We start from the raw sequence: 72,089 nt of genomic DNA, 5'->3' as shown, positions 1-72,089 counted from the left end.
CAGACATATTTACAGCACAACCTGATACCTTAAGGTAAAGCACTGTTGTGTAAATTAGCCTCTGTATGTCTGAATGGTATAACAGTTTTAATGTACTTTTATTGCACTCTTTGCAGTTCATGTACTGCTGCAGTGCTGTGGCTTACATATTCTTGCGGTACTTTAGATTGTCTCTGGATGATTAAACTGTTGGCTAATTAAACGTTCAGTATATGCCTTTAAAGTATACAGCAGAGCCTTTGATACATCACTTTGCTAAACTGCAAATAGGCTACTGACCACTGAGTAAGAATCCAGTGTGCTTTTGCAAGCATTGTGTATGATATGTAAGATGCATTGATTAGAAAAAAAATCAGAATTTAAGTAAAGTTCACAGTTTCACGTGCATAAATATATGTCTGATATCTTTAATCATTAAAACTTTATGCTTACTCACTTGTGTATTTTATTGAAAGATGTGTTTCAGGTTTATGTTGTCTTTTAATATATTACGGTAACTTGTTTGATTATAAATAAAATAAGAGAATGCAGCCCCCCTGGCCACCCTCAGGATCGCTCGGCTCGCTGTCGTCTAGGGAAACAGCCTCGGCCCCGCCAAACTGGGTAATTCGTTTGTGTGGATGCTGTGTGAGGTACCCCACCCCGCCCAAATAACAGACATTACACCAGATGCAATTAAATGATTTACAGTTTATAGATATTACTGGAACTATATAATTAAAAGAGAATAAAATATAAAAGGAAAATAAAAGGCGCCACACTTATCAAAGTTCAATCTCTTCGTGCACAAAACCGTTGGAGCTCAAGGACCTTCTTCTTCACCCTGTGACCCCTCGGACCACCTCGACCGGCCGCCTGGGACCAACAACGGTGGTCGACCAGACGCTCCACACGAGTCCGTCTCCGTCTCCGTCTCCGTCTCCTCGCCGAACGTCCCACTTGGGGTCCGACCCCGTTAGCGGACTCACAGCACCTGGTCCATCCTCTGTCTCGCTCTCCCGCCTTCTGCCCCAAAACCCCGCGCATACAGTATCTTCAAATACACCAAAACCATAACAACCATCCCAATTGGTTAATAGCACCCTCTTATCACCCTCTAAACCACAATAAGCTGCTAGCGCAAACTTTCTCAGCGTTAAAGCACAACAAAGCCGCATTCCCCAGATTAACATAACAAAAACACCATTTTAATTAGCCTCCGCAGTAACATAAAAGTCGAAACCCCCTTACAAGAATAAGGAAAATTAATTAATAATCAATCAAAAAATCAACCTGCAATTTGGCACGGACTAGAAGGGCTGAGATGGCCTGTTTCTGTGCTGTAATTGTTATATGGTTATAAAAAATGTCAAGAGAATGACTTTAGTAACTGACAATGACACTTATTTCCTACTGCAGAGGATTTGCTTTGAAAAGTAAACAAACGTGTATATCACTGACTGAAAAACAACTTCTGCTGTAGACTCCCATCATTATAAAGTTCCAAAGTTATTTAAATCTGAGAACTTTATAATGCACAGAAGAAAACATATAAAGTTATTTTCCACCTTAAATATAATTATTCTTCTAATGAAGTATATATTTAGGTTTGAGAAACATTCTCAGAACAGAGATTATTTTAACTTTTACACTGCTTTCCATTGCTTTTATCTTCACTTCTGCTATTTTCATTTAACTTAATTTTAGGTCAAAATATACAGCAAGTAAGGGGCCCATGTTTGTTCTGTCTTCCATTCAACATCATTTGACATGAAGGTCTGCAAATGGTAAGTGTAATTAGAGACAGTAGCAGAATTAGACCACTTGGCCCATTGGGGTCTGCTCCACCATTTCATTAGGACTGACCCATTATCCCTCTCAACTCTATTCTCCTGCCTCTTCCCCATAACCTTTCACACCCTGACTAATTAAGAAACTATCAACTTCCGCCGTAAATATACCCAATGACCTGGCCTCCACAGCCACCTATGGCAATTAATTCCACAGGTTCATCACCTTCTAGCTAAAGAATTGCTCTGCAACTCCTTTCTAAATGGAGATCCCTCTATTCTGAAGCTATTGCCTCTAGTCATATACGCCAGCCACCCCCATAGTAAACATCCTCTCCACATCCAGTCCATCTAGCCCCTTCAACATTCACTGAGATCCCCCCTCATTTTTCTAAATTTCAGTGTGTACAGGTCCGAAGCAATCCACTGCTCCTCATACGATAACTCTTTTTTTCCTATATTATTCTTGTGAGCCTCCTCTGAACCCTGTCCAATAATAGCACATCGTTTCTCAGATAAGGGCCCTAAAATGCTCACAGTACCCCAAATGAGACCTTATTTGTACCTTATACAGCCTCAGCATTACATCCTTGCATTTATATTCTAGTCCGTATGAAATCAATGCTAACATTGCATTTGCTTTCCTCACCACCGACTCAACCTGCAAGTTAGTCTGCATGAGGACTCTCAAGCCCCCTTGCACCTGGATTTTTAAATTTTCTGCCCATTTAGATAATAGTCTATGTCTTTGTTCCTTCTACTAAAGTGCATAACCATACAATTCCCAACACTGTATTCCATCTTCCATTTCTCCTAATCTGTCTAAATCCTTCTATAGCCTCCCTGCTTCCTCAACACTACCTACTCCTGTACCTATCTTCATATTGTTTGCAAACTTGGCACAAAGCCATCAATTCTGTCATCAAATCATTGGCATATAACATAAAAGGTAGTGATCCCAACACCAAACCTGCAGAACACCACTAGTCACAAGCAGCCAATCAGAAAAGATACACTTTATTCCCACAGTTTGCTTCCACCAATTAGCTAATCCTCTACCCACACTGGTACCTTTCTTATAATACCATGGGCTCTTACCTTGTTAAGCAGCTTCATGTATGGCACCTAGTCAAAGGCTTCCTGAACATCCAATTACACTGTATCCACAGATTTTGCTTTATCTATCCTGCTTATTATTTCCTCGAAGAATTCAAAAAGACACTAATTTTGCCCTATTTTATCATGTGCCTCCAAGTACCCTGAGACCTCATCCTGAACAATCGACTCCAACATCATCCCAACCACTGATATCAGGCTAACTGGCCTATAATTTCCTTTCTTCTGCCTCCCTCACATCTTGAAGACTGCAGTGACATTTGCAATTTTTCAGATCTCCAGAATTATACCAGGATCTAGTGATTCTTGAAAGATCATTACTAATGCCTTCACTATCATCCCAGCCACCTCTTTCAGAACCCTGGGGTGTGGTCCATCTGGTTCAGTAGACCTATCCACCTTCAGACCTTTCAGCTTCCAAACCAACTTCTGTATAGTAATAGCAATTGCACTCACTTCTGCCCCCTGACACATTCAAACCTCCGTCACACTGCTAGTGTCTTCCACAGTGAAGACAAATGCAAAATACATAATTAGTTTGTCCACCATTTTCTTTTCTTTGTGATGATGCAAGGGTAGATGGTGGACTATATCGAACATGATCTGGTGTACTTTTCTGGCTTGAACCTAACTGGACTTTCTCTCACCTAATATCATCTCCACAATAACCAAATCCTAAAATAACCCTCATATACCAAGGACTTACCGGGTAGTTTCTGGGCATCTCTTTGCTTGAATTTCTTTAATATTTTCTCCTAATTCCACCTGCTTTTGTATTGTTCCATTACTTGGATAAAAAGAATATTTGGAATAGCCTAAAGTTTTAATCTGAATTTTGAACAGTCATGTACAAGCAGCACAGATGTGTTAAAATAGTACCTGTTCTTCACGTCAGCCAATTCCAGTCATATTGGAGGACTCTGAATATTCTCAAGCCAGGAACATTGATTGTTTATTTCCCTCGGTTAATGAAGCATAACCTGCTAAATTCCTCCATCATCTTAGAAATATAGAAAACCTACAGCAAAATACAGGCCCTTTGGCCCACAATGCTGTGCTGAACATGTACTCACTTTAGAAATTACCTAGGGTTACCCATAGCCCTCTACTTTTCTAAGCTCCATGTACCTATCTTGGAGTCTCTGAAAAGACCCTATCGTATCCGCCTCCACCACCGTTGCCGGCAGCCCATTCCACACACTCACCACTCACTGTGTTTAAAAAAAAATTACCCTGACGTCTCCTCTGTGCATACTTCCAAGCACCTTAAAACTGTGCCCTCTCGTGTTAGTCATTTCAGTTGTGGGAAAAAGCTTCTGACTATCCACACGATCAATGCTTCTCATCATCGATCAGGTCACCCCTCATCCTCCCTCGCTCCAAGGAGAAAAGGCCAAGTTCAGTCAACCTATTCTCATAAGGCATGCTCATCAATCCTGGCAACATTCCTGTAAATCTCCTCTGCACCTTTTCTATGGTTTCAACATTCTTCCTGTAGTGAGGTGACCAGAACTGAGCACAGTACTCTAACTGGTGTCTGACCAGGGTCCTAAGTAGCTGCAACATTACCTCTCGGCTCCTAAACTCAGTCCCACGGTTGATGAAGTCCAATGGTTCTTAACCACAGAGTCAAGCTGCGCAGCAGCTTTGAGTGTCCTGTGGACTCCGACCCCAAGATCCCTCTGATCCTCCACACTGCCAGTAGTTTTACCATTAATACTATATTCTGCCATTATATTTGACCTACCAAAATGAACCACCTCACACTTGTCTGGGTTGAACTCCATCTGACACTTCTCAGCCCAGTTTTGCATCCTATTAATGTCCCACTGTAACCTCTGACAGCCCTCCACACTATCCACAACACCTCCAACCTTTGTGTCATCAGCATATTTACTAACCCATCCCTCCACTTCCTCATCCAGGTCATTTATAATAATCACGAAGAGAAGGGGTCCCAGACAGATCCCTGAGGCACATCACTGGTCACCGACCTCCTTGTTGAATATGACCCATCTACAACCACACTTTGCCTTCTGTGGCCAAACCAATTCTGGATCCACAAAGCAATGTCCACTTGGATCTCATTCCTCCTTTGTTTCTCAATAAGCCTTGCATGGGGTACCTTATCAAATGCCTTGCTGAAATCCATATGCACTACACCTACTGCTCTACCTTCATCAATGTGTTTAGTCACATCCTCAAAAAATTCAATCAGACTCATATGGCACGACCAACCTTTGACAAAGCCATACTGACTATTCCTAATCATATTATGCCTCTTCAAATGTTCATAAATCCTGCCACTCCAGATCGTCTCCATCAATTTACCAACTACTGAAGTAAGACTCACTGGCCTATAATTTCCTGGACTAACTCTACTTCCTTTCTTGAATAAGGGAATAACATCTGCAAACCTCCAATCCTCCAGAACCTCTCCCATCTCCATTGATGATGCAAAGATCATCACCAGAGAATCAGCAATCTCCTCCCTCGCCTCCCACAGTAGTCTGGGGTACATCTCGTCTTGTCCCAGTGATTCATCCAACTTGATGCTTTCCAAAAGATCCAGCACATCCGTTTTCTTAATATCTATATGCTCAAGCTTTTCAGTCTGCTGTAAGTCATCCCTACAATCGCATAGATCATTTTCTGTGGTGAAAACGGAAGCAAAGTATTCATTAAGTATTCATTCTGCTATCTCCTCCAATTCCATACACACTTTTCCACTGTCAAACTTGATTCATCCTATTCTCTCACATCTTATCCTCTTACTCATCACATACTTGTAGAATGCCTTGGGGTTTTCCTTAATACTGCCTGCAAGGCCTTCTCATAACCCCTTCTGGCACTCCTAATTTCATTCTGAAGCTCCTTCCTGCTAGCTTTATAATCTTTCTTTCTTTCTTTTTCAATCTTTTTATTAATATCAAATTCTTAAACATTACAAAGAATTGATACAAAGCTATTGGGATTACATTATTAATAGTTAAAATATATAGATATAAACACAATTAATACACAGATATTAACCTCCCAAAATCTTACTGAGTACAAATATAATAGTATATAGAAAAAAAATACAAAAATATAATGGAAAAAGAAAAAAAGAAAAAAAAACCAATAAAAAAAACCTTAATCTGAATCAAACTAATCAACTAAACTGAAAAAAAAGAAAAAGAAATGGTCTATTATGTTACATCAGATAAAACCAATAGTGTCATTAACTCCGCTCCTCTCTCCATATATTTAAAAGTAGCAGAATAGAATTGGAGAGGGTCAAACTACATTATATGGAAGTTTTGAAAAATGGCCTCCAAGCCTCTTCAAATTTAATAGAAGGATCAAAAATGACACTTCCAATTTTTTTCTAAATTTGAACATGACATAGTTTGAGAGAACCATTGAAATGTAGTAGGAGGATTAATCCCTTTCCAATTCAATAGTATGGATCTCCTAGCCGTTAATGTAACGAATGCAATCATCTGACAATATGAAGAGGTCAAATGACTTGGTTCTATCATTGGTAAACCAAAAGTTGCAGTAATGGGGTGAGGTTGTAAATCAATATTCAGAACAGTTGAAATAATATCAAAGATATCTTTCAAATATTTCTTCAACAAAGGGCAAGACCAAAACATATGAGTTAAGGAAGCTATCTCAGAATGACATCTGTCATGTATAGGATTTATATGAGAGTAATAACGACCTCATTTATCCTTAGACATATGAGCCCTATGTACTATTTTAAATTGTATTAATGCAAGTTTAGCGCATAGAGAGGAAGAATTAACTAATTGAAAATTTTTTTCCCATTTCTCTGTAGGTAAAGTGAGGTTAAGTTCACTTTCCCAATTGTTCTTAATTTTATTAGATACATCTGGAATTATTTTCATAATCATGTTATAAATAATTGCTATTAAACCTTTTTGAGAGGGATTTAAATCTAAAATGTTTTCAATAATATCCATTGGATATAGATTTGGAAAGGTAGTAAGAACAGTATTTAAGAAGTTTCTAATCTGTAAATATCTAAAGAAGTGGGATCTAGATAAATTATATTTATTAGATAATTGTTCAAAAGACATGAAACAATTATCCAAAAATAGATCACAAAATCGTATTATACCTTATAATGTTCCTTATAATATGCCTTATGATCTTCTAGATCTCTATCATTACCTAATTTTTGAACCTTTCGGAAGCTCTTCTTTTCTTCTTGACTAGATTTACAACAGCCTTTGTACACCACGGTTCTTGTACCCTGCCATCCTTTCCCTGTCTCATTGGAACGTACCTATGCAGAACTCCCCGCAAATATCCCCTGAACATTTGCCACATTTCTGCCGTACATTTCCCTGAGAACATCTGTTCCCAATTCCTGCTTCCAAGTTCCTGCCTGATAGCCTCATATTTCTCCTTATTCCAATTAAACGCTTTCCTAACTTGTCTGTTCCTGTCCCTCTCCAATGCTATGGTAAAGGAGATAGAATTGTGATCACTATCTCCAAAATGCTCTCCCACTGAGAGACCTGACACTTGACCAGGTTCATTTCCCAATACCAGATCAAGTACAGTCTCTATTCTTGTAGGCTTATCTACATATCGTGTCAAGAAAACTTCCTGAACAGACCTGACAAACTCCACCCCATCTAAACCCCTTGCTCTAGGAAGATGCCAATGAATATTTGGGAAATTGGAATCTCCCACCACGACAACTCTGTTATTATTACACCTTTGCAGAATCTGTCTCCCTGTCTGCTCCTCGAAGTCCCTGTTACTATTGGGTAGTCAATAAAAAAACACCTAGTGGAGTTTTTGACCCCTTCCTGTTCCTAACTTCCATGCACAGAGACTCAGCAGATATTTTGCATGTTGCTCATAACCTTTTCCTGATATGATATCCAAATTATCACACTTGTAGAAAGGGCTGCTGAATGTGCTTGGGCTAGCTAGGTGAACAACCTAGTGGGGATGGATTCACTTGCCAACCTACATGTATCTGTGCTGTATTGCTCTGACTCTCTGACTCTAATATTGCTGGAGAGCAGACACCCCTACGAACTCTCTCTGAGCACTTACACTACTCAATCCATCGATTGAACCCAGCCGCTTGGTTGCCTCCTAATCTGTGTGGCCCATTGGAGGAGCAAATCAACCAGTATGACATTCATGGTTTTTCTCTTTAGTTGACATTTTGAGTCACAGGAATGAGGTCACTGTGTGTCACAGAAGGGATAGGACAGCCGCAGGTCAGTGAGCTGTGTTACATGCTGCTGGAGACTGATGCCAATATCCCTGACACCTGGATTTATGTCAGTTCTTGTAAAATAACATAAAATGTTTTGGAATTACACCAGATTTGGTAATATCATTTTTTCTGAACCAAGACAGCTCACTAAGTAGTTATCAAAGTTATTTATTTTAAAGAAAGACATGATTAAAGATGATCACTTTAGTTTTTTTTCATGTAAACCTAATTAAGTGTAGTATTCTTTAAAGAAAGAGGAAAAAACTGAAGTTTGGAACTTGAATAATTTCATCTGAAACATAGACATGAAAACTGACATAGTTAAAATAACTCAGAGTCCTACATAATGTTACTGACTATCTGACAAGGTTCACAGCTGGTGAACCTGCAGGAGGAGTCTCACTAGCTGCCAAGGTCATTCAGTCACTTCTGCTCATAAGAGTTGTTGTATTTGTCCTAGTTAATCAGCTAGGAGACAGCTTGAGACCTGTGTACAGTGAGGAGAGATGATTGGAGAGCCCTGATGGTTCATCAGTCACTTCGAGGCGTGGCACACAAACTGCACTATCTAAGAGACTTCTATTTCCCATTTACCAGTTCTGCTATAGAAGGGTTCACACTCCAGAATCTAACAAACTCTCACTAAAATTGCACTGTACAGGTACATCATTCTATTTCATCTAGGGGCATGTAGGATTTTTTTTTAGAGGCACATGAAGCAGAAGAAATGTTGTCCAAGCACTGTGAGCTTCCAAGCTTCTCATTTAATTAAATTAGCTTCTACATTAAAATAAAAAAAAAGTTCAGCCTGTTTGACCATTCAAATTAACTGGATGAGACACAGGTACATTTTTAAAGTTCTGAGTGTTTCCATTTTTCTTCAAGAAGAATATTATTAACTTTGATTATTTATTTTTTCTGTCCTAATAGTTCTATTATTTTGCTATTAACTGACTCTTTTGTCTTAGAGGGTAAGCAGTACATCAACATTTCCAATAAATAAGTACTATAGACTTCTAGAAAATTTTCAGAGCTCTGTTTACTCACTGTGCACGGTGCAACTATACAATTGATTATACTTTTACATGGTTAAATACAAGACAGCTTCTAAAAGGAATTTTTGTGTCACATGTAGAACAAAGAGCATATGTGGATTCACTGTCCATTGTTAATCATTTTATAAAGATTTGAATGAAGTCATTATATTAACTTATGGTATAAATAAACTGTTTCACCAATGAACTTCAGAGAAACAGTATGGTCTTCCTTCTGCCCAAAAAGGGTTCAAAGGTTCAAAAGTTCAAAAGTCAAATCAAATGTCAGAGAAATGTATACAATATACATCCTGAAATGCTTTTTCTTCGCAAATATCCACAAAAACAGAGAAAGGCCCCAAAGAATGAGTGACAGTTAAACGTGGGAACCCCAAACACCCCCCAGTTTACCCCCTTCTGCGTGTAACTGGCAGCAAGCAACGATCTTCCCCCTCCTCCCACCAACAAAAAAAAAGCTCATTGGTACCGTCACCGAGACTAAGCTCTAACAAAGGCTCAGACCAAAGTTACCCCAAAGGCTTGGCATTTCATCTGACATTCGACAACCCACAGGTTCAATCTTTCCCTGGCAAGGGAGAGGGAGGTGTCCCCCATTTTCACAACAGGTGGGAGACATAACAACAACTCGCTGGTTTATGACGTTAAAAGTCCATTTTGTCGCTTTTTTCGAGTTCTGTGTCTGAAGATTGCAAAGACTTCGGGTCTCGGGCCCACAGCAAAAGATTTTCAGGCCTCCTCGACGACACACGAGTCTCCTGCTGTGACACTGACCCTCGATCCGCCCTTCTCCAGAGCCCCAAAATCTTAGGCTTCTGAACACAATCGAGACTCTCAGGCCAAACCCTTGGCATGTCAAATAGGGGCCAATCATGGAACCCTGAGAACGAGTCCCATTCCCACAAAGAACCAAAGCCTGTGTGTAACTCCAGGTCAGATTCTTCAAAAGAACCCTGAAAGGAAAAAATAAAGATATTAAAGGTAGAAATAGAACTGCTTCCGAAGATGCAAGCAAAGAAGATGCTGTTAGATGCCATTATCCCTCCTAAGGTGAGACTGGATTGGGAAATTTAATCACAGGGAAGGAATAGCTTTTCAGAAGGATATGTCAATGGTAAATATATATTCTTTTCCTGACTACTTACATATGCTGTCAACAGTTCAAGTGATTAAAAAGCACTACCTCCTTAAGTGTGATGAGGTCACAGGCTGATTTACAACCTCGTTGTAATGAGTTTGGAGTTCACTTGCACTGATGCCTGAATTCATCTTGCCAATCCAAACATATTTCATGATGAACTGCTAGAAATACAGACTTCAAGCAGTCTACCATTTTAAATTGTACAAACTTAGAGATTTACATTACATTACACAGATTTATGACCTTGAGGCCAGCTTGTCATGTGTTACTGGCTTTGTGATCCCTGACAATTCTGACATAATAGCCACCTATAAATCGTTCACAAAATGGCCAAGTACTAAACAAAGCTGTAACCATTCCGATTATAGTTTCTTTCCCCAGAACCATATCATTGATAGTGACACAATTGGCCAGCTTGCTAGTCATGGAATAAAATGCCTTCAGCAAATCCATCTGGTTGAGATCATTTCATAAGGCACAGACACTTCTGGCAATTGTTAATCTCATTATACTATCTGAAAATACTTACATAGTTTGTTTAAGTTTAGTTTGATAAATACCAACCATTTAATTCCTAAAAACTCCACTTGTTAAGAACATCAAAAATAAATTTGGTCTGAATTTACCGTAGGCAACAATCAGTGCATGTTGCTTTTTTGACTTCTCATGCCTGTTCAATCTGACAAGCTTTTCCAAGGCAAATTGCTGTTAATCGATGGTGAAAGGGTGTTTGCTTTCAACAAGTCATCTGGCACTTCTGTAAACAAGATGAGAAACTATTTTTTTAATAACCAATCAGATTTAGGGATTGTTAGGAACAGTACAAGGATATTTGATGTTGGGTAAGGTACTGAAAGCAAATTTAAGAGGGTGGAAAAATAATTATTTTAAAAGATAGGAGAATGTAAAACAAAGAATTAAATGTATAGTATCTTTTTTGTTTTTTAAGTCTCCAAGTCATTGAAAAATACTGTTCAAATGACATATTGCTTATTTTTTGTTAAGAATGAATTTGTCTATTAAACTTATCAAGCCAAATAAAGAGCAGGTTGCATTAAAATGTGCACTCCCCAACTTTCTGTGAGAGCATTATATAATGCAAAAACAGTAATTATATTTTGTTCAATACATTTGAAAGGACATTTGCTTATGGAGTAACAGCATATGTTGGGCATGTTTTGTATTTAATTGCACATCTGTGCTTGCCTGAAGTTTCTTCATTACTTAGCCATAGATAATAGTGAGCACTGTTAGCTTCAATGCAATATTTACAATAGATTGTGGACCATAACAAATGATCACAATCATGCCAGGATGGTCATAGATTCATCACAGGTGAGGAACACCTATTCAACTATAGAGTAAGGGCCTTAGGTTTTCTGTGAGTACATTGCCTTTTAATTGATCTCAGAGCTGCTAGAATTTTTGATGTAAAGGTCGTTACTACTGACTTGAAATTTCCAGTACTGGTTCACAAAGATAGAAACAAAAATAAAATCACAGAGGCACCTCATGTAGAGTGTTAATTAGAAATAAATGTTTGAATCATTGCTTTCAGAATCATCACTGCTTAATTCCTGACCCGTTCCATACTTGAGATTTAGATGCCTCTGTCAAAGCTAGCATTCATCGTTCATTGCTTATATTGAGCTGAAAAAAATAGTAATGAATGTTGTTACGAAATTGCTATTCTTTATGCTGGTTTGCTAGTTCAGTGAACAATGTCAAGTGATATATATGAAAGAGGTTGGGTAGGGAGTGCTGAGCTCCGCATGCCAGCTGTGGCCTTTCTGACAGCATGCTCACATCAGGACCCTGAATGTTCTAGTCCCATTCCATGGATCTGATCACAAAGCAAATTAGGTTGGTCCTCCAGATCAAAACTGAGAGGGCATAATATTGTTATTCAGGTAATGTAAAAAAAAATCCAGTGGAGCTATTTCAAATTATAGCTGTGGATTTTTCAATTGTAACTGAGTAAAATGTAACCTCAACAAACTTCACTAAAAACAAGGTTATGTGGTCATTCTGATGCCAGTGGGATCTGTTAATTTTTTGTAGCTTTTTTTCTGGGGGAGTGACTATACCAAAAGGGTACTTAAAATACAAAGCAAAAGTCTTAGATACATATATCTAGCTAGGGAGTCTAAGACTTTTGCACAGTAGTGTATTTGTCAGCATGAAGTGGAGAGTTTGTAAATCTGGCAGGAGCAAAGGATGTTGGGAATAGCAGGGGTGAGGGACAGGTGGCGGAGAAGGAGTGCCAGCGTCCGGGGGTAGCATGGGTGCAGACAAACCCAGCCCTGAGACATCAGGCAAAGTCATTTGATTCCAAACAATTGGTTTATTGTTCATTTCAGAATGTCCCCCTGGTGCTTTCTACTTCCTCCCCACTCCCTTCCCCTTTTGCCCAACCATGATTCCCCTCTCTCTCCCCCCGAGAGAGGCCAGAGTGGGAAATAGAAGAAGAAGGGAGGTGGAGGAAATAATACTAGAAGTTGGAGAAATTGATGCTCATATTTCTTTAAAAGGTGGGAGGCTACTTTGACAGAATATTGAGAGGGACCTCATCACGGCAGAAGAGGAAGCCATGGACCAACATGTCAATATTCTATCCTTTTCTATGCAGAAAGCATGCTGTTTTAAAAGGAATACTTTCGGATTTAATCTGCTCAGTATTTCAACAAAGGCAGTAGGACTTTTATATCATTTTATAGGTATTATCAGATAAAATAACATAAAGCATAATTATAAAAGCTTAAGATAACCTGCTCTAATATGCAAAAGGCCATATTTCAGACTGTACCTGCCTTAAAACACAACAGTAGTGTGAAGGAAATGAAAAATCGCCCTCACTTTGTTTTTTCAATATTTGCATCCTTCATTCTTTAAATCATGAATTCTTTGCATCCTTCATCCTTAAATCATGAATTGTGTAAGTCCTTCCTTCCTTCCATGTCAAGCACCTCTGCTGACATGACTTTTCAATATGGATAGTGAATAAGTATTTCAACAATCCAGAAAAACATCAGGAGAAAGTTTGACTGGCAAATATCTGAGGAAAGTCACTTCAAAGTAACTTGATTTAATCATCTTGAACCATGAGATTTCCCTGTGCTAGGAGGCAACTTATTCTGTTGGATCTCTGTTGCATATATTTAACCAGGATGTTCTGAATAAAGATAGGATTAAATAAAAGGAATAAAAAAGATCAATATCAGGACATCTAGGACCTATTCCAAAGCAATCCATGTGAAGTTGATCAAACTTTGAACCTTTTATGTAAATGTACAATTTAACCTACTAGTGACAGATTGAAGACATCATCAGGTTTCTCATGGTCAGTCCGTGGATATAATGATTGACACGCTTCTCCCAGAATGTGAATAAAACTATCTTTAAAGCTGAAAAGTAAAAATGATAGAACTCCGAAAGTACTTAAAGGAAGTAAAATATTGTGTCAGAGAAATCATGACCATTTGTTGTTAGCATTCATACCTATCCGGTAACATGTCTGGCCTTTGTTTGATGTCAGGTGTTTAGAAATGTGGTTGACTCGGAATGGCCTGTCAACCAGTCAGTTCAAGGACAATCAATACTCATCAGCTCGTAGCTCCCTAGGCAAAATGAAAGGAAGATCTGAAGCAACAGGGATAAGAAAAAAAATGACGCCAAGATTTTGGTAAGAGCTGAGTGAAATGAAGGCAATGTGAACATGACTAATTGACAGAGAGCAAAGAAAAAAAAAATCACCCTATCCTTCAATGAGCCCATGGTGGAAAGAAATGGTTGAAATCCTGCAACCCTCACATCCCAGATCATCAACAAATCCAGAAAAAAAGCTTTGTTACTGAAACTGACGAACTAATGTTATTGAACTTCTACTAACTGTGAATGAACATTTGTCACTTTGTTTCAGCCAATCATAAGGCAGTATGTATGAAGACTTTACCCTCAGCATTTTGTGTTTTGGTTTGCCTCACAATATATACAGTATATCAGCAGCATGTTTTACACTCAACTCAGTATTGTGAAGTATCGATGATTTGGCACAGCTGTCAGTCCACTCAAGTGGAGAATATACAAATCCACCGATTTTCTAAGTTCTCGTGGAACAGGACAAGAAGTTAAATGTACAGAATGGGTTGCCAGGTCATTGATGTGAGAATCGTGTTGATGGTTTGGTCAGTTTCAGTGGAAAAACAGCAGGTGGGTCCATATTCCTTGTTTTTGAAGAACCTTTTCTTAATTTCAGTTCATTTTTTGTCTTTGATTCTCTTTCTCATTCAAACTTTAGAGTAACTATTGCAGCTGTGGCCTGTAGACCTGCATGTGATATAAACAATCTTGTTATAGTTGAGCAAGAGTGCTTGTCACCCACCAATTCAGTAGAGTAGGCTAACATCACAGTAAGTATACCTGTGTGCTATAAATATTAAGTCCTAATCAACTGTTTTGAATTACTCTTGTAGGTTTTTGTAAATAGAGTGAAGTGAGGTGTTGTATGCTTATTGAACTCCAAAACCTAAAAAACAAAGCACGCTAAAAATCCTTACACAATAACGTCATCACATCAAACCAGCCTCTTAAAACAAACCTCAACTCAATGGTGGTGGTTGTGAATTACGTATATTTCTCCCGATTACGTTACCCTACACAGAGTTCACTAAAGCTGACATTGTGAGCCTGTCTGGAACTTGGACGAACTGCCTGGCTCAGGTACTGTGTTCCATGGGTGGGGAACCATCGGTGCCTCTGGCTCGTCCAGAGGTGCATTGACATGCCCGTGGTCATGGTGTGGCACCAGTGGCATGGCAGCAGAATACTCCAAATCTTGGTTGGCTGATTGAACGCAAGCTACCGAAATAGGTTCAGATTTACCCATCTTAAAAGTCTTTTCTTCCCATTCCATCATAAGGGAGCCTAAGGGGATTTTGATGTACATCACGGCAGATGAAAACTAATAAGGTGGAATGTAAGTCAACAGGAACCCAAGAGTGCTGTACGCCATCATAGGAAGTAGGAATAGGTGAAAAGGAATTGAATTTACTGAGGAGGGTGGAACGCTGTTGAGAGGCCAACCAGATGGTTATAAGCATCAGGAATTAAATCACCTGGCACTCATAAGAACTGCCCATATAGCAACTCAGCCACGGACAACTGCAGCTCCTCTTTTTGGAGCAATTCTGAGCCCCAGCAGGACCCACGGGAGATGATCATGCCAGGGAAGCCCTCAGAGCAGCCTTTAAGGAGCGGTAAAACCTCTAGCATATACCATTCTACAGCTAGTGATGTAACCAAATGCCGAGGCGCTAGGCCATCGCAGCACAGAGGTCTGAAATGAATTGGGGACAGTGGTCATAGGAAATATCAGATAGAGTGCCAAACTGAGCAACCCAGGTTCTGATGGACACTGAGCAATGTCTGTGGCCATTGTTGATGCTAGAGGGACAACCTGGTGGTACAGTCCACCATGGTCAGAAGGTAAATGAAACCGCGGAAGGGTGGAAGAGGACCACCTCTCAAGGACCTCAAAAGGTGCCAATGGCGTCTAAGCAAAATGGCTAATTTTTACCTGCTGTAACTCCACAGCTGCAATCCAACAACATACATCCTTTCTGACATCATGCCATACAAACTTCAGTTCAACCAGTCTCCGTGAGGCCTTTCAGCTCAGATGCGAGAAGTCATATAAGTTGATAATAGTCTGTCTCCAGTTTGTAGGAATGTTGGGGCAAGGGCAACTGGTAGAAACATCGCACAGGAGAGAAATCCCAGCTTTCCTGAACTTAATGTCACTCAACCACAGGCCCGTCACTGCTGTTCTGTCAGCCTTGTCCTCTGGGTCAGTAACTTGGTCAGCTGTCATCCTGGCATATTCAATCCTTATGTGTACAGCCTCAACAGATGTCTGTGAGAGGCAATCAGCCACAGCATTATTTCTCCCCTTTGTGAACTGGGATATGTAGGCCAGGTGGCATTGCTGGCATGCAGACCAAGGGTCTGATACTTCGGCCATCGCATACACGAGGGGTTTGTGGTTAATGAACGCTGTGAAATGGCGACCTTGTAGAAGAAAACAAGAACCCTGGACAGCCTGATTGAGACCAAGAATCTCATAGTCAAACGTGCTGTACTTCCTTTCGGGGGATGGAGCTACCAACTGGAAAAGGTGAGCTGCTGCCACGTGCCTCTGTCCAGCTGTTCATGTACAGCATTGACAGTATAGTCTGAAGCATCAGAAGTAATAGCTATGGGTGCGTTGGGGAGCGCGTGCACCAATAGAGTCATGTTAGAAAGAGCTCATTTGGTATCATCAAGTGTCTGCTGATGAGTCAAGCACTTGATTAGGTGTATTGCATTTAAGTGCACTATACAGGGGCAGCACACATTCAGTAGCTCATGGAATGGAGCAGTGATAGAAATTTACCAAACCTAAAAACTTTTTTTTTGTAGTGAGGGGCAATGGGAAATCTATAAAACTGCTACTTCTGTTGGCACCTTCTGTGGAGATGCAATGGCTGAGAAAGTCAATGGTTGACAAACAACACTGACACTTAACAAGGGTTAGTAGTCATCCAATATTGGCTTAAGTGTTCGAAAGGTGTACAGAGATGAGATACATGTTCAGATTTGGACACATTGGCAAAAGTATATCATCAAGGTAAACAAAAAGAAAATCTAAATCTTTTAATACAGAGTCCATCAGCTATTAGAAAGTCTGTGCTGCATTTTTCCATCCAAAGTAGCATGTGCAGAAACTCAAAAAGGCCAAATGTGGTCATCACAGCCTTTTTGTGAATGTCCTTGGAGCACACAAGCACCTGACGGTAGCCCCAAACTAGATCAACTTTTGGAAAATAATAACTCCCTTTTAAATGTGCTGAAAAGTCTTGGATGTGTGGGACCGGGTAACAATTGGGGGTGGTGGACTCGTTAAGGCATTGGGAATCACCACGTGTGTGGCAACCACCATCAGACGTGGGGACCATATGGAGGGGTGAAGCCCAGAGGCTATTTGACCGGCATACAATTCTGAGTATTTCCATGTTGGCAAACACAGCCTTCGTGGTTACCGGTTTTTCTGGGTTCAGTCTACATGCATGGCATGGGTTGGTGGGCCAATTGTGGAAGTGTGATGTATGACCCATGTTTTGTGACAGTTTGGGAGAATGTGGACGTGGTGAGGGCTGGGAATTCACCCAGCAGTCAAGTAAACTTACATGTGGTGGTGCATGTGTTTGACAGGGCCATTATGGTGAACCTACAGTGGAGAGCAAGTCCTTGCAGCCGCAAGCCGGCATTTCTTAAGACGGCAGGTCATTGGGCACAGTCCTTGAGCACACTGGAAATCTGCATTGAGGAACGGTCCAGCCACTTTAGCCAGGAGCAAGTCCCAAGTCTAATGTTGTCCATTAAAGCAGAGAGTCACCCATTGTGTCCCGTAAGTCTGGATCTTGCTGCCGTCGGTGACTTCCAGAGAGGTTTCATCGCTCTTTGTCTTCTCATCAGTAGGCGATGGTGGCAACACACTCACTTGAGCACCCATAAGAGGCGTCACGCTGAAAGAGTTTCTGTAATGAACAATAGATGTCCCTGGCAGCTGGAACCCACGGTGTTCACACATCTCTGATGTCCCAGTGCACTGACACTGTTGAAACTGCAAGGTGATCGGCACTTCCTAGCATTCCTATCAAAGCAAGCATGGTAAAAACTTAGGCCTGGCATTGTCTGTTTCGCAGGCATGGGTGTCCTTAAGTTGGGGGCCTTGCTGACTAGGCTTACTGAGGTAGAGAATGGAGGAGGAATGATGCACTGCTGCCTGGCTGAGTGTAAGCTATCAGCCATTTTAGCAAGCTCCTTGTAGTCCTGCATGGGTGCATTTGAGAGGTCTGTGCGAACTTGATCAGGCATTTGCTGCATGAAGAGTCCTTTAAAAATAAAACCAGGATAGTGATTTCCCAGGAGGAACAATATGTTGTCTTATTTTGTCTGATGGCCTAGCATCCCCCAGGCAAGGCAAGGACAGCAACTGTTTGGTGCTCTCAGACTCCAATAGTCCAAAAGTCTGTAAAAGGTGAGTTTTCAGTGATTGGTATTTATCATGTTCAGGCAGCAGTTCAAGCAGAATCACGAAGCCAGGCATTTTCTGTTTAATGAAGCATGTAACACATTTTATTGAACTCCAAAACCTAAACACTAAAGCGTGCTAAAAATCCTTATGTAACAACATCATCACCTCAGACCAACCTCTGAAAGTAAAACACAAATTCAATGTCAGTGGATGTGATTTCTTGCAATTACTTTACCCTACAATCTTATTAAAATCTGCATTATGTAATTTCCCTTTAAGAAATGTACTTCTAAATCAACTTAATAATCTATAGATTACACAATCTTATGAAGGACTCAGCAACTTAACTCTCAACCATTCAAATATGGCACCCTTAAGCAGACAAAGGTTTCATTGCTATGTCCAGAAGTGAGGTGGGACCAGGATCTCCAAGCCAGGCTGAAATGCAGAGGAATGAGGCCCCCTCTACTCAGCAACTTGTGAGCAAATGTGCAGTCACTGAAGAGTAAAATTGAGGACCTCTGGGCAAGATTGTTGCACTGGAAGGAAATAACAGGTTGCTGTATACTATGTTTGAATGAGACATGGCTTACTTCCAGCATACCAGATATAGTGATCAGAATTGAAGGCTTCTTGATTCACAGAGTGGACTAAACTGCTGATTCAGTAAAGGCAAAATATGGAAGTGTGTGTTTCATGATAAACTCTCAGCGGTTCTCTGATGTGACAATTTTGTCAAATTCATATTCCCTTGATCTGGAACACTCAATAGGCAAATGCCATCCATTTTATGTACTTACAGAGTTCTCCTCCATAATCGTGACCGCTGTTTACATATCACCAGTGGCCGATTATAATCAAGCACTTGAGATACTGCATGATGCCATCTCCAAACAAGGAACAGCCCATTCTGACGCATTTCCAACCATAGTCAAGGAATTCAACCGTTGTTTGAAATGTACAGGAGTGAGATATACCATCTAGTTGAGTGGTGTTTTAGCAACAACCTCGCACTCAATGTCAGAGCTGATTGTGGACTTCAGAAAGGGTAGGACAAGGAAATATGAACCGATCCTCATAGAGGGATCAGAAGCGGAGAGAGTGAATAATTTCAAGATCTTGGGTGTCAAGATCCCTGAGGATCCAACCTGGTCATGACGTATCAATGCAACTCTAAAGAAGGTAAGACCGTGGCTATGTTTCATTAGGAGTTTGAGGAGATTTGGTATGTCACCTAAAACACTAGAAAACTTCTACAGATGTACCATGGAGAGCATTCTGATAGGCTTCATCACTGTTTGCCATGGGGTGGGGAGTGTGGTTCCTGCACGGGATCGATAGAAGCTACAGGAAGTTGTGAAATTAGTCCACTCTATCTTGGATACTAGCCTCCATAGTATCAAGGCATTTTCAAGGAGTGGTGCCTCAGAAAGGCACCATCCATTAGGACCCCCATCACCCAGGATATGCTCTCTTCTCATTGTTACCATCAGGTGGGAGGTACAGAAGCCTGAAGGCAGACACTCAATGATTCAAGAACAGCTTCTTCTCCTCTGCCTTCCAATTTCTAAATGGACCTGTAGCACCAGAGGTCCCAGCACAGCAGAGCACTGTTATACTGAGATAAGGAATGCCTACCGCTCCAGGCCCAGACTGCATTTCAGTAAATCTGATGACTTGGCTGTCCTTCCCCTACCTGCGTGCAATCAGAGGCTATAAAGCAAAGCTCCAGAGATGAGGACAACAAAGAGGTGGTCGCAGGAGGCAGAGGGGTGGCTACAGAATTGCTTCAAGTCAGTGGACTGGGCCAGCACAAACTCTCACAGTCCCAATGATCCTGTGATTTCATTTTCTGAGGCTAACGTGCCGCAGCCTTTGGGAAGATGAACCCACAGAAAGCATTCTGCCTTGATAGGACACCTGGCCAAGTACCGCGGACCTGTGCTGATCGACTAGCTGGCATGTTCATTGAGATCCTGAACTTCATACTTTGGCAGTCTGAGGTACCCACCTGCTTTATGCAGGCTTCAATTACACCAGTGCCTATGGAGAACGTATTAACCTGCCTCTATGACTACTGTCCAGTAGCACTTATATCCACACTGATGAAGTGTTTTGAGAAGTTTGTGATGAAACACATCAATTCCTGCCTGAGAAGTGTCTTGGGTCTGCTCCAATTTGGCTTTCAGAGCAATAGGTCCACAGAGAATAGCCATCTCACTGGCTCTTCACTCAACCCTGGAACATCTAGACAGCAAAGATGTGTACATTAAGATCCTCTAAAGAGGATCTATAGCTTGGCATTCAATGCCATCATCCTCTCAAAATTAATCAATAAGCTTCAAGACGTTAGGCTCATACCCATTTGTGTAATTGGATCCTCGATTTCTTCACTTGCTGACCCCAGCCAGTTTGGATTAGGAACAACATCTCCTCCACAATCTGCAACAACACAGGTGCATCACAAGACTGTTTTCTTACTCCCTGCTCTACTCGCTTTACACTTATGACTGTGCAGCTAAGCACAGCTCCAATTTTATATTCAAGTTTGTTGACAACATCATTGTCATAGGCCAAATCGAAGCTGGTGATGAATCAGCTTAAAGGACGGAGATTGAAAATCTGGCAGAGTGGTGCCACAGCAACAACCTCTTACTGATTGTCAGCAAGACCAAGAGTTGATTATTGACTTCTAGAAGAGGAATACAGAGGACCATGACCCAGTTCTCATCAGGGGATCATAAGTGGAGAGGGTTAGTAACTTTAAATTCCTTGGAGTTTTTATTTCAGAGACCCTGTCATCGGCCCAGCACATAAATGTAATTGTGAAGAAAGTACGGCCGTGCCTCTACTCTTTGAGAAGATTCAGCATGTTATCAAAAAGTGACAAACTTCTAGAGACATATGGTGGAGACCATATTGAATGGCTGCATCACAGCCTGATATGGAAACACCTATGCCCTTGAAAGGAAAATTCTACCAAAAATAATGGATACAGCCCAGTCCATCATGGGTAAAGCCCTCCCACCATTGAGCACGTCTATACAAAGCGTTGTCACAGAAAGCACCAACCATCAACAAGGACCCTCACCACCCAGGACATGCTGTCTTCTAGCTGCGCTCATCAGGAAGAAGGTACTGGAGCCTCATGATTCACACCACCAGGTTAGGGGCCGTTATTACCCTTCAACTATCTGGCTCCAGAATAAAAAGGGGGATAACTTCACTCAAGAAAATTAATCTCGGGTCTCTGTGGTGACATATATGTACTTCGATAATAAATTTACTTTGAACTTTGAACTTAGAATCTCTGTCTCTATTTGAGACCCTTTCCTTGCACAATATTAAATATTTGATACTTATTGATACATTGAGTGCATAAGTATGACTGAGCATTAATAGTAAAGACAAATTATATGAGATGTTTTCATATAATTTTGTCTTCTGCTGTTGGGCACACAGCCAATCAACACAGATTGCCTCAGTGATATTACGAAGCTTATCTGTTAATATGTTCAAAATATTTGGATTTAACTTAACTTTTTTTGTTCAGTGTGTGTCCTTCAATTCAATTTGTGTCAGACTTGGCTCTGTGACAAGCTCTGGTTCACGGAGCTTGGCAAAGGTTTCTATCAATGCCGCCAAACATTCCTGAACACTTGACTGCATTCAGTGACCTTGAGTGCATTTGTCAACCTAACTTTAGCATCCTATTATCTTTACCTTTAAATATTTTTGTTTTCTTTACTTAAAAATGTGAACTCAAAATGTTGAAGTCTATGTTTTATATGTCACTTTGGCCCTAAACTTCTGAACAAAGTTAAATTAAAACCATAAGACCGTAAGATATAGGAGCAGAATTAGGCCATTTGGCCTGTCATGTCTGCTCCACTATTTCATCATGACTGATTCATTTCCTTCTCAGCCCCAATCTCCTGCCTTCTGTGTGTAACCTTCATTCCCTGATTAATCAAGAATCTATGAACCTCTGCCTTAAATATACCCGATGACTTGGCCTCCACAACTGCCTGTTGCAGTGAATTCCACAGATTCACCACTCTCCAGATAAAGAAATTTCTCCACATCTCCTTTTTAAATGAACTTTCCTCTATTCTGAAGCTGTGCCTTCTGGTCCTAGATGCCCTCACCATAGGAAACATCTTCTCCACATCCACTCTACTGGGGCCTTTCAACATTCGATAGGTTTCAATGAGATCCCCCTCATTCTTCTGAATTTCTGTGAAAACAAGCCCTGAGCTGTCAATTGGTTCTCATAAAATAACTGGTTCACTCCCAGAATCTTTGTCATGAACCTCTTCTGCACCCTCTCCAATGTCAGCCCGTCCTTTCTTAGAAAAGGATCCCAAAACTTCTCACAATATTCCAAGTGAGGCTTTACCAATGCTTTATGAAAAAGCCTGAACATTACATCATTGCCATATATTTTAGTCCTCCTGAAATGAATGCTAACTTTGTAGTTGCCTTCCTCACCACCAATGCAACCTGCAAATAATCATTTAAGAAATCGTACACAAGGACTCCCAAGTCCCTTTGCACCTCAGAGTTTTGAATTTTTTCTTCATTTAGAAAATAATCTACCATTTTATTTCTTCTAGAAAAGTGCATGATCATATGCTTCCCAACACTGTATTCCATCTGCCACTTCTTTGCCCATTCTCCTAATCTGCCTACATCCTTCTGCATCCTCCCTGATTCCTCAACAATACCTGCCCTTCCACCTATCTTTGTACTGTTACAAACTTGGCCACAAAGCCATCTATTCCATCATCCAAATCATTGTCATATAATGTAAAAAGGAGGAGTCACAGCACAGACCCCTGTGAAACACCAGCGGCCAATCAGAAAAGACTCTCTTCATTCCCACTCTTTGCCTCCTGCCAATCAACCAATGCTCCATCCATACTAGTTGGTTAGTCAGTCACTGGCCATTACGCCGCTAGCATTTAGGGCTGCAATGAAGGTACTCGATCTCTCTCTGTCCTTGGCCATCTTTTTTATTTTGCCCTCAGTGTGGTTCAGGGTCCTCATTTTTGCCTCTACAGAATGGATCCAAGTTGCCTTTGGTCTTCTGCATTTCTTCCGCCCTTCAGGGGTCCAATAAAGCGCTGCCTTGCTGATGGAGTTGGCCTCTCTTCTCATCACGTGCTCAATCCATCTCCTATATTTCCTCATGATGATTGTGGCCATGTTCTCTTGATGATACTGAAGGAGTGGGGCATGGTTGGAGATGTTTCTTGGTCAGAAAACACAGAGGATCTACTGAAGACTCATGGTGTGGAATGATGACGGCTTAGCAAGGACATTCTCTGTCATGCACCAGCATTCTGACCAATACCAGAGTGTGGACAGAACACAGCTCTAGTACAGCTTCACTTGGTGCGGAGGTTGTACTTGGGTGACCCCCATATGTTGCTCATTGATCTGAAGATGTTTCTGGCTTTGCACTGAATGTCACCCTAGGTCCCACCATCCTGCCGAATGATGCTGCTCAGGTAGGTGATTTGCACCATATGCCTTGACGGGAGGAGGAGACTATATTGAGGGTCATGGTCTCAGGCTTTCTCTGGCTGACTGTGAGTCCAACCTGTCCATCAAAGGTACACAGGCACTCAGTTTTCTCTTCCATGTGCTGGTGTGTATGTGATAGCAATGCGAGGTCATCCACAAGGTCAAGGTCATCTACAGTAGAGAATGGAGTCCATCAAAAGCCCCTCTGTTTATCTTTCATTGTTTGCTTCAGAATCCAGTCAATCACCAAGTTAAAGAATATTGCCAACATCACACAACATTGCCTGACTCCTGTCTGGACTTCAAAGCTCACATTGCAGTCCCCAACTTTGCAGATGAAATTAGCATAGAAACTCTGGATAAGGTGTACAATTTTGGAAGGGATCCCGTATGATTTGAGAAACTGCCAGAGGCTGGCCCTGTGGATGCTATCAAAAGCCTTTTCAAGGTGCACAAAATTCACATACAGTTGTCTCTGCCACTCTGTGCACTGCTCTCTGATGTTACACAGTGTAAAGATCTGGTTGGCACAGCCTCTATTCTTGCTGAAGCCAGTTTGCTCTTTCCTCAAGCACAAATTGACAGCATCTGTAATCTGTTGGACAATGATTTAGTGAGAATATTCCTGGTCACTGACAGAAGGGTAATGCCACACCAATTGTTGCAATCACTTAGCACTTATTTCTTGGGGATTCTAACAATAACTTTCATTGTCCAGTTCTTGGATACCTGTCCCATTTCCCAGATTATAGTAAACTGTGGTTGCAGGATAGCTGCTACAACTTTTACTTCCGTTTTGAACAGTTCAGCATTCAAACTGTCAAGTCCTGGAGCTTTGCTGGTCTTTAATGATTTAATCGCAACAACAATCTCTTCTTCTTGGGTGGATCTGTGTTGGTGTCAAAATCCTCTGTTGTCTCTTGTATGTCAGATTCTTCCTCTGGTGGTGATCTGTTCAGTAGTAGTGCTCCTTGCTCTTTCTCAGTTGTCAATAGCAGACCATTCTTATCTCTCATGGGACCTCTGGATCTGGCCTGGAATCAATTTTGAAATCTTATGTATATTTCCCTGATTGCTTCGACTGGCTGCTGCTTCGGCCTCCTCTGCAACATATTTCCATATACTCTCTCTTATCCAGTCTTCCAAGTCTTTTCACTTTCTCGTTAGATTCAGTGTAACATGCTAGTTGAAGTCTCACCTTAATTTGTGTTGACTTTGCATCTCTAAAACTTTCTTCTTAATTTTCCAATTTTCTTCTAAGGCTGTCCATGATTGCTGCTGTATCCGTTCTTTGTTCTTCTTTCCAACTCTGTATGCGAGACAAGCCTTGAAGACTGAGGCAATCAGTTTCCACATTGTGTCGATCTTGTCTACTGACACATTCTTGTCTTGCAAGGCCTGGAGTCTGCTCTTAAGCTGAATGATGAAAGCCCATCTCATATTAGTATCATTGAGCTTCTCAACATCAAAACATCTTTGACATGTATTCTGATCCCAGTGTTTCTCAACTTGAGTTTCATCACTGCTACATCAAGATGGTGATTACTTCCTGTATCTGTGTCTCATTTCACTTTTGCATCCTTCAAGGATCATGTTCCATTGATCATCATATGGTCATTCTGCTTCTTTTTGCATCCATTGGGTGAGATCCATGTTAGTCTGTGGATTTTACAGTGTGGAAAGAGGTTCTTTCCTATGACCAGATTGTTCTCGGCACAGAATCCCACTGGTCTTTCACCATTGTTCTTCACTGTTCCACATCCATGCATGCCCATCACCTAGTGAAGTGTGAGTTATTATTTCCCAACTTGGCACTTAGAGCTCTCATGACAATGATTATCTCATAGTGTACTGTTAGCTCTACCTCCGACTGCAGCTGTTCTAGGAAGATGTATTTTTCTTCAATGTCACCACCATTAATTGGAGCATAGCACTGGATCACAGACATGTTCACTTGCTTCCCTTTCAGTTTGGCTTTCACTAGCCTCCTGTTGCTTGATTTCCACTCCAACAAGCTCTTAATGTCATTCTTCAAAATGACAGCTACACCATCACGGATACTGACATTCTTCCCTTCCTGAGTGCAAAACTGTTTCATCAGTTGCTGCCTTAAGTCTGCCAGACCCTGTCCATCTGTTTCAGTGATGCCCAGTATATGTAAGTTTTAGTGACGAATTTCTGCTAGTTTTCCAGTGTTGTACCTGGTTCACACTTTCCAAAAATCAGTTTTACTATTCACATTGGTGGTGTTCAGGGTTTCTTCACCATGTCAGTAGATTCCTCTTGGTTCTTATTATTGTCAGTCATGCAAGTCCCAGTAGTAGTAGGTAGCCATTGATCCCAGGGGATCATGGGTTTGTGCCTCTGGTGGACTGTGTCCTCTCCAGGGCACAAGCCTGGGTGGGTGGGAAGATTTGAAGAACTGGCTGTTGCCCATGCAGCAGGCTCCCCCTCTCCACGTCACTGATGTAGTCCAAGGGAAGAGCAAGCACCGAAGCAGCTTGGCACCAGTGTCGTCACAGAGGTTGCCAGAGTGAAGTTGTAAACAACATCATACTGCCTTAGGGACATCAGCTCCAGAATTCTTCCTCAGGGTTTACTCCCGAAGTCTTTCCCATGTGTGGGTATGGTCGCAAGGCAGTGGAGGTTTAACATCAGAGTTTTTCTTGCCCTAGGAGCCGTCCAAGGCTGACAAGCCCTAACTGCCCAAAGTCCAAGTGGACACTCAGGAATACCGTTGCACTCAGATTTAGGATTCTCCTTTGCTGTTTCTGTGGCATTTTTTTTTGATCAGTCAGGGTTTTTAGCCTTGAGATAAACCCCTAAACCTGGAGGACTGGTCAACCATTCTTAGTCTGGCCTCTATGCTAGTATCTTTCCTGTAATACAATGGGCTCTTAACTTGTTAAGCAGCCTCATCTGTGGCACTTCGTCAAAGGTGTTTTGAAAATCCAAGTACACAACATCCACTGATTCTGTTTTGTCTATTCTGCTTGCTATTCCTTCAAAGAATTCCAACAGATTTGTTGGGCAAGATTTTCTCTGCTAACTCTGCAGAAACCATGTGATTCAGCAGAAGGAGTTGGACAGATTGGGAGAATGGGCGGATGGAATGTAGTGTAAGAAATTAAATGGTCATGCTCTTTGGTAGAAAGAATAAAGGCATAGACTATCTTCTAATTGGGGAGAAAACTCAAAAATCCAAGGTACAAAGGGACTTGGGATTCCTTGTGCAGGATTCCCTAGAGGTAAATTTGCAGTTTGAGCTGGTGGTAAGGAAGGCAAATGCAAAGTTATTATTTATTTCGAGAGGACTAGAATTTAAGAGTAAGGATATATACTGAGGCTTTATAAGGCATTGGTCTCAACACATTTGGAGCATTGTGAACTGTTTTGGGCCCTTTATCTAAGAAAAGATGTGCTGGCACTGGAAAGAGATTCATTAGAATGATTCTGGGAACAAACAGTTAATGTATGAGGAGCAGTGGAGAAAGAACTGAAAATTATAAAGAAATGATTTGATACTAACAAATAATCACTGAATCTAAGTAAAACTAAATCCATAATATTTGGAAATCATGTACCAAACTCATATAGTAAACTTAGAATAAATGATGTTGAAATTGCTAAGGTATCTGAAAAAAAATTTTAGAGTGGTAATAGATAATAAATTCAGCTGGAAACCACATATAAATTGTGTCAAAGCAAAAATATCAAAATCTATTGCAATACTGTACAAAGCGCAAGATTTCTTAAATCAGGAATCTTTGTACTGTATACATTATACTGTTCACTTATAGTCCCATACATGACTTACTGTGTAGAGGTATGGGGAAATACATTCTAAACAAATACAAACTGAATTTTTCTACTCTAAAAGAAGGTCATACGAATTGTAAATAAGATAAGTACCCTCCAAATATCCACACCTGCCTCTCCATTTTTTGCATGACCTTACTTTCCATTTTTCTATTTTCTATTTATGATTTATAATTTATATTTTTAATATGTACTATCGATTTGTAATCCAGGGAGCAGGAAGCGCAGAATCAAATATCACTGTGATGATTGTACGTTCTAGTATCAATTGTTTGGTGACAATAAAGTAAAGTATAAAGTAAAGTATAAGTTATTATGAGCCAAACAATCCACTATTTATTCAACTAAATACTTTAAAGTTCAGAGATTTCGTAGATTTTAAAATAATACAAATTATTATAAAGTAAAAAAATGGACAGCTACCACAAAGTATCCAAAGGTTGTTTAAAATGAGAGAAAGGCAACATGATTTGAGAGGAACATGTACATTTGAAAAAGAAAGGATAAGAACAAATGTGAAAAATCATTGTATTTCAGTCAGAGGGGTGAATCTATGGAACAGTTTAGTGAGAATTTAAAAACATGCACAACACTTAACAAGTTTAAAAAATTATTTTAAAATAATTTAATGAAAAAATATTAAATACATGATTTAAAATGAATGGCAGTAATGTAAATAAATAATACTTGGAATTGGATTTTGTGTTAAAAGATTATGAATTTTTTTGTTTCCATGTGATGATTGACACCAAATATGTTGTTGTATAAGTAAGAGGGGTAAGAGTAATAAGCTGCAGCTTCAACCTACACCCTTTCGGTCTGTTTTAAAGAATATCTATGTTTTTTGTTGTAATTTTGTCCTATGAAATCATTGTTCAAAATGATGCTTTTTGTTATGTTTGTACTGACCGATATAAACTTCATTCATTCATTCATATTGCTTTGAAACAAAAGATACATGGAGGGTATGAAGAAAACTATTCCATGCAGAAATGAATTGTAACTAGCTGACTGTTGAGTATCATTTTTTTATTGTTAAAGTACACTTATGTACCTTGGTACTGCTCAGATATCTGCCTGTGTCTTTAAGAGAAAACAGTGATGTCATTTTCATGGGTGGAGTAGAACGAAGAGTTGCCATGTTCTAGAAAGGATGACGTTCAAATGCTTTTCCCAGATTTGGTGAGGAAAGATTTTCGCGAGTAAATTGATCAGCATTGGATAGCATGATTGAAAAGTTCCTTAATGACCTACTAGCGTGAGCGAGGAGAACTCATTTCAAGCTCTAGCCTATATGTGTTTGGAAGTTAAGCAGGTGTGTGCCAAATATTTACCACAACCATATTGGTTTTGTATATTTTATTTTAGTTATTTTCATACTTCACACGTAACAAGGGTGTAGTCTGAAGTTAAACTGAGATTGTAATAGCAGGAACTATTTTTAAAATTTATTTGTCATTTATATTTTGATACCCTCTTTCTGCAATAAATTATCTAAAACAGATAAAGGAATTTAAGATCCGAAAAAGCATTTGTTGTGCTGTGTGTGTATTTTTCCCCAGGCTACAAAATTTGGTACCAGGAGTGGGGTAAATCCAAGTCAGTTGAGAGGGTTTTTGATTTTTGTATGCAGTGCAATATACAATACATTATACAGTGGTGCTGAAGAACAAGACAGCCATTCCCGTGGGATGGAAGAAGAGCCTGTTGCCGCACGGAGGCTCTGGTAGAGCCTTGAGACCAGGCTGGGACATCGGGACTGATGCCAGGACGTAGAACTATGACAGTGATCCAGAGCAACTGGGGCCATGAAATTGTCATGTTTTCTTCAAGAGGTGTCAGCAACCCGTTTTCTAGGCTTGTTGTAGAGACTTTAAAGACTTGAGTTTTCAAAATGTTACACTCAGAGATTGAGCAAACTGAACCTGATTTGAATAAGCAAATTAGAGTTGCATAAGTAGGCATGAGGAAGCCATGGCAACTATAGATGTGTTCCAAGGGAAAGACGCATTGCTCTGTTTACAGGAGATGAGGAGAAAGTTGGGAGGTCTGTTGATGATTTTATTGAAGAAGTTGAATGGGTGCTTCGTGCTAGAAGTCAGTCTAACCAGAACCAGTATGATTTTGTTATGTCACTGCTCAGGGGTGCAGCTCTAGAGGAAGCACATATGCGCAGTGATGCTGAGGAAGACCAGGCTGATGACTTGTTCACCTATCTTAGGGAAGCTTTTGGTGACAACCATAGTATATCCTAGCTGTTGTGTAGCTTCTATAGTCGCAGGCAGTGTGAGGTTCAAGACATAAGAAGGTTTTCACATGCCCTAGCCCAAGCTCTTAACCTGCTACTGAAGTGTTTCCTGATTCTGTGGCCAATAAGAGGGTGGCGCTCAGAGATCAATTTATAGAGAGCATCAAAGATTCTTCCCTTAGAAGGGAACTCCACTGATTCGTGTGGAACAATCCCGAGTCCTCAAGGATAGAAGTATGAGAGGAGGCTCGCCTGTTGTTTTCAGAAGAGTGCTCGGGAAATGCAAAGACTGTAAAGTCAAAGTGTAGCAGTATTCGGGCACAGTGCTCAACTCTCAAAGCTCAGGAATCTAATTCTGTCACTCTTGATGATGTCCTTAAAATAGTCGCAGAGCAGGGCAAAACCATTAGTGAGTCGATTTGAGCAATGGACGATCTTGCTGTGCAGAGAGGTGTTGTACATGCTACTAGCAGTAGACCTAAGTTACAGCCTAGGTTCACAAAGGATGGGCAACCAATATGTTTCAAGTGTCAAGTGGGAGGACATGTTGTAAAGAATTGCCCACAGAAGCGAAGTGCTAAGGATGTAGAGCCTGAATCCTCCACCCCTCAGGTTGTTGTGAGTTGGGCAATTCGGGGGAACCTCACAGACTCAGATAATGTACAGCCATCCTGTGACCAGAAACATGTCCTGTTGTTGAGCTTAAGGTATTAGGTGTCTGTCCATTGTCTGTTAGACACAGGTAGTCAAGTGAGCACCATGACTGAGCAGTTCTTTCAAGAAGCCTTGAACAGCGAGAATGAGGATATGTTGTCCACTGCTCACTGGCTTAGGTTAACAGCTGCTAACGGTCTTGATATTCCTTACCTTGGGTATCTCGAGCTAGAGGTTCAAGCGATGTGCAAGAAGATTCCCCAGTTGTGGCCTTCTAGTAGTCAGAGATCCTGTTAGCACTGAACAACCTGTCATGTGCATTGTAGGCATGAGCACGATAAGCCAATGTAGACAACTTCTCTATGCCGAATTTGACCCGACCCTAGAAAGAAAGTTGGATTCTGATTGGAGAGATGTTTTCCAGAAAGTGCAGATGCACAGTACTGAAAAGAAAGGCATAGTCCGAGTATCAGGAAAAGATACTGAGCACATACCTGCTGAATCTGTAGTTACCTTTGTGACTAGGAGGGCCCCTGGAGGTGCTGGGACTGCCCATAAGCTGTTACTTGAGCCATTTAACACCCCTCTACCGGGTGGCCTTGTAGTGATTCCCATGCTCGTTGACTCTCGTTGTCATACACTGCCAGTACAGGCTTTAAACCTCTCTCAAGTAGATGTATGGCTCTCACCTGGGACTCGGCTTGGCATACTATCAAAGGTAAAATGTGTAGATAATAATCAGCAAGGTGTTGTAAGATTTCAGCGGATCCTAGCTGGCATTCAACAAGTGACTGTTGGTGTAAAAGAGGAGGGTAGTAACCCCAAGTTAAAGTCAATTCTAGACAACCTTGACATTGGGGTTAGTGAAGAACAACAAGCTCAGCTGAGAGCTTTACCGGCTAAGTACCTGGATTTCTTTGCAGTTGAAGATGAAGATCTTGGGTACACTGACAAGGTCAAGCATGAAGTTCATAATTGATGATGAGCCCGTTTCACAGCCATACAGGTCGCATTCTGCCAAATTAGTGCAGTGAAGTGAAAGAGCACATCTCAAAGTTGTTGAAGAAGGGTGTGATTTAGGAGAGCGATAGTGTGTCTGCCTCACCTGCAGTGTTGGTCCGGAAGGCTGATGGCAGCATAAGACTGTGTGTAGATTATCGGAGACTGAACCTTAAGACTGGTTGCGTACCCACTCCCACGTATTGATGAGAGTTTTGATGATCTGCAGGGAGCGCAGTTTTTCTCAATGATAGACCTTGCGAGTGGTTATCACCAAGTGGCAGTAGAGGAACGTGATAGATACATGCTTTTTTGACCCCATTTGGTCTACATGAATATCTTCGCATGCCGTTTGGGATCTGCAATGTGCCAGTGACTTTTCAAAGACTCATGCAGACAACCATGAATGATTTAGTCTTCCAAATTATGCTGGTGTATCTGGATGATATTTTGGTACATTCGCCAATTTTCCAGGAACACTTGGAGAGGCTTGACACTGTGCTTCAGTGTCTCAAAGAGACTGATCTGAAAGCGAAATTGGAAAAATGTCATTTTCTGTAGTCAGAAGTCAAGTTCGTAGGACACCAGATATCACCCAAGGGGATAGGCACAGATTCTGAGAAGGTCTCGGCTGTTCAGCAATGGCCAGTACCACCTACAGTCAAAGACTTAAGATTATTTCTTGGCTTTTGTAGTTATAATAGACGGTTCGTTCGGGGATTCTCAAAGATTGCAGGTCTGCTGCATGATGTAGCGAATTTGTGACTTGGTGCAGGAAGTCCTAGTAAAGCAAACCAGCTGTTAAAACAGTCTTGGATGGAAGAATGTCAAACTGCCTTTGACTTTCTCAAAGAGAAACTGACCAGTTCACGTGTCCTCGGCTTTGCCGATTTCACACAACCTTTCGTAGTGGAGACTGATGCAAGCAGTCACGGACTAGGAGCTGTTTTATATCAGCAACAGAGAGAAACTAAGAGGGTTATTGCATATGCAAGCTGACGATTGAGAAATACTGAAAAGAATGCAAGTAATTATAGCAGCATGAAATTAGAGCTGCTTGCACTTAAGTGGGCTATAATAGAGAAGTTTTGTGGTTACTTATTGGGTTCCAAATTCACCGTAATAACTGATAATATTCTGTTATCACACTGGTAGGTTGGGAGCAATTGAGCAGAGATGGATCTCACAGCTGTCAGTGTTTGACTTTGATGTTCAGTATCATCCAGGTCAGAACAATGCCATGGCTGATGCTCTCTCTTGGCGGCCATTTGCAAGGGAACCTGAGCCTATCTCAGCGGATGATGAGTTTGATGGGTCTGTGGTGATCTGTAATCTGATCAATCGCGGCACTGCTCTTGACCCATCACTGGTTACAGCTAGTTTTAAAAGCTGTAAGGTTAAGCAAATTTTGGCTCTTGAATCTGGTACTAGAGATGCAAGTGATATGATGCAAGGACCCCTACGTTCCCGAGTTATTCTGCTGGGGATTTGCACACTTTTGTAAGTGTTTTCAGAAACTTATGGGACAGAAAAAGAAAGCCAAATGGCAATGAAAATAGAGCTCTGCCTAAACTGGTGTTGTCTCTGTTAAAGCATTGGGACAGGATCAGGGAGAGTAAAGAGTTACTGTATTGTGTAGTTGATGATAGGAAGCACAGGGAGTGTTATCCGATTCTGCTACCTACCAGCTTGAGGAGTAAAGGGTACGTACATGACTCTATTGGCCATCAAGGCATAGAGCGTACTCTGCACTTGCTGAGAAGCAGATATTTTTGGGTGGGCATGCACGAGGATGTGGCACAGTGGATCAAAAATTGTCCGCGCTATGTTTTAACTAAAATGCCACACCCGAAGATCCGTCCCCCCATGGAGTCATTTCTTGCTTTAGGCCGCTTGAAGTTGTCGCTGTGAATTTCACTGAGCTTGAGCCGGCAGCTGGTGGACGTTATAATGTCTTCGTAGTCACAGATGTTTTTACAAAATTCACTCAAGCATTCCCAACTCAGGATCAAAAGGCGGATACCACAGCAAAGGAGCTCTTGAGGGAATGGTTTATGAAGTATGGTGTTCCTGAGAGGTTGCATTCTGACCAGGGCCGCAACTTTGAAAGTGAGCTCATAACTGAGCTTTGCAAACTATACGAGGTAAAGAAAAGTTGTACTACCCTCCATCATCCTTCTGGCAACGCTCAGTGTGAGTGTTTCAACAGGACAATGCATGATTTGTTGCGGACATTGCCTCCAGAAAAGAAACGCAGGTGGCCAGAGCATCTACCCGAGTGAGTGTATGAAAAAATGTGACGCCTTACGCAACCACTAGATATTCCCCTTATTACCTACTGTTTGGTGTTGATCCCCACTTGCCAGTGGATGCTCTGCTGGGGTGAGAACAGTCTTTAGGCAGGAAATATGACTGGTTAGCCATACACCAGAAACAACTGAGTGATGCTCATGCCAGAGCAAAAGAATACTCTAAACAGAAGGCTGCAGAACACATTGCCTTACAGTAGGATAAAATTCATTGCACCCAGATTGATGCAAATGCACTAGTTTACCTCCAGAACAGACCATTGGGTCGTAATGAAATCCAGGATGCTTGGAAATCAGCTGTCTGCAGGGTGGTAGAGGTGCTAGACAACACATACACTGTGCACCCTTTGGAGAGAGGGCCTATCAAGAGGGTGAACAGGGTAGACATCAGGCCCCGTGAGAACGTTCCCACCACAGTTCCTCAGAGGTCACTGCAAACTCCTGAAATTCAGGGTAGTCCTTTCCTGGGACATAAATCAGATTCTGAGGATTCACAGCATGGTGCGATATTGGGAGAAGATGTGTCAAAACAGGGTGCACATAATCTCAACCCTAGTCTTGACAGCAAAACTTCTGGAACTGAGACCATAGCGCCCGTGACAGCTGATACAGGGTCAGGTGTTGGTAGTCTTCCTGTTGCAGCACCCTGCAGGAGTAAAAGAGTAAATGCTGGACAGGACTCTAACCCACATCACAAACCAAGGTCAGTCCTAGATGCGGCCTCCATAAGTCCTGGAGCAGTGTCGTAGATACTGGCTAGTCTAAGTTCAGTTCTATTCAGAGGAGCAGTTAAAGAGGTTAAAAGTACTTTTGCAGTGAGTGAGTAATTGAGGACGCTTACTGATATGCAGGGGAGAATGTCACCAGGTGACCATTGAATATTATTGTTTATTCTTAAAGTGCACTTATGTATTCACCTTGGTAATGCTAAAATAGCTGCCTGTGCCTTTAAGGAAAACAGTGATGTCATTTAGCACAGGTGGAGTAGAACGAAGAGTTGCCATGTTATAGAAGGGACAACATTCGAATGCTTTTCCCAAGTTTGGTGAGGAAAGATTTTCGCGAGTAAATTGATCAGCACTGGATAGCGTGATTGCAAAGTTCCTTAATTGGCCTACTAGCGTGAATGAGGAGAACTCATTTCAAGGTCTAGCCTATACGTGTTTGAAAGTTAAGCATGTGTGTGCAAAATAATTGCCACTACCATATTGGTTCTGTATATTTTGTTTTAGTTATTTTCAAACTGCATACGTAACAAGGGTATGGCCTGAAGTTAAACTGAGATTGCAATAGAGGGAACTGTTTTTTAAAATTGTATTTTGTCATTTTTATTTTGATACCCTCTTTCTGCAATACGACATCTAAAACAGATAAAGGAATTTAAGACCTGAAAAAGTATTTGTTGTCCTGCGTATGTATTTTTCCCCAGGCTACAAAAGAATTATGATCTAGGAGCCTGCCTCTGGGGTGAAAGAAGCAACATCAATCTTTGCCATATAAAGGGATAAGGAAAGTAACTATCAGGGATATGAGCAAAGTGGGTGGATGAAATAAACAGGATTGCTTCATGGAACTGATGAGTCCAAAAGCCTCGTTCCACATCACGCCAATGTTATGATTTTGTGAGTCTATTAACTTTCTGCTCTGGAGTATATGTAACAGTTAAAGTTTTGCAAAGGCTGCCCAAATGAGAGAGACTCAGAATCATGAGCAAAAGTTTACTGGCATCCGGCGTATGGCAACACATTTCATATATCACTTATGCTCTCAGCTCCATGTCCAAACGTTATTGTGCTCCAAGTCAATGAGAGAAGTGACATTTTAGTGACCATCAGAAATGACAGTCTGTGCCTTTAATCAATAAAGTTTAAGGAGAAAGGGGGAGGCAGAATAAGTGCAAGAGAAGAGTGTACAGAACACTAAGTTTTACAGCGAAAAAGCAATAAAGAGAAGTAAAGGAAGACCAGCATAAAAGAGAACAAGAAGAAATAAATAAGTTTGATAAGTAAAAAGAAATTTAAGAATATAACATTAAAAATAAAATGTTGTGAAATAAGTTATATGCAGGAATGAAACCATAACTTCATCTGTGTACTTCCTGGGCTTAGAGTGCTCAGAAGCATGTCAAAGCCATTAATCACCCTGTTATCAACAACCTTAGGCCAAGAAATAGCAGCCCTATCTTTCTGCATTGTTTAATTTGTACCAACTATGTAACTGGAGCAATTTTTGATGCCCAAGTTATATTTAAGAAAGTGCTCTCATTTGCAGGAAGCAAAGGATGAACGAATGCAAATCATCCAGCAATTTGTTAGAATCCATTAACAACATACGTGGGAGTAGTGGTAGGCCATCCATCAAGATAGATGCCATTGATTTATCTCAGCACTGTTTTCTAAGATTAACCTTATATCATATCCCATAATTATCATAATATACAAATAAAATTATCAATCTCTATTTTTCATAAACACAATAACTAAGCTTCCCCATCCCTCCAGGATTTAAAGTGATTTCACCTTCCTAAATGGCCAGCCCCATTTTCTCAGTCTGTGCCTCCCCTTTCTAGATGTCCCAGCCAAGGGCAAAATCTGTCCAGTAAGGTAGCAAAGCACTCATATGCAGCAGATCCTCTGCATGTTCATCCCTTACCTCTTTTATGAAGGACATCAAATACTGCATGCCTACCCCACTAGTAAGTTGCTGGATAGCAGCAGAGGTGAACTTGTTGCGCATTGTGTTGAAGTCTGCTTCAACCACCTAGGGAAGAAGACGTCAGAGGCATTGTGTGGTGCATGATCCAACAGACGGGGTTTGAATGACTTGGATATATTTGTTGTAATCGCAAGACCCTGTTGGACATTTGCAGCGTAGGTTACTGCAAGTCCGATTCCTTGGTCCTTTGGAAAGACTGATGGTGGGGGAGCTACGTGGCTTGGTTGTAGCACGGACCAGGGCTCATTCATGCATTGGAGTCAGCTGCTGTGGTCACTGAGGAAGAAGACGCTGGAAATGGCTGTATGCCACTGGATTCCACACTGGGATGAAGGCTGGACCCTCCCATCGGTGAAGCTCTCCAGTATTCACTTGGTGGGAGTCAAGCTGGACTGTGTTTGACTACGACTGCACTACACAATATGAGGAACTACTGCGGGCTGATCTTACAGAAACGTGGCTTCAGATCAACATCCATGCACCATCAATCTACAGACCATCGTATTATTACGTCTAGTATTATTTTTGGTAACTAGATGACTTTTTTTACTATCATAATTATATGCTCTATATTTGCTATATATACTCTGTATGAGTGTGGTACTGTGTTTTGCATCTTGACCCCAGAGCTGTTTTGTTTGGCTACATTCATGTATGTGGTTGAATGAAAATTAAACTTAAACTTGTCCTGCATCTAGAATATCAAGATCCTCAAAAGAATTTGCATGTTTCAATATGATTTCTTTTCATTCTTCTAGTCCCTGGGGAATTCAGTTAAAGACCACTTAGTCTTTAGTATTGTCAATGAACACAGAAGCAAGATATTTGGTCTCCTCAGCATGTCACAGATATAGGAAGGCTGTGGTACTCGATTAGCCACAACCTGCCAATCCGACAATGATCTATATATTTTCATTGTTTTCTGTCTGATAGTAAATTCCTCATCCATGCTTCAACTGGGTTGACCGACCTATTGCGTGGACTGTATAAGTTCTCCTCTGAAAACCCAAGTGTACCTGGTAAACACTTACTTATTCTGCTAGTCAAATTTTCAAAGAGCTCCAACAATTGGGTTTTCCTTTCATGAATTCATGTTGACTCTACCCAATCTATGTATTTATTTCAAGGAGTTAAGAACATAGAACACTACAGCACAGGACAGACTATTTGGCCCATGAAGTTGTACCCATCTTAATGTCTAAGTGTCCTTCTCCTGGATATCATCCATATCCCTCAATTCCCTTTATAGTCATGTGTCTATCTAAAAGCCTCATAAACTCTACCAAACTGCCTGCTTCTACTGTTACCCCTGATATCCTATTCCAGGCACCCACAGTTCTGTGAAAAATGATTAAAAAAAAAACTTACCCCTAACACCACTTTTAAACTCTCCCCTCCCCAATTTTAAAATTATGTCCTCTGGTGTTTGACATTTCTACTTCAGGAAAAAAAAAATTCTGACAGTCTACCCTATCTACTGTATACCTTCATAATTTTGAAAATCTCTATCAGATCTTTGACACTCAAGGGACAACAACCCATGTTTTACAACCTTTCCTTATAGTTCATACCTTCTGATCCAGGCAGCATCCTGGTACACTATTGAATAGTGACAATTCACTCTGTCCAGAATCTCCACATCCTTCAGACAATGGTTTAAGATGGTGCTGGTAAGGCACAGTAATGACTTGCTGGCAGAAAACACAGCTATTAACTTCTTTATTACTCACTCTGTTTCTGGTAATCAATCACTACAATCAACAGTGTAACTTCCCTTTCGGAGATGAGTTTTTGAACCGCCCATATGACCTGGCAATTTTGCAGTGTGTATGAAAGTCTCGGAGGCGCAGGACAGTTGTGGCATGGCAATTCCCCCTCTCTACCAAGGAGGAGATACTTCAAGCTAACAAAGTAGCTTAAGCACAGTTTCTTTTATTTTTAATGATACACATTTACATTTGACAATGAGTTCTTTGCACCCATTTAAAACCCAGAGAGGATTTATGATTTATAAAGGATTTCTGAATTCCAAAAGATTTATAAACTATAAAGGATTTTCAAACAGGGGTACAATTACTACAAACTAAAAGAACATACTAATGAGTTACAGACAAATGTCACCCATCATAGAAACTGAAGGTTGAGGAATGAATTATAGTTCTTATTTCTGTCATGCCATCTTTCTGTTATTCTCCTTATCATTCCTCAATACTTTCTGACATTGATAACGTTTTGCTACTAGTTAATATTATTTGCTTGTGATGTTTTTCAGATATGTTTCCTTGCACAAAATAATTCTCATAGGAGGTCTAAAAGCTTCTGTAGACAGAGATCCCAGACACCCAAAATTAATGCTGTGAGGCTGAATCACTGTATACACAAATATCCCAACTATTAATTGATCATACCTATGACCATTTTGATGTGCTAAGTGACAAAATAAATCTGGTCTGAAAATTTCCTTGCTCTCTATCATGATGCAAGTAACTTAGTTGTAGTTACCTAGTTTGATGTATGCCAATCAACACAACATTACCTTACGTCTGGCTGTTGCAGACAAGAATATTTCATCGTCAATTCACTTTGTAAACTATATGCGTTGAACAGCCAGTCCCCTACTGTGGGCCTGCAGTCTGTGCTCTGTAGATAGTGATGTTTGTTTGCAAAGCTGTCCTTTTAACTTCAAACTGATTATTGCTTGCAATTATATTAAGAACAGAAGACTGGTTCCTATTTGCAACAAGAAGCTGAGTGGTTAGAAGTTTAAGCAACACACATCAAAGTTGCTGGTGAACGCAGCAGGCCAGGCAGCATCTCTAGGAAGAGGTACAGGTGACGTTTCAGGCTGAGACCCTTCGTCAGGACTCGGACTGAAACGTCGACTGTTCCTCTTCCTAGAGATGCTGCCTGGCCTGCTGCGTTCACCAGCACTTTGATGTGTGTTGCTAGAATTTCCAGCATCTGCAGAATTCCTGTTGTTTGGTTAGAAGTTTAACTTGGTCACAGACAACTCTGACCCTTTGGAAAGTTCATGGAAAGCTAAGGTTAGCAGTAAGTCTCTTGGGCCCTGGAAAGTGAACATCCTTTACAATCCGAGGTTCCCTTACTTCATCATCCTTGCCCTTACTTCATACCAGAACATGCCAATCCTGAACTCTGACTAGCTGGTCTTTAAGCTGCTCCCAATCAAAATCCATTAGTTCCAGTACCTTCCTACAAAATTCAATTTTAGCCTTAATTATAACTACCTTAAGATATAATGTGTTGTGGTTACTACTTCCAAAATGTTGACCCATTATCAGGTTTATCATTTCCCAAAACCAAGTCCAGCATCTTCTGTCATCAACATTTATTGTGTGCAGTTCTGGTCACCTAACTATAGGAAGGATGATATCAGTAAGATTGAAGGAGTGCAGAGAAGATTTACTAGGGTGTTGCCGGGTCTTCAGGAGTTGAATTACAGGGAAAGATTGAACAGATTAGGATTTTATTCCCTGGAGTGTAGAAGAATGAGAGGGGATTTGATAGAGGTTTACAAGATTAACGGGGGTACAGACAGAGTAAATGCAAGGGTAGGCTCTTTCCACTTAGATTAGGAGAGATAAATACGAGAGGACATGGCTTTAGGGTGAAAGGGGAAAGGTTTAGGGGGAACATTAGGGGGAACTTCTTCACTCAGAGAGTGGTGGGAGTGTGGAACGAGCTGCCATCCTACGTGGTAAATGCGGGCTCACTCTTAAGTTTTAAGAATAAATTGGATAGATACGTGGATGGGAGAGATCCAGAGGGTTATGGACTAGGTGCAGGTCAATGGGACTAGCGGAATAAAGTTTCGGCACAGACTAGAAGGGCCGAATGGCCTGTTTTCTGTGCTGTAGTGTTCTATGGTTCTATGGTTCTAAGCTGAACTCTCCATATACTTTCAAGAACCCTTTTTGGATATACTGAAGAAATCCCACCTCATCTAAGTCTCTTGCCTTTAGGAAATTCCAATCAAAACTGTGGAAGTTGAAGTCCCACATTATGACAATCCCTTTGTTTCTGCACCTTTCAGTAATCTGTTCCTCCACCTTTTGGTGGCTGCTGGGGAGCCTATAGTCAATTCTATCATGTAATTACACTTTTCTTATTTTGGAACTCCAGTCGAAATTCTTTTTGTCATGAATTCTCCAATATGTCCTCTCTGAGTATTGCTGCACCTCTGTGTTTGTATTCATTTGTAACCCCACTACATAACTGTAATGAGTTACAAATGGATGTAGTGTAAAATCCAGCATGCGCAGTTGGAATTATCCAGTTAGCCTCCAGGTTTAAAAATTACTTTAACATTTTTAATTATTTATTTTTAAGTAGTTAGTCACTAAATTATTAGCAAAATCTCAAAAGTCTCTGAATATGAGAAGCAGCAAAATAATGGATTAAAAACCACAAAGGCTTTGGTAGGAGATTGTCAACGGAGACTATCAGGATGTGTCAAGGACCAGATCCACTTGAGGCCTACTCAGATCTGAAGCATAGATAAGCATCACTGAACATGCCCAGGATGTTCACCCACTGTCAGATCGGTGTAGGCTCAGTATATTCATCACTGTGCATCTGCTCCCACTAGGTACAGGTGGGCTGTAACCAAGAGAATTCAGTGCAGACATCTGCCCCAGTTCAGCTCAGTGTGGTTTCACTGTTTGCCCCCAGACCATGGCTTCCTTGCAGTCAGTAAGTATCAGCATTAAAATGTGTTTCTGCAGAGCCATCTGTCAATCTGGACACTTTCCTTCTACTTTATTTGCCCTCTCTTAATCAAAGGTCTTTATTATTATTGTGTGAGTGTCATGTAAATTGTAACACCTTTGAAAAGTATGATATGAAGAAAACTTGGATATATAATCTCCAACTTCACTAAGTTTGAGGCCCTTTGTTGGTCGGAGTCAACCATGGAAGTTGCATCCCAGCTATCTACATGTCACACAAGCCAGGGCAGTATGATATGGGGAACAAGCTATTGCCCGTGTAGCAGGATGCCCATCTCCACGCAGTTGATGAATCCAAAGGAACAGCAGAGACTGAAACAGTTTGGCACCAGCAACATTGCAGGAGTTGCCAGTCAGGATTGCCTTAGGACTCCAGCTCCGGATTTTTCCTCAGGGTTTATTCCATAAACTTCCCATGAGTGGGTGCAGCCACAAGGCAGCAGAAATTTGAGATCAGAGCTTTCCTACTTTTAGATGAACTGCCAACCATGGCTGATGAGTCCCATCTCCCCAACTTCACTAAGTTAATATTTCATTTAATATCCTATTTTAATACTTCCTGAATAGGTGAATTAATCTTCTTCATTTTTGCACTTTTTACCTAGGACACCAAAATAAAAGTAGATTAATGCACTCAAATAAAACTCCTTGTTGATTTTGTTATACCAGTGTTAACTGCATTGAACGAACAAGTGAGAAGCAGAAAATGATGAAAATGTTCAACATGTCACGATGGAGTGGAGTGGGAGTTGAGTGCACAACATGGGTGGGACATCTTCTCTCTCCACAGATGCTGTTTAACCGACTGAGTGTTCAACTTTAGGTTCAGGTTTTCAACATCTGCAGCGCTTTGATTTTGTGTATAATAATTCTGTGACATTGCTGTGGACAATATAGCAGTAAAAAACAAAAAATATTCAGGAAATTTTTTACATTCAGCGCCTAAGCAGAATTCCTGGGAAGTTAAGTTTTCCAGATAATGTTTGCTGTTACTCTACAATCTTGATCGAGTGTTAATTTATATTCATTTTCCCTTTTAATGAATCATTTTATTAAACAACAATTTGTATGCCAGTTGCATTTGTTGTATAGGAAACTCTCAGCCCATGAAACATCCCTATGTATAATACCTTGAACAGTAACAGGACTGTCCTAGATACTGTAATAGTACAATATTGGTGAAATGTTTCAAGGTATAAATATTTTCAGCCTTTTGGCAACCTTTCAAATGTGAGTTGTCTCGGTTGATTGCTCTATTCTAATGCCAAAGTCTTTCAAAATCCATTATCTTTGAACCCAGCCAAATAATTACATTCATTATTATCTTTACTTGCTAATTTTTAGTCATGCTAATTAGTTGTTCATTTTTAAATCTCACTCTCATTATCCACTTGCGTTAATAGTGCTTTAGATATTGCCATTTATATTTGTTTGTTTTGTTTAATTTCTTGCATACCTGCAGCATTGAAAAAATATTTTCTGGTTTGCATAAGGTTACTAACTGAAGTTGTGCTTTTCTGATATGATGAAAGGGTCATTGCTAATCCATATCATTCTGGGGACTGGATAGTAGGGCTAGCAAAGTTGATCAGTTTTAATTTGCTTCCTAGATCACTAGCCATTGTTTCAACATCTAACATTTTTCAGACAGTTGGCCAGAAGCATCTAAAATAAGTTAATACTTCCATAATTCCCCTATGATGCACCCCCAGGTTCAAAAACAGTTACTATCTCACAACCACCAGGCCTTTGAACAAAAGGTGATAACTACACTCAGTTGCTCATTCACTGAGATGTTCCCTCAACCAACGTTCTTATTTTAAGGACTCTTTATCTTGTTATCTTATGTTTTCTTTATTTATTGGTATTTATTTATATTTGCATTTGCACAGTTTTATGTTTTCTACACTCAAGCTGATCTTTCATTCTTCCTGTTACTGTTACTATTCTATTGGTTTGCTAGGCATGCCCACAGGAAAATGAATCTCAGAGTTGTATTTGGTGATATATGTGTACTTTGATAAGAGTGTTTACTTTGAACTTTGAACTTTGATTTGAATCAGGTATGATGGAAATTAGCGATCATAATGCTCAGCTTTAGGAAGTGACTGATCGACAGCCACTCCACATCAACTCAGGTCAAACAGATTTGCTTGCTAATGGATTGCCAAGAGGTTAATGAGCTTTCAGACAGAGGTTCCTAACCATCGGATGACACTACATAAACTCCACCCACACCTCACTTCAGAACAGAATAGAACATTCTAAATTCAAGGATTAGAATCCCACTTTAAGGTTGTTCACTTTCCACAACAACAATCACCACTGCTGCAGAATCTGGAATTGGAACTATATGTCCAGATGAAGAATCCTGAATCAAACATCAACTGCCTATTCCCCTCCATAGATGCTGCTTGACTTGCTGAGTTCTTTCAGCATTTTGTGTATGTTTTTCAAGATTTCCAGCATCTGCAAAATCTATTGCGTGAACTTCACTTCCAGTCATAGAATCTGGGTAGAAATGAAGTTCATTAATAACATTATCAGGAACAAGGAGAAAAACATAGATCTAAGAGATTCTGCAGATGCTAGAAATGTTGAACAACACACACAAAATCTTCCATCTACTGCTTGCAACCTCATACCAGTAAAACCCATTTCTGAGTTCCCCTTGGTTCAGTCCCTTCCCACCTGTATCTGTGATACTTCACATGCTCGCTATCAGCTTAACCACTTACAGTTCCCTGGCCCTGATCACCATGGAATCCAGTTCCAGTATATTTCCATAACCCATCAGGAAGGCCTTAAGGCTTTCTGTCCCTTTCTTGACAATAGAACTAACTAGTTCCCCTCCACAGCCACCCTCTTCTTTCAGAACTGGAACTTACTCTGAACAATTTCTCTTCTGGCTCCTCCCATTTCTCCAAACTGAAGGTGTAGCTACTGCCACCCACATGGGCACCAGTTACACCGGCCCTTTTGCAGGCTATGTGGAATAGTCCATGTTCAAGTCTCTGCCAGTTATGCTTCCTAACTCTAATAAAACCCCGTCTGATGAAAGTCTCAGCCGAAATTCTTCATTAAGATGGAGGGTGACATAGTTAATTCAGAAACAAAGGTTCTGAACTTAAAGAGGGGTAACTTTGAAGGTATGAGACGTGAATTAGCTAAGATAGACTGGCAAATGACACTTAAAGGATTGACGGTGGATATGCAATGGCAAGCATTTAAAGGTTGCATGGATGAACTACAACAATTGTTCATCCCAGTTTGGCAAAAGAATAAATCAAGGTAGTGCACCCGTGGCTGACAAGAGAAATTAGGCATAGTATCAATTCCAAAGAAGAAGCATACAAATTAGCCAGAGAAAGTGGCTTACCTGAGGACTGGGAGAAATTCAGAGTTCAGCAGAGGAGGACAAAGGGCTTAATTAGGAAGGGGAAAAAAGATTATGAGAGAAAACTGGCAGGAAACATAAAAACGGACTGTAAAAGCTTTTATAGATATATAAAAAGGAAAAGACTGGTAAAGACAAATGTAGGTCCCCTGCAGACAGCAACAGGTGAATTGATTATGGGGAGCAAGGACATGGCAGACCAATTGAATAATTAATTTGGTTCTGTCTTCACTAAGGAGGACATAAATAATCTTCCAGAAATAGTAGGGGACAGAGGGTCCAGTGAGATGGAGGAACTGAGCGAAATACATGTTAGTAGGGAAGTGGTGTTAGGTAAATTGAAGGGATTGAAGGCAGATAAATCCCCAGGGCCAGATGGTCTGCATCCCAGAGTGCTTAAGGAAGTAGCCCAAGAAATAGTGGATGCATTAGTGATAATTTTTCAAAACTCGTTAGATTCTGGACTAGTTCCTGAGGATTGGAGGGTGGCTAATGTAACTCCACTTTTTGAAAAAGGAGGGAGAGAAAAACCAGGGAATTATAGACCGGTTAGCCTAACGGCAGTGGTGGGGAAACTGCTGTAGTCAGTTATCAAGGATGTGATAACAGCACATTTGGAAAGCGGTGAAATGATCGGACAAAGTCAGCATGGATTTGTGAAAGGAAAATCATGTCTGACGAATCTCATAGAATTTTTTGAGGATGTAACTAGTAGAGTGGATAGGGGAGAACCAGTGGATGTGGTATATTTGGATTTTCAGAAGGCTTTTGACAAGGTCCCACACAGGAGATTAGTGTGCAAACTTAAAGCACACGGTATTGGGGGTAAGGTATTGGTGTGGGTGGAGAGTTGGTTAGCAGACAGGAAGCAAAGAGTGGGAATAAACAGGACCTTTTCAGAATGGCAGGCGGTGACTAGTGGGGTACCGCAAGGCTCAGTGCTGGGACCCCAGTTGTTTACAATATATATTAATGACTTGGATGAGGGAATTAAATGCAGCATCTCCAAGTTTGCGGATGACACGAAGCTGGGTGGCGGTGTTGGCTGTGAGGAGGATGCTAAGAGGATGCAGGGTGACTTGGATAGGTTGGGTGAGTGGGCAAATTCATGGCAGATGCAATTTAATGTGGATAAATGTGAAGTTATCCACTTTGGTGGCAAAAATAGGAAAACAGATTATTATCTGAATGGTGGCCGATTAGGAAAAGGGGAGGTGCAACGAGACCTGGGTGTCATTATACACCGGTCATTGAAAGTGGGCATGCAGGTACAGCAGGCGGTGAAAAAGGCGAATGGTATGCTGGCATTTATAGCGAGAGGATTCGAGTACAGGAGCAGGGAGGTACTAATGCAGTTGTACAAGGCCTTGGTGAGACCACACCTGGAGTATTGTGTGCAGTTTTGGTCCCCTAATCTGAGGAAAGACATCCTTGCCATAGAGGGAGTACAAAGAAGGTTCACCAGATTGATTCCTGGGATGGCAGGACTTTCATATGAAGAAAGACTGGATGAACTGGGCTTGTACTGGTTGGAATTTAGAAGATTGAGGGGGGATCTGATTGAAACGTATAAGATCCTAAAGGGATTGGACAGGCTAGATGCAGGAAGATTGTTCCCGATGTTGGGGAAGTCCAGAACGAGGGGCCACAGTTTGAGGATAGAGGGGAAGCCTTTTAGGACCGAGATGAGGAAAAACTTCTTCACACAGAGAGTGGTGAATCTGTGGAATTCTCTGCCACAGGAAACAGTCGAAGCCAGTTCATTGGCTATATTTAAGAGGGAGTTAGATATGGCCCTTGTGGCTACGGGGGTCAGGGGGTATGGAGGGAAGGCTGGGGCGGGGTTCTGAGTTGGATGATCAGCCATGATCATAATAAATGGCGGTGCAGGCTCGAAGGGCCGAATGGCCTACTCCTGCAACTGTTTTCTATGTTTCTATGTTAAAACATTGACTGTTCAATTCCCTCATTGAGATGTTCCCTCATAGATGCTGCCTGACCTGCTAAGCTTCGCCTGCATTTTGTGTGTGCATTGAAAGTGAAATCCATCCATGTTTGTGACTCGAGATGTGAATTCAGGTTCAAATAAAGGTTACATGATGTAGAATTCCTGATCGATCCTTCAGATGCGCGGCTGATTCCAATAAGTATTCCACCTTTTTTTTTGTTTTATTGCCCTGTTCTTCTTGATTTCACTCTACCAGCCTCTCCTGAATCCTTTCTTCGCGGATTGCATCAGACTTAATGGTATATTGTCCATCACAGAATTTAAAAGATAAGACAAAAAAAGTTTCCATATTTTGCACACAACCCCTCATCAAAACCTAACATACGTGGAAATGACTTTGTGATATCTGCTCTCCTGCACAATCGTTTCAGTTTTCTTATCGGTGTTCACTTTTTTGGCACAGCTTTGGAAAAACAAGCAGCACCATTTAATATTTCAAATTAAGGCTGGGAAGTTGTGTCCATGGCAGAATAAACTGCAAAGCTGAAGCATACTATGTGCTTCTGAAAAAGACTATAACCATAAGACATAGGAACAGAATTAGGCCATTCAGCCCATCAACTCCTCTCTGCCATTTCATCATGGCTGATCCATTTCCCTTTCAACCTGATTTCCTGCCTTCTTTCCGCAACCTTTCACACCCTGACTAATGACCCATCAGCCTCTGCCTTAAATACACCCAATGACCTGGCCTTCCGAGCTGCCTGTGGCAATGAATTCCACAAATTCACCACACCCGGTTAAAGAAATTCCTCATCATCTCTATTCTAAAGCAACATCCCTCTATTCTGAGGCTGTGCCCTCTTGTCCAAGACTTTCCCACATAGCAAACCTCCTCTCCACATCCACTCTATCTGGGCTTTTCAACCTTCAATAAATTTCAGTGAGAGCCCGCCTCATTCTCCTAAATTCCAGTAAGCAAAGGCCCAGGTCCATAAATCACTTGTCATACAATAACCCTCTCATTCCTGAAATCATTCTCGTGAACCTCCTCTGAACCCTCTCTAATGTCAGCACATCTTTTCTTAATAAGGGGCCCAAAACTGCTCATAATACACCAAATAAGGCCTTACCAGTGCCTTATACAGTCTTAACATTACGTCATTGCTCTTATACTCTAGTCCTCTCAAAATGAATGCTAACGTTGCATTTGCCTTCCTCACCACTGACTCAACCTGCAAATTAACCTTTAGGGTATCTTGCACTAAGACTCCTAAGTCTCTTTACATCTTGGATTTTGGAATTTTCTCCCTGTATAGAAAATAGCCTATGCCAGGGTTCCCCAATTAGTTTTCCACAAGGGCCAAATTATGTCAAGCATGCCAAGCCAAGGGCCAAAATGCCCAGGGGTTTTTTTTCTCATTGTGCCAGTAAGTTGTTTTATGGGCAGATGTTGTTGTTGCTGCTATTACCATTATTTTTATTATTATTATTAGTAGTAGTTGTAGTAGTAGTAATAATAATTTAGGCCTAGGATCTCAAAGTCTGTGTTGTGGGTCACACAAGAAAAAAAAACTTTATATACTTTATACTTTATTTTCGCCAAACAATTGATACTAGAACGTACAATCACCACAGCGATATTTGATTCTGCGCTTCCCGCTCCCTGGATTACAAATCGATAGTAAGTATTAAAAATTTAAATTCTAAATCATAAATAGAAAATAGAAAAATGGAAAGTATGGTAGTGCAAAAAAAAATGAGGGGCAGGTCCGGATATTTGGAGGGTACGGCCCAGATCCGGGTCAGGATCCGTTCAGCAGTCTTACCACAGTTGGAAAGAAGCTGTTCCCAAATCTGGCTGTATGAGTCTTCAAGCTCCTGAGCCTTCTCCTGAGTTCAAAATGCACTCTTGAAACAAAATAAGTCCAAAACCAACCATTTAATTATGACTCTAGCTATCACAACTGTCAGCTGTCGCATTGAGAATTCATCTGGGACTTAAAATACATACACACACACACACACACACACACACACAGAGTAAACATGGTAGTCTTCACCACCTCTCTACCAAAGTGCATCACTGTACACTTCCTGACACTGTATTTCATTTGTCGCTTATTTGGCCATTCTTCTAATCTGTCCAAATCCTTCTGCAGCCTCCCTGCTTCTTCAGCACTACCTGCCCTTCCACCTATCTGCGTATCGTTCATAAACTTGGCCACAATTTCACTAATTTCATCATCCAAATTATTGACACACAACATGAAAAGAATTGCTCCTGACACCGACCTATGTGGAACGCCACTGGTCACAGGCAGCCATTTAGAAAAGTCCCCCTTTATTTGCACTCTTTGCCTCCTGCCAACCAGCTAGTATCTCTATCCATGCTAGTGTCTTTCCTGGAATACCATGGGCTCTTATCTTGTTAAGTAGCCTTATGCATAGCACCTTGTCAAAATATTTCTGAGAATCCAGGTACACAACAGGCACCAATTCTCCATTGTCTATCCTGCTTGTTATTTCCTCAAAGAATACTAACAACTTTGTCAGGCAAGATTTTCCCTGAAGGAAACATGCTGACTTTGACTTGTGCCTCCAAGTACCCTGAAACCACATCCTTAACAATCGACTCCAACATCTTCCTAACCACTGAAGTCAGGCTAACTAGCCTATAATTGTTTTACTTCTGCCTTCCTCCCTTCTTGAGGAGTGGAGTATCATTTGCAATTTTCCAGTCCTCCGGAACCATTCCAGAACCAACAGATTCTTGAAAAATCATTATTATAGCCCCATTGCCTCCATAATCACTTCAGCCACCTCTTTCAGAACTCTTGGATGTAGTCCGTCTGTTCCAGGTGACTTATCTACCTTCAGACCTTTCAGCTACCCAATCACCTTCTCCCTAGTTATAGCAACTGCACTCATTTCTGCCACTTTCAAACACACTGCTAGTGTCTTCCACAGTGTAGATTGATGCAAAGTACTTATTAAGTTCATCTGACATTTCCTTGTGCCCGATTACTATCCCTGCAGTGTCATTTAGCTGTGGTCCAATATCTACTCTCACCTCACTTTTATTCTTTATATGAAAAAAAAACTTGTGGTATCCTTTTTGATATTGTTGGTTAGCTTACTTTCATATTCCATCTTTTCTCCACTAGTGGCTTTTCTAGTTGCCTTCTGTTCATTTTTGAAAACTTCGCAATCCTCTAACATCCCACTCATTTTTGTTCTATTATATGCTCTTTCTTTTCCTTCTTGTTGACCTTGACTTCCATTGTCAGCCATGGTTGCATCATTCTGCCTTTAAAATACTTACTCTTCTTTGGGATGTATCTATCCAATACCTTCCAAATTTCTGCCTGAATCTCCATCCATGCTGCTCTGCTGTCATCCCTGCTCATGTCCCCTTCCAGACAACTTTAACCAGCTCCTCACTCATGCCTCTGTAATTCCCTTTATTCCACTGTAATACTGATACATTTGACTTTAGCCACTCCCCCTCAAATTGCAGGGTGAATTTTATCAAATTATGACCACTGGCTCCTAAGGGTTCTTTTACCTTAGGCTCCTTAATCAAATCCGATTCATAACACAACACCCAATCCAGAATAGCTGATCCCCTAGTCGGCTCAACCAAAAGCTGCTCTAAAAGGCCATCTTGTAGGCATTCTATAAACTCTCTCTCTTGGCATCTGGCACCAACTTGATTTTCCTAATCTACCTGCATATTGAAACACTTACTGACTGTTGTATTATTGCCCTTTTGACAAGCCTTTTCTATTTCCCTTTATAATTTGTAGTCCACATGCTGGCTACTGTTTTGAGACCTGTATATAACTCCCATCAGGGTCTTTTTACACTGACAGTTTCTTATCTCTATCCACAAGGATTCTACATCATCTGATTCTATGTCACCTCTTTCTTAGGATTTGATTTCATTTATTACCAAAAGAGCCACACCATCCCCTCTGTCTACCTGCTCATGCTTTCAATGCAATGTGTATCCTTGGATATTAAGCTCCCAACCATAATCTCTTTCAGCCATGACTCAGTGATGCCCACAACATCATGCCTGCCAATCTCTAACTGTGCTATAAGATCATCTATTTTATTCCATATGCAACATACATTCAAATATAAAACCTTCAATTCTGTATCTAATCAACACACATCAATGTTGCTGGTGAACGCAGCAGGCCAGGCAGCATCTCTAGGAAGAGGTACAGTCAACGTTTCAGGCCGAGACCCTTCGTCAGGACCAACTGAAGGAAGAGCTAGTAAGAGATTTGAAAGTGGTTCTGCCTGTCCTTCTTGACAGTCTGCTTGGAAACACTGCCTTTGCTTGTAAACCAGCAATGCTCAGCCCTATCACTCCAATTGCCAGCCCCATGCCAAATTGGCTTAAACCCTCTACAACAGCTCTAGCAAACATGCCTACAAGGATATTGGTCCCACTCGGGCTCAGGTGTAACCCATCACTCTCATGTAGGTTGTACCTTCTGCCAGAGAGATCCCAATGATCCAGAAATGTAAAACACTGCCCCATGCACTAGTTTCTCAGCTATGCAGTCATCTGCCATATTATTCTAATTTCACCCTCGCTGGCATGTGGCACAGGCAGCAATCCAGAGATTGTTACGCTGGAGGTCCTGCTTTTCAGCTTTCTATCTAGCTCCCTAAATTCTCTCTTCAGGACTTCCTCACTTTTCCCACCAATGTCATTGTTGGTAATAATTACCAAGGCTTCTGGCTGCTCACCCTCCCCCTTTACATTGTCGTGGACCCGATCCGAGACGTCTCTAACGCTTTCAGCTGGGAGGCAACATACCATCTGGGTGTCTCTGTTGAGTCCACAGAATCTCATGTCTACTTTTCTAACTATGGAATCTCCTATCACTACAGCAGTCCTCTTCTCCCCCTTCCCTTCTGAGTGACAGTGCCAGACTCAATGCCAGAGACCTGATTGCTGCTGTCCACCCCTCCCCCCACCCTGTTAGATGATCCCCTTCAATAGTATCCAAGATGGTATACTTATCACTGGGAAGAACTGCAACAGTAGCACTTTGCACAGGCTGCCCATTTCCCTTCTTTCTCCTGACAGCAACCCCTTTTCCTGCCTCCTGCAACTGTGTGTGGACACCTTCCTGCGGCTTCTATCTATCATCTCCTCAGCTTCCCATATGAGCCAAAGTTCATCAAGCTGCAGCTCCAGTTCCTCAACACGTACTCTGAAGAGCAGCAGCTCGGTGCACCTAGTGCAGATGTGGTTATCCTGGAGGCTGGGATTCCCACATCTACACAGTGAACACAACACAGCTCCTGGAGCATTCTCACTGCTCTGTGTACTGACAGACAGAGAATGAAGAATGAAGAAGAAGAAACTCACCAGATACTTACCATGTTTAAGCCTATTCTCCCCGAAGCCTGATCTGCTCCGCTTGTCCCTGCCTTACTTTTACTTGCCTTTGTTCATGCGTGAGGCCTTCTGCACCAAATTGACTTATACTGCGCCACCAAAATTCCGTGAAAACACCTTTATTTAAATCTCTTGTTCACTGCTCTGTGTGAGACCTCCTGTGCTAATCGACTGCAATTGCACCACCAAAATCCCATGAAAGCTCCTTTGTTTAAATCCCTCACTCACCAACCTCCTTGAGGCCTCCTGTGCCAATTCTATTGTGACTGTGCCGCCAAAATCCCACAAAAGAACCCTGAGAATTCTGTGCTTTGTGGGATATCAAGAGAAGGATAAAGAGAAAAAAGACATCTTAAGACTGGTTAGAGAATTGAAAACAAGAGAGGTTCCACAGGAGTATTATGAATACAGGAGGTGTTTAATAAACTTACAAGAGGACAAAGAGTGAGCACTAAACAGAAAGATGAAAGAGAACCTTAAAGGAATAATAAGTACAAAGACAGGAGTCAGGGTAATAGTAGGTCCCAATTGGAAATCCAGAACATACTTCCTGAAGGGGTGTTTGAGACAAATACTCTCGAACTTTAAGAATTTAGATGAACACCAGAAATGCAACAATACACAAGGCTACAGGCTAAATGTTAGAAGATGTGAATCATATTGGTGGCACTTGATATTCAGCATGGACCTGGTAAGCCAAAGAGTGATTCCTTGCTGTGTGATTCTGTAGCTCTGAGCTGCTGCTGACTGGCCGAGTATTTCCCGAATTTTCTGAATTATATTTCTGAATTGCTACATCTGCAGATCTGTGCTTTATAAATACAATATTCCTGCTTGTTTTCAATAGGTTTTTCTGTCAATGCCTTGGATGTCTTAGAAACCACACATGTCCTAATAACTGAGGGCTAATAACTTTTTCTGAACTTATTTGCAAACTATTATCCTTGAATTTTAACAAGTCCAAAGAAATTAATGTACTCTGAGTTGTGACAACTTGACATGTGTAAAGAACAGCAAAATCTGCTTTCAAATTGGTTCCCAGAGAGAAAATAACTAAGCCTGATGGTTATAAGGAAGTGCTCTGAATTCATTTTTGAACACAGGAGATTCTGCAGATGTTGAAATCCAGAACAACGCACACAAAATGCTGGAGGAAATCAGCAAGTCAGGCAACATCCATGGAAATCAATAAACAGTGGACATTTCAGGCCGAGACCCTTCATCAGGACTGGAAATCAAGGGGTAAGACCATTTACTACCTCCCTTGGTCATGCACCTCCTTTGTGGTGGGTCTGTGTAAATGAGGACTACTTGGTAACTCAAGGTGCTACCTTGGTGTTATGATATGGAGAGAGGAAGGCAGGACTTCTACTTTGAGTGAAGTCCTTTGTTTCCTCAACAGTCAGCACCTTAACTGACACGGACTTTGCGCTTTCAGCTTTTTTTAAATGATCCAGATTATCAAGGCCGAACTATTTGAACTCATGGTCTTAGTTAGTACATGGTTTTGGATTTCCTGTCTCACACAAGCACTACTAGCAGCTGCTTCAATTAGAATTGTCAAGTTCAAATTTATTGTCATCTGACTGTATAGACAACCAAACAAAACAACATTCCTGTTGATTCCTCTTGACCATGTGCACCCACAAAGCAGATATCACACACAGCACATAAAGCAAAATACTATCAGAAATAAGTTAATAAATAGTCGATGTTTCAGGCCGAGTCCCTTCATCAGGATTCATTTTTCATTGCTCAAGCAAAGAATCAATATGGATGAATGTAGCATGGAAGAGTCAGAATGATCTTAGAGTACAGTAAAAGGTCAGCACAGCATTGTAGGCTGAAGGGCCTGTATGTGCTGTAAAGTTCTATAAAGCAGGCAGCATAGCAATCTCAGCTATATCATACTTAATGATTTATGCAATTAATTGTATACAGGCAATTAGGCAATAGAAAAATATCCCTCAAGATTTCTTTCATGAAACCATACTTTAAATTTCTTGAATTCTAACTAAAGAGGAAAATTCTTTCATAAAAAAAGATCATCAGTATGTTTACAGGCCTTGGGGTGGTGGAAGAGGGTGGAGGAGAGAGAGCAGAATTATATACTATCTTCCACAATATACTTTTCTTCGTTAATTTATATTGCGTGTAAAGGAAGCTGAAACTATTTGTAGCTGCCCAGAAGGCAATTACATACTTATTTTTTCTGAATCTAAGTCCTTTGGATATAGAAATAAAACAAACATATTTAGCTAACATAGTAAAAAAAAAGTTAAACATATGATATTTCATTTATTTCATAGTCCCAAGGTTTGTGTGAGGTTTTCAAACTTGCAAAACTAACAAAATATTCCAATTAAATGTTCACAGTAACTGGTGTCTCAAGGCACGGCTATGGCAAGCCCATTAATTCACAGTGATGTTTGAACATTTTCTTTATGTGGATCACCTGAAGTCATTAAATCATGAAAATTTATGACACTGAAGGGGAATATTTGAGCTATCATGTTCATTCTGGATAAATTCCAGGTTATTTCCATTTCCAAGGTGCAGGCCCATGAGGTTGTAGGACTGTGCATTTTCAGGTGATGAGGCTCTCTATCGCTTTTAGGTGGTAAGTTCTGAATCACCACTGCCTTTACTTGTCCCACTGCCTTCAGGCATCGGTTGAATTGCACTTTGATCCTGTATGTCTAAGCATTTTGCAAATAATCGTGTTTTTTTGCTGTCATGTTTGAGACCCCCGAATAGGTTATCTGCCACTCCTCCAGATTGATTTTTGCTGTCTACACCTGACTAATCCAGTGAGATCTTGCTACCATCTGCATTTTTAACCTCATTACCTACACATGGCCAGTTATAGTACCCTCTGTTTGCTATATAACACATTGCTATGCTAAAAGTGCATAGGGTCACAGGTTGATTGTAATTTATCCTGCAGGTAGTTAAAATAATTTATTCAAGTAATGTAGTGTTATGTAAGACACTCTATTTGCAAAGATTGATTCAGAGTGTTTTTGATGGAGAGGTGAGCATGAAAGATGCAAGATGCATGTTTAAGACGCCTTCTTCCATTCTATCTTGCAAAGGGGGAATTTTGACACTTCCTTTGAGAAGCATGTTGGAATATGTGTGACTCAGTTTGAAGTTGAGATAACTTACTCTGAGCTATTTTAAATATTAAAACAAACAAGCCACAATGAATTTTCAGTAGGTGGAATCTGCTCCAGGTCTCCTGACACAATAATGAAATGCGTAGCAACAAACTTCCCACACAGTACCACAGCTTGCACAAATGGACATCATAGCTGGAAGTGAAAAATTTCTGCTTCTGACATGAAATAAACATTTAATCAGGAAATTTCTCCTTGCTATCTGTGGGTTCATAATGAAAGAGCAGAATCTCCACAGTGGTGACCTGAGCCTCTGCCCTGCTGTTCAATAAAGGAAATTAACATTACTCCGGGCTAGTCCATGGTCTTTCACTGACCCTACAAATACCACTGAGGGAAACCCCACTGAAATTTCAACTCCACAAATATAATAGCTGTAACAATTATTCACCCTGCAATAGCAGCAGACAAAAGTAGATTGGGAAATTTTCTTGCAATAACTATTATAAATGAAAAGCTCTCTAATATTGCTTGGCAATTCAAAAAAACAAGGAAAGATGAATGTTAATCCATTGATTTCAAGCTGCTGAGTGTCAGGCTGCACCAAAAAGGATTGATGGTACATACATTTGTGGAACAATCAACCTATGTCCCTATACATCAAACTCAGAGCTTCCTGAGGTAACAAAGAAACAAAAAGACAAAATGCATTATCAAAGATATCTTGCATCATCATGGATGTTGACCTTTAGATAAAAATGTTTAATTGGCTGCTCTTTCAAGTGGATAGAAAAGATACCTCAACACTGTTTCGAGATTAGAGCAGGGAAGTGGTTCACAGATAAATCTTTATTTATTCTTCAAGACCACTGACACAGAACATGCTCAGTTGAATTGATGGCTCTGGTAAAATTCTGTGTGATAATTGGGCACTGTATTTCCTGTGACACTAACTACACTTTTAAAGTTCAGTTGCTGTAACTTGTCTGAACCAATTTGATGGCTTGAAAGAGATCATATAATATCTTAAGAAATAGAAGACAGAGTAAGCAACGTTCTGTACCCCTGTAAGACTGCTCTTCCATTTACATATATATGGCCGATCGTCAACCTTTGTAGAATTTCCATCACATTTGACATATCATTTAAACACTATGAACATCCAAATATCCATCAACTCTGTTTTGGATAAACACAATGACAGTCTCCATTGCCAACTGCGATACAGGATGTAAAAGGTCTATCATCCTCTAATAAAGAAATTTCAGAACACAAAAAATTAGGATCAGGAGAGGTTACTCAGCCCTACCATACCATTCAGTAGGACCATAGCTAATCTGTACCAGGCCTCACTTCCTTTTCTGTGCCGGATCCCCATATCCTTCAATTCCATGACATTGGAATTTTGCCTGCTTCCTCTTTACATGTCCAAGTGATCTAGCCCACAATTCTGTGAGGCTGAAAATTCGAGTGATTCATCACATTCTGCAAGCACAAGTTCCTAAACAGCTCAATTATCAATTATTAGCTCCTAATTTTGTAACTATGTTCTCTCATTTGTTTTTCTGCCCCTAATAGAAACATCTTAACTCTATCATGCCCCCTCAAGTTTTTGTATGTTTCAATAAATTCTCCATTAATTCTTCTTAAGTCCAAGGGTGAGTGGAGGGTGCTGATGCTTTTTTTTTGCTGAATTAAGTAGTCGAGTGGTTGGTGCTGCTAGTGCATGGGAGGGGGACTGGGGGGTGGCTTTGGGGTTTTAACATTGCTACTATCACTCATTCTTTGGGGCACTCTTCTGTTTTTGTGGATACCTGTGATGAACAAGAATTTCAGGTGTATATTGTATACATTCACTGATATTAAATAGAGCTATTGCACTATTGAACTATTGAATATAGATTGTGAGGTCTCTTCAGCAGTTTGATAACAGTGGTATGGAAGCTTTTCTTCAGCCTGGTGGCAGGGGTTTCAGGCTTTTTTATCATTTGCCCAATGGATGAGAGTAGAGAAGAGAATGTCCTGGGTGGGTGGGCTCTTTGGTTTTCTGATGCTTTACAGAAGCAGTGAGAAGTATAGACAGTCCATGGAGGGCAGGTTCATTCCTGTGATGTGCTGAGCTCTGTCCACAACTCTCTGCAGTTTCTTGTGATCACCTGCAGAGTGGTGCATTACCCATCAATTATGCATGCAGACAGAATGCTTTCTATGCTGCATTGACAGGGACATGAGAAGTTTATTTAGCTTCCTGAGGAAGTTGAGATGTTGGTGAGTTTTCTTGGCCATGACATCCATGTGGATGGATCAGGGCAGGCAAAAGTTGATGTTCACACCTTGGAACTTGAAGCTTACAATCCTCTCAACCTCAATACCGTTGATGTAGACTGGAGCAGGTGCATTGCCCCCCTTTCTGAAGTCACTGACCATCTCTTTTGTTTTGTTGTCATTGGAAAAGGTTTTTGCCTTGCATCATGCTACTAAGCTCTCTATCGCCTTCCTGTACTCCGACTCTTCAATATAGCCTAAATATTGGAAAAGATAGCAATTGTTCCTACTGTCATATCAGAAAGCTAATTGGTATTTTGAAGATAACAGCTATTACTTTGAAAATTACGGAACATAAAAATTTAGGGAATTGGATTGAGTGACTCATAAAGTCTGTAAAATTAAACTTCTATGATCATATCTTTATTTGCAGTAAGCCCAGCATTTCATTGCTTCATTATCATAAATACCAATTAGTCTTTGATCGAAAATTTTGATTAAGTCTTCTCTGAATTTCCTTCCATTATTTCCAATTTGAATCCACTAATTCTATTTCCTTAGGTCTAATTTGCAGCAATATCTTTTCTCTATCTGTTGAGGTCTTCACTTAACCAACTGCAAATTCATCTGTAAATATTTTACCTGATTTGATCCTTTTATTGACCACTGGAAGGACTCTTTGCTTGGTGATGTTGTATATATTTGTTATTAATTATTGTTAAAGGGTCTTCTTTAACAAACTGCTTAGAGATCAGTTGGTGATTATCTATTTGTTGAATGTAATGTTAATTTCTTTGAGGTTGACTCCTAAGAAGAATATTTGCGAAGCTATTGTGAATCTGACACTGAATCAAATGTGCTGCTGTATCTGATTAAGTAGAAAACAAGTTATATACAGACCAGATTGGGAAAGGGGTCATGGCAATATTTTAAGACAGTGTTTTAAAAGAATGATTACCTTATAAATGCAGAGACATTGTTGCATCAATTTAAGTGACAAAGGGTAGGATTTCCACCTGGTAGCTCGTCATAAATCACAGTGTCAACTCACTCAAAAAATCCAGAGGCAGCAGTCTATGCAGACTCAGTCTACCTATTTGGGCAAAGGGAAGGACAATAGAAAAATTCATTTTATTAAAGAACATATTTTAACTTGTGTTGGGTTCAGTATCATTACAGGATTGGAAATGTGTTGCAGTAAGTTTCATATCATCCTAAACACTAAACCTGTATCTGATCCCTCATCAAACTGCATTCACCAATTCTTCTTTTGTTTGTTAAATTACAGTGCTCGAACTAGTTAAGCATTCTTTCTTTCTTTTTCAATCTTTTTATTAATTTCAAAATATAGAAACAAAACATAGCAATAATACAAATAGTAGGAGATATATTGTTACACTTAAAAAAGTTATGCAAAACCAAGTAGTGTAAATTAACAAAGCTCCCAAACATGTAGAACTAGCCACGGATAATACAAAGCAAGAGAAAAACTAGGAAAAAAATAATGAAAAAGAAAAAAAAACAAAACAAAAAAAAGCAAACCCCATCCCCAAAGAAAAACAAAATTAATCAACTAAACTAAAAGACTTGGGCAAAACTAACAACTTAAAAATGGAAAAGAAGAAAACCTTAGTGTCGACGACTCTATTCCCCTCCAACAACAGTACAGAGAGATAAAACAAGTTTGGAAATGATCAAATTACATCAAATGAAAATGCTGAATGAATGGCCTCCAAGTTTTTTCAAATTTAATGGAAGGGTCATAAACTGCACTTCTAATTTTCTCTAAATTCAAACACACCATAGTTTGTGAAAACCAATGAAATACAGTAGGAGGGTTAATCTCTTTCCAATTCAACAAAATGGACCTTCTAGCTATTAAAGTAAGAAATGCAATCATCTTTCTCTCTCAGAAAAGTGTAGTAGCAATTATATATAATATAATTATGAATTTATGTCCTGATAAATAAAATTAAAGCTGACTGGGAAAGAGAACTTGAGATTAATATACCGACTGAAAAATGGGAAAAAATTCTTCAGTTGGTGAATTCATCCTCTGTATGTGCTAAGCATAGATTGTTACAGTTTAAAGTAGTTCACAGGGCTCATATGTCCAAAGATAAACTATCTCGTTATTACTCTTATATTAATCCAATATGTGACAGATGTCATTCCGAGATAGCTTCTTTAACCCACATGTTTTGGTCATGTCCCTTGTTGGAGAAATATTGGAAAGATATTTTTGATATTATTTCAACGGTCCTAAATATAGACTTACAATCTCATCCAATTACTGCTATCTTTGGGTTACCAATGATAGACTTAAATAATTTAACCTCTTCATCACGAAGTTAAGCATTCTTAACTTCACAATTCTATCTATGCAAGGTTTGCTTCCTTCTGTAACATCCTCCAGCCCTGAAACTCTCTGAGTGCTTCATTCCTGACACTGGCATCTTGCCCTTGGAGCCATCTCCCTCCACAGATTCAAATTTCCTCCCTCACTTTTCTATCTTTGAAACCTATCTCTCTCTCAAGCTTTGCTAATGCCTTCTTACATGCATGAGTATATGATAGGGTTAAGAATGAAGGTGAAAAGTCAGTCGGGACATCAAGAAGATCTAGAGAATAAAACTATCAAGGAACATAGAGTCTAAGGAAGAGATGGCAGACACATTTAATTAGTAAACTTAAGAAAAGAGTAAAGTGCCGGATGGCTGGAAGATATCTAATATGGTATGTATCTTTGAGAAAGAGAGCAGAACGTGCTGGAAATTATAATTCAGTCAGCTCAGTTTGGTGGTCGGAAAAAATAATCGAATCCCTACTAATGGATGAACATACATGAACACACAGCATGATTTCAAAATGAAAAAATCACATCTGTCCAACTTTATTATAATTCCTGAGCAAGTAATGGAGTTGGTAGACAAAGGGAATATGTAAATTATCTAGATTTTCAAAAAAGCCTTTGACCAGCTACCTGATAATAGACTAATAAATAAAATCAGAGCACGTGGATTTGGGATATAAGTAGCAGAACAAATTGTTAGGATCTGCAAGTCTGAAAGCAGGAGCTGGGAATAAAGGGGAACTTTTCACAGTGCAAGAAAGTGGGCAATGGGATCCCCACTGCTTTTTACAACTTACACTGATTACTTACGCCCTAGAATCAAAGTGACAGTTTCTGAATTTGTGGATGATAGCTATCTGGAGTAATAATTACCAATAAAGAAGAATATGACAAATAACACTCAGACATTAATTGACATGCAGAATGGGAAAAATATATGGTGAGTGATGTTCCACACAGTTAATTATATGACAATGCAATTTGATAGGAATACCAGAGGTGATTGATAAGTTCGTGGCCTAAGGTAGAAGGAGGTGAGTTATACAGCTCTCGTTACATGCACATGCAGTTCAACTCTTTGATTGATTATGCAGAAAGTTTGAAGTTAATAACTCATCTCAATCACCCTGATGAGTTACTAATTGATGAGTTACGTCACGAACTTATCAATCACCCCTTGTATATGTGAGGTTGCATATATCTAAAAGAATAAATAGATCACTTATTTTTTGGAAGGTGCAAATCTAGATGAGGAAGGAGAACATTAGGATTGTGGAGTAAATATACACAAGTTGCTAAAGGTTGTGCCAGAGGTTAGCAACACCGTAAAAAAAAAATGCGTATGTTCGCTTTTAGAGAAACAAAATTGAAATTAAACCTTGGTGTTTGGAGATAGTTTAAAGAGATTTACAAGGATAATACAAGAAACGTGAAGGTTCTAATTATTAGGAAAGAGTGAACATACTGGTATCTTTCCTTTGGGAAAATATGGTTTTGGGGTGATATAATAAAGACCTTTAAAATTATATTGGATTTTAATTCAGTAGATGCAATGGTAATGCTTCCAATGACGGTAAGAGCATGAGAGGTTACCATTTTAAAATACTTATCAAGAAATCTAGTAGGGAATTCAGGAAACAAAACTTCTTGAACCAAGGAGTTTTGGTAATGTAGAACCCATCACTACAGAAAGTGATTGGAATGAATAATATTAAGATGCTTAAGGTAAACCTGGACAACCATAAAAGAGAGAAGGGAAAACTGATAGATTTAGAGCAGGAAAGATGAAAGGAAGCTTGAGTGGTATGTAAACTTCCCATGAACTGGTTGGCTTGAAAGGCCAATCTCTATGCAGTAGGGTCAATTCTTTCTGTTCTTCACTCCTTCTGTTACTTTTAGTGTCTATTTTTTATTCTATTATGTCTCTGTGAAATACACATTTTTTACATTGAAGGGATTATAGAAAGGCCATCATAATTATTTACCAAACTCTTTAAAAAATCAGATACTTGTTATTAATGCACTCAAGTCTCTGCACTCACAAAGGGCAGTGGGGTTCCTAAACAACCAAGATGCGTTACTGGGGTATTAGAATAGCAGCAGAAAACTAAGTAGAAGCAATAGGAACTTCAAAATCAAAGTAAATCAAAAGATATTTATTATCAAAGTACATGAATGTTACCAAATACTACCCAAAGATTCAATTTCTTGCAGGCATTTCCAAGAAAATAAAGAAATGCAATGGAATTAATGAATAGATTAGATTAGATTAGATTATGAGGACTCTGAGTCCTCATTTATTGTCATTTAGAAATGCATGCATTAAAAAATGATACAATGTTCCTCCAGAATGACATCACAAAAAAAAAGGACAAACCAAGACTAAAACTGACAAAACCACTTAATTATAACATATAGTTACAACAATGCAAAGCAATACCATAATTTGATAAACAGCAGACCATGGGACTGGTAAAAATAAGTCTCAAAGTCCCGATTGACCCATCATCTAACACAGGCGGCAGAAGGGAGAAACTCTCCCTGCCATGAACCTCCAAGCGCCGACAACTTGCCGACGCATTGGAAGCACCCGACCACAGCCGACTCTGACTTTGAGCCTCTGACCAGTCCCTCCGAGCACTATCCTCTGCCAAGCGCTTCGACCCTGCCCCGGCTGCCAAGCAACAAGCAAAGCCGAGGATTCGGGGTCTTCTCCCCCAGAGATTCCGGACCACACAGTAGCAGCAGCAGCGAAGCAGGCATTTCAGAAGTTTCTCCAGATGTTCCTCTGTGCTCTCACGTCCGTCTCCATCAAATCAGCCTACTTGACAAACAACGGGCATCACCACCGGAGTGGCCGCTGTGAGCTGCGTCGTGCCATCATCATCTCCTCCCTTCTCTAATGAAAAACTATATTTAAAAACTGACAAACAACCAGAGTGTAAAAAAAGGACAAATCGTGCTAATAAAGCAAAAATAATACTGTGAATATGAATTGTAGTCTTGCGTGTTGTTGAGTTATTGAAAGTGAGTCTGATTAGAAGTCGAACCTTTGAACCTTTATTTGATTTTGAGAAAAGATGGGGCTCATTTGCTCGTTATTATCATTTGAGTTAATTGATATAATTTTTCCACGATCTAATTGTAATTTTTTTAGTATATTTTCTTTCCTTGCTGGCAGTTTGATGTTTATTTTTAGAAGCTTTTTGTATGACGCGTGACTCCAGGGTTGTACACCTAATGGGTTCTGTTTTTTTCTCACTTTTCTGCTTAGTAGGTTTTTTTTTGTTATCACAAAATTTTTTTTCAATCTTTATATTTCAATCTTTCAACATTGTATCTTGAGACATTGTAAGTGTTGTTACTTCAATGTACTCATGTTATTTTTCCTGTAAAATATAACAATAAAAAGATTTGAAAAGAAAAGAAAGAAAGTGAGTCTCTATGTTGCAGGGTCTGTTTGAAGTTATGGTGAGGGAAACTGTGTACACCAGTCAGGAGCCTAATGCTTGCAGGCTAATAACTCTTACTGAAACTTTCTAAACTATTGATTAATATCCCTTCGCATGGTATTGGAGGAAACAAAGAATTTTAGTTAATATGTGTCTTCTAGGTAGAGCACTTCCACTAGCTGCTGGAAAGCTTTCTGTTTTCCCTTTGATGGCCAAGCACATGTAATTAAATAAATGCAATTAATTTAAATATAATTAAATAAAAGAGGGCAATAACTGTTACACCATTTCTTATCCATCCCATCCCAACTGTTAAGCCGTAATGTTTTGACCTGCATTTTCAACATGAGAACTTACCTTTGGCTGCTAGTGCAAAATGTTTCCAAGAGTGTTGGTCAACAGTTGTTCTCACTTTTGCACATAGACTTTAATGGAACTGAGTGACAGGCAATGAGAAGATCCAATACTTCTTCCTTCAAGGAGGAAAGAATGAGCACTGATGCAGGGGTCTGACCAGTAACGTCAGCAATCCCTTTCCTCCTAGAGATGTGCTGGACCCACTGAGTTCCTCCATCAGCTTGTTTGTTGCTTTAGTTCCTTTATATACACCAGAGTAAACAACAAGTGCTGAGAAGTGGAATGGATATTGATTTTAGACACACCTTAAATAATGAACAACACACTGAAAATATATCTGGTCATTTAACAAACATCTGAAAAAAACCTATTGTTAATAGTTTTCTTTGATTGCTACTACTCTTTGGAGGTATTTTAAGAATCAACGTGCACATCAGAAGTGCCGTTTTCTTTTACTGCAAGTGGCGCAAATGCTGAAGAAATATGAGCAGGAGGAAGGTTTGTGGCCCTTTGAGCCTACTCTGCTATTGACAAAAATCATGACTCTTTTCATCTTAGCCTCAGCTTCACTTTCTTTCCATGATCATGTAATGTAAGGCATCATCCAGTTCACGTTAATTCATTAAATTCAGCCGAATGGAGTGAAGAATTGCATAGACTCACAATCCTTAAAGAAAAATTCTTCCTCACTTCACTGTCTTTGGTGTCCAAATCCTCATTCTGATTTGATATCTGCTAGTCCCTGTCATGATGTGCAATGGCAATGTTGGAACCCAAGTGCCGCGGAAAGACAGACTCCAATATGGAGATGGCAACCAGACTTTATTCTTAAGAATTCCAACAGAATATCAGTGGCTTGGCTGAGCAACACGCAAAATGTAACATTCTCAAGATTAGGAAACCACGATTAGCACTAATCGGGCATCTGCTTAAATCATACAAGTAACGTGGAATCCCCCTGCCTATCAAAATAAACTTTACAAGCTTAAACAAAAAGCACTGGGAGACTGCATTACAAAGAGCGAGTCACTTGAGAAAAATAACAAGGCACACTAAATGATTAGCGGCTCTCATTAAATGATAATTAACCAATTCAGGTGCTCTAAAAACCTTGGAACCCAACGCACTCTGGCTCCCTGCAAAAGCCTGAAGAACTCAATGCCATTTCAGGTTCTCCCACTGGGGAAACATCTTTGCAACACCTTTCTTGTTAAGCTCCCTTCAAAATGTTATTTATTTCAATGAGCTCTTTCAGAAAAAATAAGAAATGTAAGTTTGCTTAAATTTTCCTCTCAAACTTATCCATTCATTCTATGTATTGATGAGAAATAATGTATTTTCTGGAACTAACAATAAATTTGCTTATGGATCTAAGGTAGGAGGCACCTCTACTTTCTTAGAAGCTTATGTAGATTAGACATGCCACCTAAAACTTTGACAAGCTTCTATAGAGGCACAGCGGAGAAGCACTGATGCCCAAGAAGGGAAATCCTACAAAAAGTTGTGGCTATGGTCCAGTCTGTCACAAGGAATGCCTTCCCACCATTGAGCACTCCTACAAGTACATCTGCCGCCAGAGAAAGGAGACGACCTTTTGATTGCTTGGGGATCACTTTGCTACCGGTTAGGGGAGACTGCCTTTTGATTAGTGGGGTATCACTCTGCTATCAGAGAGGGGAAACAGCCCTTTGATCATTGGTGGGATCTCCCTGGTGCCAGAGGAGAAGGGAGACTGCCTATTGCTCTGATACAGAGAGGGTAGACTGCCTTTCAGTCACTGGGGGATCACTCTGCTGCTGGAGAGGGAACGACCTGCTGCTGTGCCTGGAGAATGTTACCCCAGTTTTCTATATTTTGGATATGGATTTGGGCAATAGACTTCTTTTCAGTCTTATTATTTTTTTATGTTCTGTGTTCTTCACCTGATCTTTCTCATTTTTTGTGTGCAGGGGAGGGGGATTTGAAGATCAATGCGTTTCTTGCACTTTTGTTCTTTTTTTTTGTGCGGAGAGGGGGATTTGGGGGTTGATGATTGTGCTGCCATTCTTTTCTCTCTTGGTTTTGTGGCTATCTGGAGAGGAAGAATTTCAGAGTTGTATACTTTGATAATAGATGAACCTTTGAAACTTTTAAACCTTTGAAGGAGCACAAAAAAGTAGCATCTATTTACAAGGACCCCCACCATCCAGGCCATGCTCTCTTCTCACAGCTGCCTTCAGGAAGGAGGTACAGGAGGTCTCACACCATAAACACAAGGGATTCCGCAGATGCTGAAAATCACATACAAAGTGTTGGAGGAACTCAGCAGGTCAGGCAGCATCTATGGAGATGAACAAACGGCCTACATTTTGGGCCGAGTTGAACTTTGAACATTGATTAAGAAAGCCTTAAATAGACCCGTGCAGTATATCAGAATGGGAAAATGTATGACAAAAGATATTCATTGTAGGTAAGTGTGGCATAATTATTTTTCGGTGAACAAGAGATGGATGGACAACAAAGAGTGCAGATTATCAAAGAGATGTTTAGGGATTGACATACAACATTGCTTTAAAGTTGAAGCTGGTTAATTAATCCTTTAACAGATAAAGCTAATATCATTTGGCATTTAAAAAATATGAATGCATGTGGCCACACCTTACAATAAGGAAGCAAGCTTGATATGATGCAAGCAATTTCTTTTTATATATATTTTATTTTTATTTGGATAAGGTATTCGCAAATATTACACGGACTTCTTTACATATAAAGCCATTTCCATTTTTTATATATGTATAAATCTATATATTTATACATTCACAAGTACACGATCATGTTTGCTCCTTCCCACAGACATATTTATCCAAACCTTGTGTACTAATTTACTTCATTTTATAATTTTTTCCCAAATCTTTTTCTTTACTTGTATTAATTCCACCTTTTCCGGAAATAGAACAGTGAACGTTCGAACCAAGGGAGCTTATGTTAACCCTATTACTATGTTGATGAGGAAAGCAGTATGAACCTTAAGGAGAGTCATTTAAAGTCTGCTTGCATTGAGGTTATAAATTCAATCCATTTATTCCAAATTTGATAAAATTTTTCTTTTTGAGTTCTCAGAGTAAGTCATCTTTTCCATTTTAAATATTTCCAAAATAATTTCATGCCAATCTGCTAATGTAGGTGATGTTGGATTTAGCCACTTTCTGGTGATTGATTTCTTACTTGCCGCTAAATGGGCCTGCAGCAGCTTTATATCTTTCTTCTGTTCAAAAAACAATACATGCCCCAAATAGGGAGACTCCAAGTTCAGAGGTATTTGAGTCTTAAATACCTTAACTAATGTTCTGTGAATACCTTTCCAATATAAACTTAATTTAGGGCAATCCCAAAAAATATGGAAATATTTTGCCTCCTTGGAGCCACACCCTCTCCAACATGCCACATTAGATATGACATGATACACTGCTTTGGACAACCAGATATGGAAAGTACATTAAAACCATCCAAGACATTTAAAATAAAATGCGAATGAGAATCAGAATCGGAATCAGGTTTATATCACCAACATGTGTCATGAAATTCATTCTTAGGCGCAGCAGTACAATGCAATACATGATAAATACAGAAAAAAGAATAATTAAATGAATCACAGTAAGTATATATATGTATATTAAATAGTTTAATTAAGAATATTAGTGCAAAAATAGAAATAATAAAAAAATGAGATAGTGTTCATGGGTTCAATATCTGTTTAGAAATCGGATGGCAGAGGGAAGAAGCTGTTCCTGAATCACAGAGAATGTACCTTCAGACTTCTGTACCTGCTTCCTGATGATAAAAATGAAAAGGGTGCATGTCCTGGGTGATGGGGGGGTCCTTAATAATGGACACTGCCTTTCTGAGGCACCACTCCTTCAATATGTCTTGGATACACTGCAGGTTAGTACCCATAATGGAGAAGAATAATTTTGCAACTTTCTGTACCTTCTTTCGATCCTGTGCAGTAGCCCCCTTTACCAGACAGTGAAGCAAGCTGTCAGAATGCTCTCCACGTACATCAGTAGAAGTTTTTGAGTGTTTTAGGTAATGAACCAAATCTCCTAATGACGTATAGCCATAGTCTTGTCTTCTTTATAGCTGTATTGATATGTTGGGACCAGGTCAGATCCTCAGAGATATTGACACCCTGGAATTTGAAATTGCTCACTTCTGGTCCCACTATGAGAATTGGTCGTGTTTCCTTGTCTTATCATTTGAGATGTCTACAATCAGTCTTTTGTCTTACTGATATTGAGTGCAAGGTTTTTGTTGAGACACCACTTAACCAACTGGGTATATCTCATTCCTGTACACCCTCTCTTCTCCATTTGAGATTCTGCCAACAATGGTAGTATCATCAGCAAATTTAGAGATGACATTTGAGCTATGCCTCGTCACAGAGTCATGGGTACAGAGAGAGTAGAGCAGTGGGCTAAGCACACATCTCTGAGGTGCGGCAGTGTTGATCGTCTGTGAGGAGGATACGTTTTCACCAATCTGCACAGATTGTGGTCTTCCGGTTAGGAAGTTGAGGATCCAATTGCAGAGGGAGGTACAGAGGCCGAGATACTGTAGCATTTCAATCAGGACTGTAGGAATGCTGGTATTAAATCTTGAGCTATAGTCAATGAACAGCATCCTGACATAGGTGTTTGTGTGGTGACAGGACTGGTACCATGAGAAAGAAGAAAATACTTTTTCTGTTGAAAGAGAAAAGGCCAAGGTGATTTAATGAAAAAGATAAACTTTAAAAGAATTTTGATGGGCTGAAACTGAAGAGATTACTGTCTGAGAAGTTATTGAACACTTTGGATCACTTTGAAGTTAAAATTGCAACTAAGTCGGAGATTAGAATAAATATCTTTGCACAAGAAGTTGACGGAACATGGAAAGCTTTACCACAGGGAACCCATCAGGACAAACCATTCTCTTGATTAAGGAAAACAGTAAAAAGAACATTGCAGCAGGTGTTGTATCATTACTGTAGGGAGAGTGCAAGCTGTGATATTAATTTGGATATTTCTGGAAAAGAGTTGGCACAGATACAATGGAACAAATGGCATCCTTCTATAAATTTCTTGGTTCAGCAGTTCTGTTTAGACCTCAAGCAGTCTGTTGAATATGAAGGTTAATAAGTATCCAATCAGTCAGTAACAATAAAGCAACTTTTCAGAGCGTTAGATCTGAAACACTGTCTAGTCATCTGCATACTGGTTCAAGAGCACTTAAACAATACCCTGCAAGCTAGCTCAGCGTTAGCCCACCTTTGGGCTGTAATCTGTTAACCAGCATGGAAATCTTACACTTATGTCTTCCTGTGTGTAGATCTTCCTCACCGGCTTCTTCATAAATATTGAATCACCAGTATAACATTTCATTTTTCAACCAAATATAGTTGAAATTTGTAGTTGTAAAATTGATTTGAATTGGTTTATTCAAACTTCAGGAAACAGGACATGTAAAAGGAGCCAAGAAAAGATATATACATGAGGAAACTAGCTTTGGAACACTAGGGGCCAGGAGAAGCAGGTTTAGTTCATTGTGAACAACCAACTATCTACTAAATTATGAATAAGCTCTTATCGGGCTTCCAGCCAGGTACAGGTATTGATTTTAACTGTCATTTCAATGACAGACTCTGCAATCATCATCAAGGATGATGCCTGGGCACGTCTAGTTCGGTGGCACATACACCCCCATCATCCATCCCTTCCACAAACCCATAAGGAACCTCATATCCAAACTTATGCAGGTCAGAGATGACCTGGGACTCAGGTTGACTGGCATTTACAGGATTCCTGTGAACGAGGAGCGGTGTATGTCACCCAGACAGGACGCACGGTGTAAACCCGTATCAAGAAGTAAAGGAATGGATCAATTTGGGTTTCCTGGCGAAATCAGTGGTGGCAGAACAGTGCAGTCACAATAGCCATAGGATAGACTTTGATGGCACAAAACTACTGTGCTGTGCCAATGACTTTTGGGACCATCTGATGAAGGAAGCCATTAAAGTAAGACTAGAGAATGAGAGTTTTAACACAGCAAAGATTTCCTCTAAGAACGAACTGGAATTCAATTGTAAACAAGCTGGGACAGGAGAAACCTGACTGGTTGAGGACTAATCAGTCAGGAGGGACAGATGACAGGTGTGTATGTACCACCTAAGCATAATCCCTGATGAAGATGGCAGAGTTTGTTAACAAAACATCAGTTAAAATCAATACCTGTACCTGGCTGGAAGCTCGGTAAGAGTTCATTCACAATTTAGTAGATAGTTTGTTGTTCACAATGAACTAAACCTGCTCCTCCTGGCCCTCAGTGTTCCAAAGGCAGTTTCCTCATGAATGTATCTTTCCTTGGCTCCTTTTATGTGTCCTGTTTCCTGAAGTTTGAATAAACCAATTAAAATCAATGTTACAACAAAGAATTTCAACAAGTACCATACCTGCCCCTCCATCTCCTCCCTCACTACTATTTAGGGCCCCAAACAGTCCTTCCAGTGAGGTGACACTTCACCTGTGAGTCTGCTGGGGTCATTCACTGTATCCTGTCCTCTCGGTGTTGCCTCTTGTATATCGGTAAGACTTGGAGATCACTGTGTCGAGCACTGTATGCTCCGTCCGCCAGAAAAAGCAGGATCTCCTGGTAGCCATCTATTTCAACTGTACTTCCCACTTCCATTCCAACATGTCAGTCCAAGGCTTCCTCTACGACCACAAAGAGGCCACACTCAGGTTGGAGAAGCAACATCTTATATTTGATCTGGGTAGCCTCCAACCTGTTGGCATGAATATAGATTTTTTGAACTTCCGGTAACCCCCACCCTTCACCATTCCCCATCCCCTTTTCCCTTTCTCACCTTACCGGCCCATCACCTCCGTCTAGTGGTCCACCCCTTTCCCTTTCTTCCATGGTCTTCTGTCCTCTCCTATCAAATTCCCCCTTCTCTTGCCCTTTATCACCTAATCAACTTCTCAAGCTGGCCAGTGGTGTTGTGGCATCAGCACTGGACTTAGAGGCAAATATTCCTGAGTTCAAATCCGGCTGGCTCCTTGCATGCTTTCCATTGAGACGACTCGGCCTCATAAAAAAGAATAGTCCAAGTGCCACAAGGTGTGAGAAGGAACAACAACAACAGCAACAATCAGCTTTCCAGCTTCCCATCACCTTCTCCCAGTTTCACCTATCACCTACCAGCTTGTGCTTCTCCTTCCTCTCCCCCCCCCCACCTTCTTACTCTGGCTTCTCACTTTCTTTTCCAAAACTGATGAACAGTCTTGGCCTGAAATATCAACTGTTTGTACCTATTCATAGATGCCGGCTGGCCTACTGAGTTCCTCCAGTATTTTGTGTGTGTTGCCTTGGATTTCCAGCGTCTGCAGATTTTCTAATGTTGGTCAATCAGTTTGGCTGTGTTCAGGAACTAACAGACCCTGTGTACAGAATGTATTTCATTTCCTAATCCCTCTTTTACCATACCTTCACCAACAGAGATCTGAACAGACCTCCAATTTAAAATCCTGGTCTCATAAATTATCAATTATTTAAAGGAACTTATATCTGTCAGCATACAAATTATTAAAGTGCCTAGCAAGTGTCTATGAAAAGTAAACCCAAAAAGTTAAGCCTTGAGATGCCATTGTCCCTTTTGAGTAAGCACATCTCTAATCTAAAACCACTTGCAAGGAGTTTCATATATTTCATATTGGCAGTAGTTATGAGGTGTAATTCATTTTATCAGAATGTTTTTTTCTTGCTCAGGGATCGGCAAACGTTCTTCACAGAACATTTGTTGAGGTGAGGAGTATTATCTGAACCTCATGCATCAATTTTTTTGTGTGAATGTGACTTCTGCTCTATTCTCTACTCCCATTTACCCTAAATGGTCATTCTTGACACAAAGCTGAGCCTGAGGGTATATTAGGCACTTGTGAACTTTGAAACAGGCTTATGTTAGACCTATTACCTCCTTATATATAGCAGAATGGGGTAAATGGAATAACAATATTTTGTCCTAATCTGCCTCCAGCAGATTTACCTTAGTCAAATTGTCATGATTTTTTGGAATAGTGGGTTATTTATACTCGCAAACAACAGGAATTCTGCAGATGCTGGAAATTCAAGCAACACACATAAAAGTTGCTGGTGAACGCAGCAGGCCAGGCAGCATCTCTAGGAAGAACTGCAGTCGACGTTTCAGGCTGAGACCCTTCGTCAGGACTAACTGAAGGAAGAGTGAGTAAGAGATTTTCAAATCCCTTACTCACTCTTCCTTCAGTTAGTCCTGACGAAGGGTCTCGGCCTGAAACGTCGACTGCACCTCTTCCT

This window comes from Mobula birostris, chromosome 4 (genome assembly GCF_030028105.1).
Source record: "Mobula birostris isolate sMobBir1 chromosome 4, sMobBir1.hap1, whole genome shotgun sequence".
Taxonomy (NCBI): domain Eukaryota; kingdom Metazoa; phylum Chordata; class Chondrichthyes; order Myliobatiformes; family Myliobatidae; genus Mobula; species Mobula birostris.
The sequence above is the reverse complement of the archived record's forward strand: the minus strand, read 5'-3'. Positions refer to the sequence as shown.